General features: G+C 33.6%; 5 protein-coding genes and 2 non-coding genes across 10 annotated transcripts; 4 read left to right on the forward strand and 3 right to left on the reverse strand.

Annotated features, from left to right (window-relative positions):
- Positions 1 to 1,110: 1,110 nt before the first annotated feature.
- On the forward strand, positions 1,111 to 3,287 carry LOC123902684. Its single transcript, XM_045952467.1, has 4 exons — positions 1,111 to 1,662; positions 2,083 to 2,145; positions 2,233 to 2,307; positions 2,643 to 3,287. Exons 1-4 carry the CDS (start codon positions 1,351 to 1,353, stop codon positions 3,099 to 3,101), a joined length of 909 nt encoding a protein of 302 aa, XP_045808423.1. The 5' UTR covers positions 1,111 to 1,350; the 3' UTR covers positions 3,102 to 3,287.
- A 19,004-nt stretch (positions 3,288 to 22,291) lies between these two features.
- Positions 22,292 to 24,054, forward strand: LOC123924543. Its single transcript, XM_045977482.1, has 4 exons — positions 22,292 to 22,847; positions 22,951 to 23,013; positions 23,122 to 23,196; positions 23,338 to 24,054. The coding sequence occupies exons 1-4, from the start codon at positions 22,542 to 22,544 to the stop codon at positions 23,794 to 23,796; spliced, it is 903 nt and encodes a 300-aa protein (XP_045833438.1). The 5' UTR covers positions 22,292 to 22,541; the 3' UTR covers positions 23,797 to 24,054.
- Positions 24,055 to 28,645: 4,591 nt separating this feature from the next.
- On the forward strand, positions 28,646 to 33,780 carry LOC123907191 (protein PSK SIMULATOR 2-like). 4 transcript variants are annotated; one of them, XM_045957360.1, is made up of 13 exons: positions 29,027 to 29,210; positions 29,400 to 29,667; positions 30,265 to 30,578; positions 30,699 to 30,791; positions 30,888 to 30,978; positions 31,158 to 31,251; positions 31,376 to 31,473; positions 31,609 to 31,678; positions 31,825 to 31,922; positions 32,157 to 32,273; positions 32,421 to 32,497; positions 33,027 to 33,071; positions 33,164 to 33,780. In XM_045957360.1, exons 2-13 carry the CDS (start codon positions 29,428 to 29,430, stop codon positions 33,609 to 33,611), a joined length of 1,785 nt encoding a protein of 594 aa, XP_045813316.1. In that variant the 5' UTR covers positions 29,027 to 29,210; positions 29,400 to 29,427; the 3' UTR covers positions 33,612 to 33,780. The 4 variants fall into 4 exon arrangements, with proteins under 4 accessions (XP_045813323.1, XP_045813316.1, XP_045813307.1 ...); XM_045957351.1 differs by having other exon boundaries at positions 29,027 to 29,050; XM_045957367.1 differs by having other exon boundaries at positions 28,646 to 29,667.
- A 550-nt stretch (positions 33,781 to 34,330) lies between these two features.
- LOC123903398 lies at positions 34,331 to 34,433 on the reverse strand. The gene has a single exon (XR_006807974.1). It is a non-coding gene; the product is annotated as a small nucleolar RNA Z279/snoR105/snoR108 (small nucleolar RNA).
- Positions 34,434 to 38,836: 4,403 nt separating this feature from the next.
- On the forward strand, positions 38,837 to 41,453 carry LOC123907213 (thaumatin-like protein 1b). The gene is made up of 3 exons (XM_045957386.1): positions 38,837 to 39,056; positions 39,178 to 39,874; positions 40,771 to 41,453. Exons 1-3 carry the CDS (start codon positions 38,984 to 38,986, stop codon positions 40,997 to 40,999), a joined length of 999 nt encoding a protein of 332 aa, XP_045813342.1. The 5' UTR covers positions 38,837 to 38,983; the 3' UTR covers positions 41,000 to 41,453.
- A 2,767-nt stretch (positions 41,454 to 44,220) lies between these two features.
- Positions 44,221 to 44,304, reverse strand: TRNAL-CAA. The gene has a single exon. It is a non-coding gene; the product is annotated as a tRNA-Leu (tRNA).
- Positions 44,305 to 45,913: 1,609 nt separating this feature from the next.
- On the reverse strand, positions 45,914 to 51,114 carry LOC123911144 (endoplasmin homolog). The gene is made up of 15 exons (XM_045962504.1): positions 50,562 to 51,114; positions 50,345 to 50,465; positions 50,097 to 50,250; positions 49,926 to 50,006; positions 49,672 to 49,783; positions 49,453 to 49,579; positions 49,215 to 49,353; positions 48,561 to 48,678; positions 48,239 to 48,438; positions 47,916 to 48,131; positions 47,648 to 47,813; positions 47,361 to 47,499; positions 47,112 to 47,262; positions 46,565 to 46,969; positions 45,914 to 46,457 (listed from the first exon to the last, which is right to left on the reverse strand). The coding sequence occupies exons 1-15, from the start codon at positions 50,626 to 50,628 to the stop codon at positions 46,197 to 46,199; spliced, it is 2,457 nt and encodes an 818-aa protein (XP_045818460.1). The 5' UTR covers positions 50,629 to 51,114; the 3' UTR covers positions 45,914 to 46,196.
- Positions 51,115 to 59,625: the final 8,511 nt, after the last annotated feature.

Consider the following 59,625-nt stretch of genomic DNA (forward strand, 5'->3'; position numbering starts at 1 on the left):
AAGTTAACGTATATTTTTGAATGATTTTTTTTTTACGGATATGTTTAGAACATCAAAAAAAAATCTTCACAAAAAACGAGCTCAAAGTTTGATTTCTAGATCATGATTTATAGGTCAGGTTATCTTACCAGAATATTGGCCGAGATTTTCTTTTGTTACCCTGGATGTTCTCGCGCGTCATATGCTATACATATTTTATCTTTCTCCTACTTAAATAGTAAACGTTATAAAAATGATGAATTTTTGAAAAGTTTTGCCAATGCCGTCCATTCTTGTCTGTTATAGTATTTCTATTTATTTATTACTACTCAAATATTAGGTTACTTTTTGTAAAAAAAAGATGTAAAATAATTTTTCTAAATCACATAAAAAGGTTTTTCTTGATTTTTTTATATATATATATATGAATCACTATATATTTTTTTGAAGCAATTGATCACCATATATACATGTATAGTTAATTCTAAAATAATAGTAAAATATATGTTAACAAATGTTATTCTAGTTCGTAAGAATTTAGCTCATATGTCTCTTCCAACTAATTTAAGTTTATAACGCTATGTCCCTTTCAACTAATTTAAGTTTACGAGAACTAACAAATGTTATTCTAGTTCGTAAGAATTTAGCTCATATATTTCACAAAAAGAAAATGTTAAATAGTATCCGGACACTAGTTAAACATATTAATATAAAAAAAATCTTGTAATTTCTGCACTCAATGCCTTGAAATTGCAGAAAATAATATTTTCAATATTAATATACTCTTTAATTTTCTTTTTTGATATGCTTAACAAATACCCGAAACACTATTTAACACTATCCTTCACAAAAATGGGATCAAATTCCATTGTAGTGAGAAATTAATATTTGTAAAATTGTAAATGTAAGCTCCAACCTTTTTTTCGTCTTTATGAGAAATAAGCTAAACTTTTTATTTTTACATAATAAAAAGATACCACAAAATAAATATTTATAAGTGATATTATAAGATACTAGCAAAGTAGCAATTAGATCACCGTAGTATCCTCCAATGAGAAAATTGCATTTCATAACATAACATAACATAAACTCTTGTCATCAATCAATTTTCATATAAAAGACCCATAAACCCTAGAAGAGAGGCATAAACATAGATTTCCAACTTGACACGTGTCAGAAGCTAGAGACCTGAGCCTTTTGTTGTGCTTGTGCTTGCTACAAACACAAATAAGAATAAGGATTTTCCCCATTTCCTTAACCTTGTTCCGTTTTTTGAGCACACAACACAATACAAGAGAGACTCTTTTTCTTACTCACTCATTCATCACTGTTTTATCTATAAAATTCTTCTTCAACTTTAAAAACAGAGAGATGAAACAGAAACAGAAACAGAGTAGGTACGATGATGATGTTTTGGATTGGTCCAAAAGTGAAGTTGAAACTGCTGAAATTATTTCAGCTTTGTATCATTGTTTCTCTTTGTTTAGTAGTGTATCATACTCATGGGGGTGTAAAAAGAAGAGATCTGCAATCCCTTCCTATGATGGCGGCGCCGCCGTTGTGCCTCCACCTTCTGATGCCGGAAAAGCTCAAGCTTCAAGTCCTGCTACCCCTCTTTCGTTTCCAGCCACTGAATCAGATGAGAAAACCAAACCTTCCAAAAACAAAACTTCTCTTAAAAGGGTAATTTTTTTCTTCACTTTTCCTCTGTTTTGCTTTTCTTCTTATCCATATCTGTAATAATGGTTTTCTTGCTGTTTTTTTTATTTTTTTTTCGGTTACAATTCATTCTGATTTTTTTTTTTTTTTTGATAAACACAATTCATTCTGATATGGTTGATCCATGATGTGGAAACATACAACACTTCAGGTGAATCAGTTACACAGTAGATTCAAATAGACAAATATACCCTGTGTTTTTTCTAATTGGGTGTTTTTTTTTAGCTGAAATATTTATTTATTATTTATTTAATGTATTTTTGCCATTTTAACATAATTTTGTTTTGTCAAAAAAAGAAAATTTGTAAAAAAAAAAAAGAATAATTTTATTATTGTGTACTTTAGTTCTTACCTGATTTTGGGTTATGATTTTTCTCTCAACAGAAGAGAGAGTACTATCTTAAGATGATTGAAGATTTGACCAAAACCAAAGACTCAATCAATCAAGTAAGTTTATTTTATCAATAGATTTTGTCCATGATTTTTTAGACCCAATTATTTTTTCTGAATGTTTGATCTCTGCAATGAAAATAGGAAATTGAACATATGAAGCGTCATTGTGAACAATTGAAGGAATTTAATCTCAAGTTGAAAGCAAGGGAAAAAGAGGTACCACTACTAGTGATGTGTTTGTGTTAAAAAAATCTAATTTTCAAACCTATAACAAATTAAATGCACAATTTAGGAAAAAATATTTTCATATTTAGTTCCTTAATATAATATGCTTAGCATTTTCCTTTTAATTAATAACAATAATAATAATTACTATAATTCTTCTCTTCATTTTTTTAATAATCATCTCATATAGTGCTAGGATTGCTTAGCTTATCCTATTTTAGAAAACATTTTTTTGGACTTGTTTATTTTACATTTGTTGTATTGCATCTATGGTGGGGCCAATCTTGTTTTCTGATTTATGGAAATTTCTATTTCTATTTTTACAGCTAAGTGGTATTAATGGTCATAAAGTTGAATGCAAAAACCCCAATTTGGAAAATAATCATCCAATACAATTGAATCATACTATCATCAAAGTCTCAGTCAACTCCTTAGCTGAAACTGAAAATGAAGAGAAAATGAAGCAACAAATCCAAATACCCAATCATCACAATTTTGGGGTTTCCCAAATAAGCAATGGCCATCTAACGACGTCGTTGCCAGTTGCATCTTCATCATTGGGCCGCAACAGTAATATGGGCCCATTGTCCATTCCTGATCTGAACTTATCCATCGAAGAGTCGGTTCACGTGGAGACTTGTCAACCGTTGGATGAGGCTCCATCAAATAATAGTAAAGTTATGGCAGCTCAAGCAAGACAGAGAAGGATTCAGATTTTCAGACTCAAGAAACCCGTGGGTAATAATAATACCAAACAACGTCAATCTTATAATAGCAGTAGATAATAATAGCTAATGTAGTAGTAACATTTTTTTAGTTTATTTCCATATTTTTGTTTTTTTCTCTTTTTTTAGAGATTTATATATGGATATTCATTATGAGTATGTCTTGGCGACAAAGAAAATTCTTGTGACGTTGGTATAAAGTAGTACTACTACATTAGGAAATTTGGTGGTGGATCTTGGTCAAAAATATATTTTTGGAAATAATATATGGTACTAGTAATGTCGAGATTCGTAGTTGTGTTGAAAACTCGATTTTGACTTTGAAGCAATCACGTTTGGTAATGGCATAATGTAAAACGTACTTTAAATAATCTAAATAGTTACAAGAATTATCTAAATAGTTAAAAAATGGAAGAATTTTGTTCCACCTAACTCATTTGGTAAGAACATTGCATGTAATACACACGAATCAGGGTTTGAATACCGATACTCCCACTATTAACTTTTAAAAAGTTGAAATTCTAACAACTAAGCTACTTGACAAAAAAAAACAGATATTTTTTTAACCAGGTTTTATTTTTACTTTGCGGTCAAACTTCAAAATATTATTTCAAATTATTATTATTAGGCCTTTTAATTTATTAGGCCTTTTTTTTTTTTTTAAGAATCTGAGGGTTATATTTTTAATAACTAACGTTGATATAAATGAATTTGAAATTAAACTTATTTGATTGAGTCTCGTATTTGTTCAACCGTAACAAGTTTGAGTATATGTTTTATTTGAAATCAATGTAAAAAATTGTTTCAAAACAATGCAAACTGTTTTTTGGGTTATAACTGATTATTGGTAATCTTAATTCTCAAGTAATCTAATGCTACATACGCTACAAAAATTCTCTCATTAGAATTTGAGATCATTGATCAAAAATTTGTGTCGATCTTTTCTAAATGTTTCATTCTTGAATTTTAAAAAACGAAGATGAAGAGACAATTATTTTGAGTATGTAGATGATGTGTACATACACCACTAGCAACTCACATAATGCGAGATCTTGATTCTTCAGTTTAAACTATAGAGACAATCTGTAGTGACGGAAAACTAAAAAATCCTATCAATATAGAAAAGAGTAATGCTAGTGACACACCCACTAACACACTCTTTAAACACACTCCAATAATATCAAGACACCTCACTCACTCTCTTTGATACTTTACCGGATAACCGGTTGGACAAGTTGAGAGTTTTTTTTTTTTTTTTTTTTTTTAATAACTTAACTATCGTCACCCTCCCCAATTTTCCAAAACTCCATTGATGCTATCTATCGATCTGCACTGTATCTATGTAACTATTGCAAGCTCCTGTTAAAGTTCAGAGAGAAACACAAAGTGACGGCTAGGGTTTCAATAATATTATAATAGCATTACTTAACAAAATAAGGATTACAATACAATTTATAATAATTCCTAATGGACTACTAAACTACTAACATATAAAGGCCAATACTTAAAGCCCTAATAATATTATTATCTAACAGCTCCTATAACTATTATTTTTGTCACCCCAATTTTGCTAAGAGATGATGGATCTGAAAATTTGTTTTTACAATTCATTGCCAGCGAACCCTTTCATTCATCTCCTTCCATTCACTCTAAATTCAGAAAGATCCAAATCTTCATTTTCCAAATTATGACCTCATGCCCTTCAATTTCATAATGAAATCGTTTTGAAACACAGATTCTATTTTTTATGATAGATTGAGTTAGTTAATTTTTTGTGGGTTTGTTTATAGATTTCACGGAGAAAAAGAGATGTAGTCACACAAACCTCTTACAGAAGTATAAGTATTGGTCAATAGGTGAAAATAAATTGTTTTAGATTTTTCTGAATGAGCAGAAATGGCGATTTCCTTTGGTAGAAGAACAAGGAAGATGAGAGTAGTACTTGCATGAATAAGAAGAGATGATTCTTTGTTGAATGTAGAAGATGAAAAGTTAAAAGGATAATAATAAATAAATAGCGTGAAATTGAAACAGGTAATCGGTAAAAGAATAAAAAGAAGGGATGAAGTGACTTGATATTATTGGAGTGTGTTTAAAGAGTGTGTTAGTGTGTCCTTAGCATTACTCATATAGAAAATAAATAATTTATCTACATAGAAGTTATCTTCTCTCGCTCAATAAATAATTTATTTGGTACGAGACGATAATAGAATGCAACGAGATTGATGGTAGAGGGTTGTCTGCACTCAAACGTGATGATCCACTTCTACCCTTCCTTGTTCACAGGGACCTTATGGCATACAATTTAAATGAATTCCACTATATAGTCGTCACTCTCTTGTTTTTATAGTCTTGTCTTGTGGACACATTAAAGAAGGGATGTTTGTAAAACGGGACAATGAAGATAAAAAACTTGGATAAAAATATCATTGTTGCGAGTAGGTCTTACGAACATGAAGAGACTATTCAACATAAATAAAAAATGAAAAGAAAGGTAAACAAAATAATAAAAGTAAGGGCGGCACTGACGACTCCAAGAATATTATCAAGTCTAGGTATAATGTTAACCGCAAAGTACAAATATTTATTGGTTTAAAGTTTTCGGATCGGAGTTCAACCGGATCAGAACGTTTTTAACTATATATATATATATATATATATATATATATATATATATATAAGAAATAAATAGTATATTTTTGGATTTTTTATATATTTTTAATAATGTATATAAACAAATAAAATAAAATTAAGTAAAAAAACAAAAGGGTAAAAAAGTAAATGGGAAAGAGAGTTGAACCCAAACCCTCTACATGATCAACCAAATGTAGGACCACCGGGCCAACGCGAGCCTAATGACATAAGTAAAGCTTAACTAATATATATATTAAAGTTACTCTTTGAACACTGTTCATCATCTTCAACCTCGTGTTCACCATCATCAAAACCTCAAAAATCGTTTTTTTCATTCTTGCACCAAATTAGACATGTAAATATACCATTTTGCTCAGAATTTCATGGGGATTATGAATATACACTTAAATTTTATTAATTTTTACTCAAACATTCGAATTTTCATATTATAGTAAGAACCCTAAAAAAAAAATTATATGTCGAGCTGCCCTGGCTAGCCAGCGGGGAAATCGCCCCCGGGGGGAATTGGCAGCTAAGTTAACAAATTAAATTATTACTACTATTTTTTTTTTTTTTTTTTTGTAAAAGTAGACATGACATAAGAAGATATTTAATTATGAATTAAATATCTTCAATAAAAAATAATATGATAAGCAACTGAATTGAGTTTATTATAAAGAATTGGACTTCTACAATGTATCAAACCAATATTTTAAATTACAGGTGAGAGAAAAAAAAATAGAAGAAAAAATAATAGCTAAAGTAGTATTAAAATATGTTATAACTATAATCTTGTGAAAAAACACTATTGAGATAAGTAATGTAATCAAATCACTACATTTTAGTCTAATGAACTTATATGTAAAACCCCTGGAAATTGACATATCTACTTTTATGCTATAAACATAATTTAAAACAAAAATAATAGAATAACCGTTTTGAGAAATTTATTTTAAAGAAAATATAAATCAATAATGCTTATATTTTAGGGACACAAAATATATTTAGTACATATAGGTTATTTTATCAAGAGGAAAAAAATAAAAACAAATAAAATACTGATTTTGTTGCCTAAAAATCTTATAAATACCACTCAATAAAGTGTTGACACTCTGTTTACGTTGGAATTTGGTAAACAACCGCTAGTTTAAGTATTTAAACTCGCGAGATCAACTAGTAAATCTCAGGACAATTTTGTGTTTATTCGTTTCAAGAAAACTGTTTGAAGGTTCGTTTGAATAAGGAAACGAACACTTAGGAATTAAAATATTTTAAAGCATACAAGAGAAACTAATTCGAATCGCCTCGAAGTAGCAGTTTCTCAAGCAAGTATCTGGATTCAGACTTAGAAAAAATTACTGGAAAACAAATTGCATTGCATTGAATGAAAAACAATTACAAATAAAGATGGTTCACAAAACATACATTTCTCCTTCGAATTCCGTTCGTTCGATCGCTGAGTACTTAGAATTTTTAGAGAGGATGTTTGTATAAATTTTGTGACCCTTGTTCAGAATGAAAAACTACTATAAATACTACTACTAAGTGGTAACTGTTTCTTGATCATCTGGACGCTCCTTCATTTGCCACGTCGACCACGTTCTCCACTTTCATCTTTCATTTCTTCAGCGCGCGCCAAGACCTTTTGGGCCGTTCGTTGTTCCTTCTTTGGGCTTGGCCCAACTCTCCATCGGTTCAATTTCGCGCTTTCGATAGCTTCCTGGCAGAACCAAAATTGGACGTATTATCCATGTCTTTCGAAGCGCTTTTTGGCTTCGACCTAGTTGGCTTTCGACGCCACCTTTGAAAGTTTTATTTTAACAATATCACCTCCAAATAAATGTTGGACCCACCAATTATATTTAATTGATAAATACCAAATTTATATCCAACAAATTGCCCCCCAAAAATGCCATTTTCGACTGTGTCTATCGAAAGAGGAAGTGGCGTTTTTGAAAGTATTATTGGATATCTTTCTTTTCCATTTATCTCTCCTATCGTTTAGGCTGCCATTCAAAACTTTGGATTGGCTCCAAAACTTTTTTTTTTTTTTTTTACCTGTCAAAGGGGTTTGGACACTTGTCAACATAGGAAGTTGAAAAAATTTGCTATTTTCCTCAATCTGTGTGCCTCTATAAATAGCCAGATTCTTCCTTTATTGCGTTTTTCTCCAATTTTCGCTCTGTCAACTGTTCATCTTCTTCTTCATCTTCTGCGATTCTTTCTTGAATTCTTGCTTTCAAAAGACTTCTTGTTCTCACCTTTCTGTTTATCACCAAGTTATTACTTTTCTTTTCACTTGAATTCTCCTCAACTATCTCAACAACCTGTGATTCCCAAATTTAACCCTAATCCGTTCTTTTACACCATCTTTACACCTTCATCAATGGCGTCAGGTTCAAATGTTGGAAAAATCCTTCCTTCCGCCGGTAAGTGGACCGCCGCCACTCTTTCTTCTTACGATACGGATGTGGTTCCAGAACCGTCGTTGCGTCTGGACTTGCAAAAGTTTTGGGAAAATCAATTGATCTTTCCTTATTCTGTTGATAATCTTGTGCATGCGTTTGGGGGACCCAAACCAAGTGATAAAAGTCGGAATTCCAAGGTTTTGTCTATTTTTCCCGTTTATAAACCTTGTGCTCCTAGGGTTTTCATCAGTGAACCCTATAATTTTAGCTATATCAAGGCGCCTAATAGAGTGTTTCGATCGGCTCCTTCTTTGAATGACCAATACCTTGGCTGGTTAGACAGGGTACAACGTGATAAGGCTGATATTTGGCAAGCCTGTGGTATTTATGACCTTATTCAGCTCTCTCGGACAGGCCTTAAATACCAGCAAGAGATGATTATTGCTGCTTTACACTTCTTTGAGTCTTCTACCAACACCTTCCACTTCGAATGTGGCATGATGACTCCTACCCTGCTGGATGTTGCTGCCATTACTGGCTTATCGCCTCTTGGCGACACTTATGATCCTTGCAAAGCTTCCAACACCATCAAATTTGATTTTCGAAACAAGTCTTACTCCAAATACATCGTGGAAAATCGAAAGACTAGCGATGAAGTAAGTGACGAGGAACACGTTGCTTTCCTAACCTTATGGCTATCGCAGTATGTCTTCTGCACTCAATCTCTCCAAGTAGCCAAAAAATTCATCCCTATGGCTATTCAACTACATGAATGTCAGCAATTCAACTTCGCTCGACTTATTCTTGGATGTCTTTATGAATCCATGAGGGATGCTTGTGAACACCTTAAGAGAACAGGCGATGGATCTACCTTTTTAGGTGCTGGCCCCTTTTGGTTGCTGCAATTATGGCTAACTGCCACTTTTCACGCTGAACTTGACCTTTTCTTGCCTGAGCCATACTATGAGGAATCAAGAACACGTCGAGTCGAAGGCACGAGGTTGGCGAGGATGGTGCCTAGGGAAAGAGGCCTTGGTTATGATGTGGCTTTCCAACAGTATTTTAATACTTTCCTCAGCCTGAAGAAGTTCAAGCCTAGCTTTGCTCCCTTTGTGGATAGGCCACTTGGTCCTCCTTGGTTTACTCACAGATTTCCTTCTCCACCAGAATTTGAGATGGTAACCAACAGCATTTGGAATGCTTACTTGATGCCTACAGTCTTGTCTTGTCGAATTGGCTTGACCTCTGGAGATTTTGGGTTAGTTGGCTACTTCCCAAACCTGGTGTCTCGCCAATTTGGCTTAACTCAAATACTCCCTAAGAGCATATACTTGGAAGAAAGGGAGGTTTGTTTAGGCAAGCATGGCATGACAGAACCACAGTTCCGTTCATTCTTGAACCACTTCAATCAGCCTTCTTATGAGCTTACCCCATTCGACTTCGCTCCCTCACATGCCTGCACTAGGGAATTTTTTACCTGGTGGTCTCGACACTATGAAGGACGCCTGGTTGACAAGACTGCCTTACTCACTGCTATCTCTAATGGGTTCGACTCATCTATTTTGAACAAGATTAAGTCGAAATTGAACGCCAGAGGTATTCTTTTAGTTTTACTTTTACTTGCATCATTTTTACCTTGCGTGCTTTTCTCTTATGCGCACCTCTTCGATGCAGGGAGTAAGTCGAAGGCAGGTTCCAGCGACTCTAGCAAGCCTCTTCCTCCACCGTCTAAGGTTGAACTACAGGTAGGCTTTTATCTTCTTGTGGCTTCTCACACTTCTGTAAGATTTCTATGTTAACTTTGATATGCCCTTCCTAGATTGCTTCACGCAAGAGGCCTCATTCAACTGAAACTCCTTCTGTTTCGAAAAAACAAAAGCCTGTTCCAGCCACTTGTTCGAGTGCTCCAGATAAGGTACTTATCTAGCAAAAGACTTTTCTCTTCTTTTCCTTACCTGCGAACTTACGGAGTTGTGGCTTGCAGGATATTCCTGTTCTCTCGACCATCCCCGAACAGACTACCGTTGTTACTACTCAAGATCTTTTTCCCAGTGCTGAACCCATTACTGATGAGAAAAAGAAAAAGAAGAAGAAGAAGAAAGAACGCCAACCCACCCAAGAAAGTACTCCTGAGCGCAAGTCCTCTGAGATTGAGGCACAACCTGATACTCTGGCATCACCTGAAGATCCTCCTTTGGAACAATCGGAGAGGAAGAAAAAGAAGAAAAAGAAGCAGAAAAAATCTCCTGCTGCAACTACTGTTGTCGAGGCTTCTGCTACTGCAAAAGAAACAACTTCACAACCTGAAGCTTCTGCTACCCCTCAAACCCAAGTAAGCCATTCTTATTTCTTGTTACTTCTCCAGCTTTTGGCTGTGTTACTCATTCTTTCATGGTTTTATTTGTTTCAGCCACAAAACTCTGCTCAAGTTATTTCTCAGGATGAGCCTACTCCTAGCAAAGCGGCTGAGGGGGTGGTCGAAGGACCAAGCGATGCACATCCTGAAGATGTTGCAGAAAAAATCCCATCTCCTCAGCCTGTCGGAACGGCCATTCTTACTGAAACCTCATCACCGCCCAAGGCTCCTGGTTCGCCTCACCGCGCTTTCGAAGATGACAACCTTAAGCCTGACAATGAAGAAGACCAACTCGATCAAAGCTTACCACAACAGAATCCTTCGACAAATCCTGCCCAAGTATTGGCTGATAATGATCCTCCAACCAACTTTCAAGCTGATCCCATTGCTAATACTGAACAAAGGCCAACAGTTGATGGCGAGCACTCCACTACCAATCACCCACAACCAAGTGGGTCAAACCATGAGTCTAGTTCACCCAGTGCTGGCACTTTCGACTCTGAAGATGGGAACTCCTATATTGGTGATTCACTTGGTGAAGAGGGAACTTCCGTGTCGAAGCCATTTCCTACTGTTGTCCTGCCGGCTGAACTTGCCAAAAAGTTAAAAGATTTAACTCCAGTAGATGCACTTAGCAAGCTTTTATCAAGCTATGGCACCTCTAGCTCCGCTGTTGAGGACACAGAGGGTAGGGAAGATGTACTTGAGCAAGAACAGTTTGAGCATGAAATCAGGTTCAGGAGAGAAATTCTTAATGGGGATATGCTGGGCTTGCTTGAGCGTGACTCTTCTATATATTACAACATCAAAGCCCTTTTTCGCAAGCTGCAGAACCCAAGGACTGACGAAGCCATGTTCCTTCTAGTGACTCAGGCTGAAACCTTTTTAGAACAATTCGTTAGTCAATCTCAGCTCCTAACCAGGACTAGCAGCCTTTTGACATCTCTGCTTGCCACCCAGCAACACCATTTCGAGCAAGCTAATAGTTGCAATGCAGAGGTCACAACTATCAAGGCTGCCTCTGATGAAGCTCTTGAGCAACTTGTGGCTTGTGAGAACAATATTGCTCAATGTCAATCTGAAATCGAAGCGCTAAAGGCAAAGATTCGACAAGAGGAGGCTAAGATGGAAAAGCTAGCTGCAGTGGCTATTGAAGCACAAAAGGTTAAGCTTGATGAGCTAGCACGTGAAGGTATCCAACACTACAGTGATGGTCTAGCTGTCCAGAAGCGAGTTGAGCACCTTGCTAGTGATAAGGAAATGCTACAACGTAAACTGGCGTCCATTCGAACTCAGTATTACCAATTTCAAGCGGCCAATCGAAAGCCTCCTTCAACATCCCAACAACAACCTTGACTTTATAAATTTTCCTTTTAGTCTCAAGTTTTTTTTTTTCTTTTGGATGTCGTAATTGTAAATCTTTTAACACTAGCAACTGTCAAACAATTTCGTACATGCCTTTTGAATGCATGCCCGTTTTGGCTTTTTAATGCTGCATGTTCATATATTGGCTGAGTATTTTATTCCTTTGTTGTTGTTTGCTTTCCTTCTTTTGGGCCACTTTCCCAAGCCTTATTAATGGCACTTTGTAAGGAATGAAGCGAACATGTTTCCAAAGCAGTCAACATAATTAACTACATGGCTTTGAGCATTAATGCAATGGCATTTCCTATGCAAACTGAACGTGGTTAGTTGTAACTGCCTAGCTATTAACGCGTATTAATCCTTCTATAAATACCCACGCCTTGCAACTCTTTTGTTCAGCACTTTGCACCAATTAACGCATCAACACCTCTCCACAAAGAATGGATAACAAGAAAGATCTTCCTTCCTCTACCCCGGGCTCAAGCACACCACGTCCTCTTGGAAGGGGACGAATCAAGATTCCAGCTTCCAAACCTCCACGCACTAGAATCCTTCGCCCTAGGCCGGCACCAGCCAAGGTAGTAGAAACCATCATTCTCTCTTCTGATTCTTCAAGCTCTAGTTCAGATGATGAAGATGAAGACTACCTCAAGTTCCTCAGTACCCTAGAGCCTGATGAAGAATACCCAGGAACTCCAACTCCTTCTTCTGAGGATGAAGACTCTCAGATCTCAGAACTTTCCAATTCTGATTCCAAGGATGAGGGAACTCGGGTTCAGGGTAAACCCTAAGTGTTTATCTTTCAACATTCAACCATTTCTTGTATTTTCTTGAACATTCTTGAATGATTGGTTGTATTGTTGATTTTATATGAAATAAAACTTGATTATTGGCATTTCCTTTTACCATTTCGCAAATTTTATTCTTGCGTTATTCATTTTTTATGGTTATTTCTTGCAACATTGGCTTGTATTTCTTTAAATATTTGCCATTCATGTTGACTGAACGTTTCTCAGGAGTTAACTCTTCAATCTCATAAGCTCCATTTGACAAAACTTGAGAAATCTTAAATGGTCCTTCCCAATTGGGTGACCATTTTCCAAAGACTCGATCTCGTCTGTCCATGGGGAGGATGACTTTCCAAACTAAGTCTCCTACGTCAAAGAGTTTGGATTTAACCCTTTTGTTATATGCTCTAGCAATTCGTTCTTTTTGTCGAATCAAAGCATCTAACGCCTGCAACCTTTCCTCATCCACGTCTGTTAATTCATCTAACATTATGTTCTCATAGTGATCAGGAGGTAGTTCCCATTGCCTTTGTACTCGAATCGACTGCATCATTATTTCAACAGGTAACACGGCATCGTGACCATATGTTAGTCGAAAAGGTGTCGAACCTGTTGACTCTTTAGGAGAGTTCCTACATGCCCATAGGACTTGGTCCAGGGTCTTATGCCAATTCTTTGGTTTTTGGGCAACATGCTTTTTAATTAAACTAATTATAACCTTGTTGGCTGCTTCAACTTGGCCATTTGCTTGAGCATAATAAGGCGTCGAAGTCATTAGCTTAAAACCTGATTGTTCAGCAAAATCTTGCATCTTTCGACCAACAAACACCGTTCCTTGGTCAGTAGTGATCGTCTCAGGAAGCCCAAACCTATAAATAATATGGTCTTGGATAAAACTAATCACTGTTTCCTGATCCACGTTTGTTAGGGCCACAGCCTCTATCCATTTGGTAAAATAATCAATCCCAACTAGTATATAGCGCTGGTTCTTGGATGACGCGGGCCTTATCTCACCAATTAAATCTAAAGCCCAGCCTCTAAAAGGCCAAGGTTTGATAATCGAATGCAACTCACTGGCAGGGACGTGTTGTATCCCCGCGTGTTTTTGACACTCTTGACAACCTTTCGCATATTCTATGCAGTCCTTAAGCATGGAAGGCCAATACAAACCCTGTCGAAACAAAAGCCATTTCATCTTGTGGCCTGCTTGATGGGCACCACAGGCTCCACTATGGGCATTTGAAACTGCTACATACGCTTCGTTTTCATTTAGGCATTTCAACAAAACCCCTTCAGGAGTCTTCTTAAATAGTTCATTTCCCATGATTGTGTAATTCAAAGCTCTATACTTAACCTTCCTATCGGCTGTACCTGTTGGATTTTCCATATATTTAACAATGGGTTGTCTCCAATCCGTGTCAGCCAAATTGTCAATCACAAAGACTTCAGTCATTACTTCATCAAAGTGTGCATCAGCCATTTCGGACTCCCTTTCGCCATTTGGTTCATTTGCCCCCAGCTGATGGGGTATTACCTCACTTGAGATTAGTTTCTCTTTAATTTCAACTATCTCATCTAATTTTTTCCCTGTTACTTTATAACCAGAAGCTATTTGGGCTAAGTCATTTGCTTCTTGGTTTTCGATCCGAGGCACGTGTTGAATGTCACACGAATCAAATCGTTTTAGTAACGAGAAGGCAATGACAAAGTATTTCATCAAATGTTCTTGAATGCATTTGTATTCCTTTGTCAATTGTTTTATTACTAACTCAGAATCTCCTCTGATTTTAACATGTTTTGCCCCCAAGTCCAAAATAATCTTTAGACCTACAATTAAAGCCTCGTACTCGGCTTCATTATTGGAGCATGTTCCATTAATCTTGTACTTAAATTTTGTTGGAATCTTTAAAGGAGAAATGATTAAGATTCCAACTCCTGTACCATGTTTGTGCTTCGAGCCATCAAAGTACAACATCCAAGGTTCATGTTCTACATATGTTATTGGGGTCTCAGTCACCGAGTGGTCAACAAGAAAATCAGCCACTACTTGACCCTTTACAGCCCTCAGGGGTTGGTAAGTCAATGAATATTCAGTTAAAGCTAAAGCCCATTTCCCAATTCGACTATGCAAAATTGGTTTTAACAACATATGCTTAATGATGTCAAAATGAGAATAAACATAAACATGAACTGGTTTGATATATTGCTTAAGTTTGGTACAAGAGAAATACAAACATAGACAAAGCTTTTCAATTGGACTATATCTAGTCTCAGCATCATTCAAGATTCTACTTAGATAGTAAATAGCCTTTTCTACGCCATTTTCATCCTCTTGTGCGAGCATGCTTCCAATAGTCGAATCTGATGCTGCGATGTACAACTTCATTGCTTTGTTTCGAATAGGAGGCATTAAAGTTGGAGGCTTCGACAAGTATGCCTTAATATCATCAAATGCCTTTTGTTGTTCCATTCCCCATTCAAATACATCACCTTTCTTGAGCCTCAGCAGTGGAGAAAAAGGTTGAGCTTTACCACTTAGGTTTGATATAAACCTTCTCAAGAAATTGACCTTTCCTAGCAAAGATTGAAGCTGTTTCTTCGTTCCTGGAGGTTCTGTCTCCATGATAGCCTTTGTCTTATTTTGGTTAATTTCTATGCCCTTCTTATGCACAACAAAGCCAAGGAAATCTCCTGCATGTACACAAAAAGCACATTTCAGTGGATTCATTTTTAATCCACATTTTCTCATTCTTTCGAACGATTTTTTAAGATGTTCGATATGTTCATCCTGGGAAGCGGATTTCACAACAATATCATCAATATAAACCTGCATAAATATTTCGATAAAATCATGAAAAATTAAGTTCATAGCTCTTTGGTATGTTGCTCCAGCATTTTTCAATCCAAAAGGCATCACCACCCACTCATAGGTGCCTAAAGCACCAGGGCAACGAAATGCGGTTTTTGGCACATCATCTTCATCAATAAAGATTTGATTATAACCTGAATAGCCATCTAACATACTCAAATATTCATGCCCTGCTGCTGAATCAACTAACATTTCGGCTACAGGCATGGAATATTCATCCTTAGGTGTAGCATTATTCAAGTCTCTAAAGTCTATGCAAACCCTAAGTGATCCATTTTTCTTAATAACAGGAACAATGTTAGCTAACCATTCCACATACCTGGTTGTTCGAATGAACTTGCATTTGAGCAACCTTTCAATTTCTGCTTTGATCTTTGTCATGATTTCCGGTGCAAACCTCCTTGGAAGCTGCTTTACAGGTTTCTTATCTGGTCGAAGGGGTAGCCTATGCTCCACAAGATTTCTGCTTAACCCAGGCATTTCGTTATAGTCCCATGCAAAGCAGTCTCTGTATTTCTTAAGCAACTCGACCATTTTTTCTTTTAGGGCTGGGTCTATATTGGCACTAATGTAAGTTGGCCTCTTAACAGAGCCATCTCCAATATCAACCTCCTGCAAAGGATCTTGGGCTTGCATTCTCTGAATCGAACTATGTGGATCTTTCTCAAAACCCAAAGGCTCATCATCATAGATGCAATCTAACCTTTGCTTCTCTCCATCATTTACTTCACTAACCTCCAAGGCCAGTTTGTCCCTTAAGTTATCATTGGCTTCGACAGCCATATTTTCTTGAACATTAATGGCCTCAAGAGCCATTTTGATTCTATTCTCGGCTGCGTAAGCCGTAATTCGATCCCATGCTGGGGACTCAATCATCAAACTCATCATGGTTGACCCATCCAGACACTGGTGGGTATGCATCCTCACACAAGGGTTTCTCTATGTCTTCCCTCTCCCAACAAAAACCATGGGTTGGATGCAACTTAACTGAGTGGTATACATTTTTTGATACCACTTCATTTGGATCGAAGGCAGCATCTTGCTCACCACAAGGAGCAATCGAGGCCAGGTTTTTGTCGAAATTCTGTAAAGTCACAGTGCCTGTCTCTGAAACATATGCACTCTGATCTGCTTCTACGTTCTCGACTAAACCATCTTCTCTCCAGATGATTAATCTTTGGTGCATGGTTGAGGGAACAGCTCCAACACCATGTATCCATTCTCTACCTAATAACAAATTGTAATTAGGTTTGGCAGCTATGACCATAAACAAGGTCTTTCGAACTGTACTACCAACACAAACTTCCAACTGCACTGCCCCCAGGGAATGACCAGTTTTTCCTTCATAGTTGGCCAACACCACATTGTGGGAATGAAGGTCTGTGTCATAGAGACCTAATTTCTTCAACATGAAGTGAGGCATGATATTCACCACGGCTCCTCCATCCACTAAGACTTTATTGATTCCCACATTATTGACTTTTGCCCTAATGAACAAAGCCTTCAAGTGGTTCTGCATTCCCAGATCTGGCTTTTCGAAGACAGCTTTTTGCTCTTCAACACAACCATTTTGCATAACATAATAACACATTGGCTTATGATCAGCCAAATTGAGGGCTTCGAAGTCCTCTTCCAATTCATTGACTTCAGTAGGTATATCATATTCCAGTGGCAGAATCGACACCACATTGACCATGACATCAAAATCGGACCCCTCATCCAGGAGATCATCATCCTCCATGTCATCCTCATCTTCTGCCCCTCCTTGGGCATTTTCAGCTATGGGCTCTTCCAATATTATGGAGAGCCTCTCCTTTACTGGCCTCTTGGCCATTTCAACCTTTTCAGCCTTCTGGGTTGCTACAGCCTTGCCCCCAGCCTCAGCCTCTTTTGCTGTCAACTTTTGTTTCCTCTGGAACCTTCGCCACTGAGTGCGGGTCATAGGATTCTTTCCCTTATAGTTATTCCTATAAGAGTATTTGTTGACTTCAGTGGCAGCATTCACTGTTTCCTTCCCAGCTACCACTTTTGAACCCTTGGGTTCAGATACAATGTTCACATTAACATTGCTAGAGCTTCCATTTTCCATCATCCTTCGATTAAAAGTGACGTACTGTCCACTCACCCATTGGTTAACAGGTGCTCTCCCAGATGGTTTGAAAGTGTTTTGGGGGCCTAGCCTCTGATGGATCGAAAGGCCTTTGGTAATAGGCTTTCCCCAGTTGGCCCCTTTGTAAGGCCAAGCTTTTTGATTTGGCCTAGATTTTGGCCATTTTCTCTTGTTTTCAGCATAAGGTACAACACTTTGAAGGCCTGCAGTAGCCTCTTTGTCACACACAGCACTGCATCTAGGGCAAAGCATCACTTCAGCATTCTTCAGCTTGCACCTATTTAGGAAGTCCACCAATTCTTCCTCAGCATTGGGGTATACCTCACGTACCCTCTTTTCATACTCCTCTTCAGGCACAGCCTTGATTGGAGCAGCAGCGTCTATCACTTCAACCATGTTGCAGTCATAGACTTCGACATAGGTAGCGTCTGCAGGTGGCAAGGGATCTGAATCTACCTTCATTGGAGGCTTTGCCTTATCAGCATACTTCAGCCTTCCTTCATTCAGCGCTTTTTGCACCAAATCCCTGAAAACAACACATTGATAAGTTTTATGTCCCAAATAATTATGAAACTTACAATAACCTCTTTTCTTTCTTTGTTCTATTGGTGGTATTTTCATATCTTTTGGCACAATAATTTGGCCGTCAGTCACCAATAAATCAAAAATCTCATCACATTTAGTGATGTCGAAAGTATAAGTCTTCGTAACAAACTTATCATTTTTTGGTTCGATAGGATTTTTTCCATTCGACGGCCTCAACAATTTGCAAGTGTAAGGAGGCCCAGGCTTTAATTCAGCCACATTAATATCACTATCATCGAAATCTAAGTATTCATCACTCATTTCATAATCAATTTCATTATCATAGGAATCAACAAAACCTATTTCTTTCTTTTTCTGAAACTTAGAATTTCTAACTTTTTCAGCTTTTAACCTTTCGATTTGTCTCACTCTGTCAGCCAACTGTGACATGTCTCGAAGGTATTGGGTATCCAATTTCTTTCGAATTGAATAATCTAACCCACCAGCAGCCATTTCCACTAGCTCGTGTTCAGGCACTTGAGTAAAGCACCTGGATTTCAGCAAACGAAACCTATTTAAATAGTCATCAATTGACTCTTGGTTTTTCCTTTTTACACTGGCTAACTCTTTCAGACTTATCTTGGTTTGGCCCATATAAAATTGCTCGTGGAAAATCCTTTCCAATTGGGCCCAACTATTGATCGAATTGGGAGGCAAAGTTGTAAACCAAGTAAATGCATTCTTGGTAAGCGAATTAGGAAAATACTTCATTCGCAAATTTTCATTATTCGCCAAATTCCCAGACTCAGCTAGATACCTGGCAATATGTTCTACGGTTGACTCATTAGTGTCCCCGGCAAACTTAGTATATTTTGGGACTTTCCAACCTCTTGGTAACTCGGTTTGCAGCACATATTCAGTGAAGGCAGAGACAAAGTTTGGCCTTCGACAACCCGTGTTTAGGCCGTTTTGGGCCAAAATCGTTTCGACCATGTTAGCCAAATTGTGTTGGCCAAGCAAATTATTGTTTTGCACCTCTCGCACTACCTCGTCAGGATCCTGGTTCCTCCTAACCATTACCACTGGATGGTTCTGATGTACCACTTGTGGATTTGGGTTCATAACAGGAGGGTTTTGATTTACTAATTGAGGCATTTGATTAACCTCGTGAGGATAATAGGTTTCCTCTTGTACAACTGGTGTAGGTGTTGGGTTAGGAACTGTTTCAGTAGCCACATAGGTTGGCCTTTGCTGCACTGGAGTCGAAGACATTGCAGGTAGTATTACTTGTGGAGTAATGGGATTTACTCTAGGAGGTGGTGGGGGTGTCCCAAAAAAATCTGCAATTCGACTCATTTGAAATGCCAACATTTGATAACTCTCGTTGGTATTCTGAATTAATGGATTAAACACAGTACCCATTTGTTGTGTTAAGAGATTAACCATTTCATGGTTGCTCTCATCCATTTGTTGTCTCAAAGACAACACAGATGCAGTCGTTAAGGGTGTGGGAGTTACCCTTGACGAAGTATACCTATCAGGTTCGAAACTTGGCATCCCTAAACCAAGTGTAGGGGGAGGCCCATACATAAAACCCTGACCTGATGGTGGTTTCGAACGTCCAAAACCAGCAGTTACGGACGGAATTGCCATAGTTGGAATTGGCAAAGTTGGAATAACATCATGCACAGTCGAAATGGTTGGACTGGAGAATATTGGAACATTCACTAACTCAGATGTTACCAAACTTTGTGTAGGTGGATCGACTCCACCACTCGAACTTGCTTCGCTACTCATCGCACTAGAATTTGGAGTTTTACTAGGATTAGATTTCTGAGTAGTTTTAACCATAACCTAACTTATCATCAGTTATATGCAAGTAACAAGTTTTTTATTCCACAATATAAAAATAAACACAACTTTAACAAACACAAAACCCGTCCCACTGGGCGTGCCAATTTGTTTACGTTGGAATTTGGTAAACAACCGCTAGTTTAAGTATTTAAACTCGCGAGATCAACTAGTAAATCTCAGGACAATTTTGTGTTTATTCGTTTCAAGAAAACTGTTTGAAGGTTCGTTTGAATAAGGAAACGAACACTTAGGAATTAAAATATTTTAAAGCATACAAGAGAAACTAATTCGAATCGCCTCGAAGTAGCAGTTTCTCAAGCAAGTATCTGGATTCAGACTTAGAAAAAATTACTGGAAAACAAATTGCATTGCATTGAATGAAAAACAATTACAAATAAAGATGGTTCACAAAACATACATTTCTCCTTCGAATTCCGTTCGTTCGATCGCTGAGTACTTAGAATTTTTAGAGAGGATGTTTGTATAAATTTTGTGACCCTTGTTCAGAATGAAAAACTACTATAAATACTACTACTAAGTGGTAACTGTTTCTTGATCATCTGGACGCTCCTTCATTTGCCACGTCGACCACGTTCTCCACTTTCATCTTTCATTTCTTCAGCGCGCGCCAAGACCTTTTGGGCCGTTCGTTGTTCCTTCTTTGGGCTTGGCCCAACTCTCCATCGGTTCAATTTCGCGCTTTCGATAGCTTCCTGGCAGAACCAAAATTGGACGTATTATCCATGTCTTTCGAAGCGCTTTTTGGCTTCGACCTAGTTGGCTTTCGACGCCACCTTTGAAAGTTTTATTTTAACAATATCACCTCCAAATAAATGTTGGACCCACCAATTATATTTAATTGATAAATACCAAATTTATATCCAACACACTCGTAGCACTAAATTTAGCCAGCACATTCAATGTCTTTTCTCAAGGTATGGTAAAGAAAATCATCCAAGTAAGAGAGGGAGAACTTCCTAATGAGAGATAGAACAGTCGCTTAAGGCAAAAACTTATAATTGTAATCATCTACAATCAAATTTAAAGCGTGGACTCAAATTACAAAATAATAGCGAACTACTACATTAATATTATCACAAATATCGGAGGGAAGCCAAATATTCTGCATAGTATAAATTGACATGGCAGTCACCACATTTTTGGCTAAAGTGACGAATCAACTTTGCTAAAGACATTCATCTTTCAACCAATCTACCATTAATCTTATCCAATATAAGATTACCTAATTGCACTCGAATCCAAGGTTAATGAGAACAATCAATTTCATCAATTCAAGCATTGCGGCAAACTTCATAATTAAAGACGCACTTTCTACCAAATTAATGAGAAAAATTGTGACAGGAATTAAGTATAGTTTAATAGTTTATTTTAAATAAATAGTTTATTTTATGTTATTTACTCTTTTAGCCTTGAGAGTTGTATTTAAAGGTCTTGTGCCTCATTTGAAAGAAATGAATCAATATTCAACAAATTATCTTCTTCTCTAAACACAACTCTCAATTTATCTTTGCATAATCTCACTTGTACCGAATTCTATTCAATTCATTAGAATTCCTACTTTGAGACTTGATTCTATCGGTTTCGTCCCTAAAATCTAATTTATCGGTTACAATTGGTAATATAAAGCATGAATTCTAAATTTGATCCAAATTTATTTATTTTATAATTTTTTATTTATTTAAGTTATAACTATATGAATCAAACCCCGACTCATATTTGTATCACTTATCAACCTAAAAAAATTAATGTGAGAAATATTTGAATTTTTTACCCAATTCACGTTGTTTCCCGAATATCAAAATAACTATGAAGTCATAATAAAGCAAACATTTGATTTTAGATGGTATATTATATTTACAGAAATATATGTATATTATTGTACAGTTATTAATATCTTATAAAATATCGATCGATTCTCTTTCTGTTACTTTTAATTGTATAACTTAATATATTTTATTGTACTATTTTCTATCGATTAATTATTGTTCTAGTTCTTGTAAATTTTTTTTTTTTATTGTTCTAGTTCTGAAGTGATAAATTTATTTTTAGAACAAATATAGAAGAACTAAAAATGTTAGACCAAAATTTGGTATTATTCTAGATATATATTTTATATTTTTATTTTCATAATAATAATAATATATTTTATTTCCTTTTCTCATAATTTTTTTTATAATATGAAAAGAACTAAATTTTCTCTTATATAAAAAAAAAAGCTAAATTTTCCCACTTAAAATAAAATAATTATTAAAAAGAAATAAACCCTAAGACAATGACACGTGGGAAGATGAAGGAGCAAGTATTTCCAAATTCCTCATTAGGTTGATTGATGATGATTTATAGCAGGAAGAGTAAAAAGAGGAGGCGACTCCGACTCACAATAACAGTTTCTTTCCTCACTCCGACTCCCAACAATTTCTCAACTCTTTTTTTTTTTCTTTTTCTTTCACTCATTCAACACAACACAACACAACACAAAGTTTTAATTATGATGATATCTCAAAATTAGGATTCAATTCAATTGAATTCATCAGCATTGTAATTAACTTTCTTCAGATTCAATTCTCACCATGATGAAAAAACAGAGAAAATCATCTTCATCTTCACCACTCTGGTCAGAATCTGAGATAGAAATCGCCGAAATCATTCGTGATTTATACTGTATCTCTTTGTTAAGCAGTATACCATTCACTTGGGGATGCAAAAGAAAGAGATCCGCAATTCAAAACACTCCTTCCGCCGCCCTTCTACCTCGTCCTTCAAAAACCATCGCCGTCAAAACTGAAGCTCCGAGTCCTGAAACCCCTCTTTCGTTTCCAGCTACTGAATCAGATGATAAACCTAAACATTCAAAAAAGAAAACTTCTCTCAAAAAGGTATTCGATTTTTTCTTATTTTCGATTTTTCTTGCCCTCTTTCTGGATTTGTATAATGCCTTGGTTTCTCAGTTTTAGGTTTTTTGTTTTTTTGTGATAAAAGGAAAAAGATGAGTCTCTTCAAACTATACAAAAGTTGACTAAATCCAAATCATCACTCAATCAAGTAAGTTTATTTTTTTTCATGATTTTTTTCAGTCATTTTTAATTTAGTTTTATTATATTTTGTTTTTCTTATAGCTTTTTAATTAATTAATGTTTGGAATTTAAATAGGAGATAGAAAAAGTGCAACAACACTATGATCGGCTGATGAGTATCAATTTGAAGTTGAAAGTAAGGAAGCAACAGGTATTTTCGATTTTTCAATTTTCATAGTATTAAATTAAATATTAATTTTGAGTTGATTTTAGGATTTTGTTTGTTTTTTGTTTTTGTTTATTGAATTGGATTATGAAAATTATGTAAATGAAAATTGCCATTTATTTGCAGCTACTATGTAATAATAGTAAAGAACCCAAAAGTGAATTGAAAACCCTCAATTTGGAAATTGACCAGAAACTGAAAGTGCAGTTGGAAAATCAATCAAATGGTTCAGTCAACCTTTCAAAATCAACGGCTGAAAATGAAGAGCACGGTAAGAATCAGCAACACCAACAGCAACTAATTCAAATGTTTCCCAGTCATGAAACGGTGTCGTTGGCAGTGGCATCTTCTTCTTCTTCTCCTTCTTCTGTTACATTGGGCCGTACAATGAATAATGGCCCAATAGCTCTTCCTGATCTGAACTTACCAACGGAAGAGTTGATGAACGTGGCCTCTTTTCAACCGTTTGATGAAGCAACTACATCAGATAGAGCTATTGTAGCGGCTCAGGCTAGGCATAGAAGACTTGAGATTTTTAGGTTAAAGAAACCTTTTGGAAACAATAGCAAACAACATCAATGTTGATGTTTATTTTATTTCATTTTTGTTTAATCTCTTTTTTAGAAATTCAAAGGTGGATATTGGTTATTACTAGTTAGTACTAGTTACTAGTATTTGCTTGGTGGCAAAGGAAATTTTTTTGTGCAGTTTAAAACTATTGTTATTGTGGTTACTGAAGTGGTAAGTACATATTTAAGGATATATGGTTGGTGGAATTATGTCAAAAATTATTTTTGGAGAAAATCTTATAATAACGTTTTGAGATTCCTAATTTTGTGAAAATTTGAATTAGATTCGGAAGCAATTGCACTAATTTTAGTATAGTGATTCTTATGACAATGTGATTACTTTTCACCAACAAAATACATTTCATTGGTATAAAAAAAATTATCTCTGGTTTTGGCGCAACAATACTAGAAAGCATTTGACTCTAGTGCAAATTATTATAAAGCTTATGATTTTTGGATTGGGAGGTAGTTATAAGTACCGTGAAGTAAATTCTGTTGCGGATGTATGGGCGAATTTAGCGTGTGATGATAACAGTCAGTTGATAGTTTATAATAGTTGTCCTATTTTAGTTAGAACTTTTTTTCAAGTTGGTTTTCTTTGAGTTTCAACTCCTCGACTAATATCGATGTATTTTTTTCCGGTAAATTATTTATTAAAGACCTTCAATCCTGCCATGCTACTTAGGTCACATAATACTGCTCGGCATTTAAGTGACGAACGTGTTAAAATTCCTTACTTTTTGAACCGGTTGAGATCTCACGCTCTATCAGGTTTTTATAACGTCCGCTATATTTTAACTATATATGAAAGTTGTACTTCAAATGTGAGACTTTTTGCTTTATATCTGAAATACTTCAAACGTGAGACTTTCATTGCACCATTCAGGATTCTGTCCGATACTTAAGTATAGGACGTTATAAAAATGAGATTTTTTTGAGTTAAAAACACCTTACCAAGATTTTTATAACGTCCGCTACTTAAGTAGCGGATGTTATAAAAATTTTGGTAGGGTGTAATTACTCATTTTTTACATGTTCGTTAGTTAAGTAGAGGAAGGGTAAAATGAGAAACTCGTAGGGTGCTCGAGTAACCGATAGGGTGACAAAAGTAAATCTCATTGGCTATTGTTCCCCAGGCCTCAAACCAACACCTCTGGTAGAATCCAAACTTCTCCGATCCTAACTAAATTCAGGCGTATTTTGAGATTTGGGGGGGGGGGGGGGGGGGGGGGGGGTGTCTGGGATACTCCCTCTATGGTTATTCGGCCTTTCTTGAATACTGATGGGCTATAGGCCCAATGCTAAGAAAATCAGCATGCTTTTTTTATTCAGGTCTTGTGAGTGGGACTCAAATTGCTTTTTTTATCTCTTGAAAATAAATAAATAAATAAATGGCCTTTCTTCACTCAGGAACAAAATCATGAAAAAGCAAAATCCTAAGGAACTGTCCATTCCAATAACCAAAAAAATTATGCGAGGCTAGAGTTTGTCGATTTGAGGCCAGATTAATAGATATACAACCTTGCTTGAATCCAACATCCTGTTTGCTCAAAAAAAAAAAAACCTTTTTGAAGAGAATTCAAATAATAAAATATCAGCAATGATACATGAATGAATACCATATTTTTTTACACTAAGGTCAGCTCATAGCCTGTGCAAGTTGAGATACTATATAGGACTCAAAATTTTACCACAGTTAAATCGTGATTAAATAAAGTCCTCCACAGTTTTGTCACAGTTAAACTATCACTAAATTGGATCTCTACATGGCTGTGTACATTTGATTAATCATGTGAAAAAATGTGCTTGTGAGTTGTGATATGAATAAATGATCTACTCAACTGAATTAACCATCTGTCATAAGATGTAAAAAAAAAAAGTGGATGTGTATGAATCAATTTTGATTAACATCAGCTAAGTTGAAAATCTATCATTTGGCTTAATTTGAGTCAAAACCTCAATTTTGTATTGGATCTGAAAGTACTTATTGAGAGCAACAAAACCTATGGTTTGAATAAAGTCAACTGATATCCAAAATGATAGTTTGTTGCATTAGATCGATGGACATGCGATCAGAGGCATATTAGCATTACTACATTAAAATGTACTTTCAGTTTCACCACCCAAAATTTCAATCAAAAAATACTTTACAGGTAATTTGTCCAAACAACATATTCCATATACTATTTCACTTACTATATAGTATAAAATTGGGTTACAGAGATTGTATTTGAGAAGGACTTTCTGTACGAGTCAAATTAGAAAGAAAAAAAACACATTATTAATATGAAATTGTTTTTTACTAGCATTTTAAAATATTTTGTCCAATGCACCAAGGTCAGCTTTTTCATTTTTTTGTTTCCTTCAGAAAATAGTACATGTTCTAGACAATCATGATTAATTAATATATACAAAGGTAAACGATTGAAATCATTTAACTAATTTGTATATGTCTCCATTCAGGTAGTTGTATCTAATAAGTCTTTTTAATTTATTTATTCACATAACTATAGAGATACATAATTAGATTGTCTCATCTTTTGACAATTGCCATGGCACGCTCATATTAAAAAAACTAAACAATAGATAATTGTTTTTCTTTGAGATTATGGCATGCTTCAATGTAGTTGTCGTTTTTCTTTATAGCCTTCATATTTTGTTAGACTACGTAGTTCTTAAGAGTAGTCTATTAAGACCGGAACAGGGGATTTTGAATCCACAAGTTTAGACTTTTTAGCTTTCATTTTGTATCTTTTATAAAAATATAAAAAATTATGAAAATAATAAATTATAGTTCATTTACTATCTATGGCAAAAAATAACTACTAGCATATGTATGTTTGGGTGCATGAGTAGATAGAAATTAGAAAGAAAATGAGTGGACTTAGATTGAACTTTTTCTATACGTGGAATTGAAGATTAGGGATTTTACTGTGGAATAGACGGTCTTCCAAGTTGCTTTAAGTAAAGTGACTAAATATGACAAAACCTTCTGACAATCAACTTATTTTTATACCATTTGTGTTTGACACTTATCAGGGGCTGCTAATCTTCTGAAAAGAATTCAAAAAGTCACGTATAATGCTATTATATCTCTTAGATCTATGGATATTTTTTTTAAAATAATTGATTTTGTTATAAAAAAGGATTAGCGGTGCAACTTGTTATCCGGCCACCTTTTATTCATGTGTAGTTATCTTAAAGTAGTAGTATTAAATAGGATTATGCTTGGAAGAAAAAATGTGCCTTGGAATTTGGTATGGAGCGTATATTTGGACTCAGAGACATTTTTTTTTCAAATGGTGTTTATATTTAGAGATGGAGAAAGTACTATATAGGAATTTTTTTGGAAGATCAAATGTTGCAAAATACAAAGTAGTAGTACTCAGGGATGGAGCTAGAAGGGGGACTAACATAGGCCACGGTCCCCCTAAATATTTTTTAATTTTTTTATACTACTATGATATTATATTATTGGTTTGATTTTACTTTTGGTCCTCCTATTTTATTAAACTCATAAAAATGGTCCCTTTTTTTATTCAAATTTTTGGCTCTGTTTTTATACTTGGTGTATATTTGATTCCAACATATGTTTTTCTAACTAAAAATAGTATTTTTGTATCAAAAAGAGGTGATTTATTGCCCCAATAATGAATTCAATAAAAAAAAAAAAAATCTTTTTTGAGATTAAGACCAAAATTATAATACATATGAAAATAAATGTCAAAAAATTCGACTTAATAAAATAGTCTATAAAATGTAATTCACAATATTAGCTTTAAATTTATCTTATAATTTCTTACATGTAGCAAAGTGTTCTTTGTGAATTGTCAAATCTATTCCATAGACAAAAGTCTTTATGACGTCTCTTAGAATTCACTTAGACCCAATTCCTTTCTACTTTTACCACGAAGACTTGGATCTTTTGAAAACAAAGTGATCGATAACATTGTTGGCTGTTTTTACCAAATAACATTGTTTTTCTAGAATTAAAGAATGTATATAGATGTCTACAATAATTATTATCATCGATGACAATTTATTCATATATTGTGCTTTTAAAATTTAGTTTTTTTTTTATTGATTTATATTTTTAAATTCGGCCTCCCTTAAACTAAATTTCTGGCTCCGTCCCTGGTAGTACTAGTTGATATATTTGTATTGTGAATGTTCCTCGTGGAAAATAGGGGTCATAAAATACGTCAGACAAATTTCAAGAGTTTAGTCTAATGATAAAAAGATAAGTTTTGAATTTGAAGATTTTGGATTCGAGCTCCTACTAGTATTCTTGGAAGAAGGTAAATATAATTATATTTGTAAGTGCTCTAAAAATCCTAATAAAACGGGTCAGACCCATTAGGCCGGTCTGTTTAATCCTCTATAGCTGAGGTTTACATTAACCTGTTCCACTCAATTTAAATTTTTGTTTGTTGTGAGAGTCTAATGTGTTCTAGTTTACTTATGTTAACCCCTTTTGGTAATGATATGATACTTGATAATGTTATTGACTTAACAATAACTAACGATTGATATAGAGATATGACATTTGATAAGTATTTAATTTTGATTACCTCACTCTAATGTTATTTTGAATTAATATGTTTATCATGAGTACCAAACATTGAAGCGATGATGGTAGTAATTGGTAAGAGTAAGTATAGTGAAGAAAAACACACATAGTCCAAATCCAAAACAAACAAACAAACAAACGAAACGGGTCCATAGTATTAGTAGGCATTAGGCGGCACCAAGATTTCGTATGCATTTTCACGTTTTTCTCTTTCATTTACGTAGTCCACGACAGCGACATTCGTGCTAAATTACCCAAAAACCCATTGAAACAGTCGTCGTTCTTTTTTTTATTCACTGTCGTTTTTTCTGCTACTCAAGTCAATTGCCTTAGCGTCCTCGTGCTTCTTGCCACGAAATTTCCCTTCCCTTAATTTCCATTTGCGCGTCTCTTTTCTTAATTTCTTGTCAATTTTTTTAAGTACAAGATATTTGTTAAATGTTACACCCGATTAAATTTATTTAAGTAATCTAGTGGCTAAAAATTTTATTATATGAGTTTAAACCCAAATTCTACTGTAATGTCTTTATCAATTTAGCTAAATTGTCTGGCACAATTTCGTGTTTACTTTTATTAATTATTTATATATATTTTTTTTAATGTGTTTCCAATATTCATTATTCAACCATGCGAATATCCTTTATATACTTGTTTTTCCCACCCATTTAGTCAAACAAACTCATAAGATGACTCCTAACTCGTAATTTCCCTCTATGCCACTATTTATTTATTTATTTAATTATTTTATTTATCTTGTCCAATTTGTGTGACTCTTATTTGAAATGTATTCCTCGTGTTCAATTCTTAACCGAATTTCCAATTTGGACTTTGATACTCTCTTTTTTCTAAACACTAAATAGGTATATACATACATGCTCCTAACTTCTTAATATGTTTTTCCTCAACTATGTTATTACTTTTTTGTTCTCAACAACGTGTTATTATTGCTTTTAATTAATTTCAACCAAATATAATAATTGCTCCTTTTTTTGTTCTTCTTGTGGTTAAAGTTGTTGTAAAATCACACTATATTATACCAATTTGTGCAGGATTTGATATTGTTCATTAGGATATAAAATGGGATCAGTTTGCTCAGCTGGTAAGGAAGAGAAAAATAAAAATAATGAGATTCAAGAAGTTTCTGTGGGGAAATTTAACAAGTTAAAGAGCTTTGTTAACAGAAATGGAAATTGTTATTCAAATTCAAAGGTTAATAGTGATCGTGGTGAAAATCAAAAGAAACAAAAATCTGGATTTTCCAGGGAATTCAAACTAGTCAATGATACCACCAACCTCAATGTAAAAGGGAGAAAACAGGTAATTTCACTTCTCTTGATACTTTGTATTAACTTGGTTGTGTTGTGACTGTTAATTAGCTATGGAGCACGTACACTTCTTAAATTAGGTGTGTCCTGGTGTCGGATACACGTTGGTGTTTAACACTGACACGACACCGACACTTATGATTACATTGTGAAATATGTTATTTTCTCAAATTATTATTGGTGTTCGTGGTTCATAGTTAATTAGTAGATGCAAATTATTCTCCTAAAATGAAATACACAATAAGAATTTGATAACTATATATTCATGGTCTAATAAACAAGTTTTACAATATTGTGGGAGAGAGACTATGTTTTAAGCTACGAAGCACATCAACACATACACAACATTGACCTACACATAGACACAATAATAATTTAAGGAAATAGAAGTGATTGAATGTAACTACATGTGTTGGTGTCGTAACAGTATTAGACACCAGATATACCTTCAATCTAAAATGTCAGTTTTATTTTGATGTTTCATATTTTGATTTATTATGTCCAGTATCAGACACCAGATACACCTTCGATCTAAAATGTCAGTTTTATTTTGATGTTTCATATTTTAATTTATTGTGTCTTTTTATAGGTCTCCCAAAGAGGGTCCTTTCTAGGAAGAGCTGGTGAGAAGGCAGTGGAAGTTCTAGACACACTAGGAAGTAGCATGCCCAAGATAAGCACTAGTGATGGTTTTATCACTAGCATGGCTCCTAGAAGAAATAAAATATCTATGTTGGCATTTGAAGTAGCTAATACAATTACTAGAGGATCAACTTTGTTTCATTCACTGTCCGAAGAAAACATTCAGTTACTTAAACATGAGATTTTACGATCCGAAGGGGTACAAAAGCTGGTTTCTACTGATACAAAGGAGTTGTTAAGTCTTATTGGGGATGACAAAAGGTTCTCACTTGTTTATAGTATCATATAACCTTTTTTCGTCGAGCTTAAAAATCCTATTATGGATGTATATTATGTGTTCTCATATGTTCATTATCTTCAAATTTTTGGGGTATTTTGCAGGGAAGAATTCAATGTCTTCTCGCGAGAAGTAGCTAGATTTGGTAATACATGTAAAGATCCTCAGTGGCATAACCTCGATCGATATTTTTCACGGTGAGTTTGTTTGATTTTACATGCAAACTTATCACAAAATTAAAGTAAATCATAAATCATTTTGATAGAAATTAAAAAAAATTACAAACATTTCAGATTAGATTTGGATGCCTTGAGCAACAAACAACATAGGATAGAAGCAGAAAAGACAATGCAGGACTTGTCCTATCTAGCTCAGAATACTGCTGTAAGCAAATTGTAATTTTGGATGAAGTTTTGCATGTATGCTACTTTGTATTGTTTCTTACAGCTTATGAATACTCATGTTAACACATTTTTTCATATTTAGCAAGTGTTTTCAAGCTATTGTCAATGTTGTTTAGATTATTAATGTTGTTTAAATAAGTACTTTTATTTTCTGTGTAGGAATTATACCATGAAATGAATGCATTGGACCGTTTTCAACAAGATTATAACCAAAAGGTTAAGGAGTTGGAGTTCTTAAACCTTCCTCTCAACGGTTAGAAACTTCATAAAATAGTTTTACTTAAAACTTCATAAAATTTGTAACTTCTAGATATCTGCAAAATATATTCTGCAGTAATCTACTAAATTTTGACATATAAGTTTCTTTGTTATTGTAGGGGAAGGTCTCGCAGCTTTTCATAGTGAGATTAAGCATCAAAGAAAGCTTGTAAAGAGCTTACAAAGGAAATCCCTTTGGTCAAAAAATTTGGAGGAGGTATATCAATAGGATTCTAATAACAAATTTACATGAAGGAATAGTTCCTCATTTGGAACTATCATTGTTGAATAAGTGTTCTATTTCGGCACATTTTACAATAGTGGGCTTATTCTGTGTATGTATCTGCTACAGATCGTTGAAAAGCTTGTCGATATTGCCACACATACACATCAAGCAATATTGGAATTCCTTGGAAAAAATGGTATTGATACATCTCACACATGTATTCGAATTCAATTTTTATGTGTATGATACATTCGCGCATATGCATCCCCTTGGGGCTCTATAAAATAGGTGATTTTGATTATTAATGTACAAAAAGTTGATTAAATCTTGAATTCTTTGCAGATACAATCGCAGTAAAAAATCATAAGGGACCTCAAAGACTCGGCGAAGCTGGTCTTGCACTGCACTATGCTAACATTATCAATCAGATAAATGTTATAGTAAGTCAATACTTTGTGATAGCTAATATATTTAGTAGAGAATAGAAAGCAATCCGGGTTAGAGTCGCGTGCGATAATTAATATTGCAGACAATTGCAGTTGATGCGACCTAATTAGAACATGAGTATATAAGCATAAAATTATTGATGTTACGGTCTAGGTCTAGATCGCAATCACATGATTTTTATTTATTTGTTTAATTAATTAAAATGTTGGTTTCTAACTTTATATCAGGCATCACGTCCAACCATTCTTCCACCAAATATGAGAGACACATTGTATAAAGGTTTGCCCAATAATATTAAGAATTCCCTTCCTTCGCGGTTGCAAAACGATGATGTCACAAAAGAGGTATATATGACTTCTCACCGTACTTTTTTTTTTTTTTGTTTCTAATTTATGTCGTTATTTCAACATTTTCTAGTAATTTTTACCTGCTACTTGAAAACTGCAGTTTAATTTCTTGTTTGGAATATGCTAATTGGTAATTTTGTGCAGCTCTCCATTGCTGAAGTCAAAGCTGAAATGGATATGATTCTCCAGTGGCTTACTCCATTTGCCACAAATACGACCAAGTAAGATAATGCTCATTTTTCTTTATTTTCATTCAAAGTTTTATATGGGAAATCATGAAAATATTTGTGTATTGTTTTTACTTTTTCTTGTGTAAGGCAACAAACAATGTCAATGTAGGAAATAGCACTAATCTTTTCTAAGGTTTATTTGAATGACACATACACACATCTCCCTCTATTTTCTTAATAAAATATATAAGATGTATGATGCATTTGTTATTTAAATAGTCATGGAGTAAGTGTAACTTTCACACCAAGTAACCTTAATGAGTGACTTTTGAAACATCCAAGGGATGTGTATTATTTAAGTTAATGAAATTTCTGTCCCTAAGGCATATCTCAAGTGGTTGAACTGAAATACTCGAAAGAATTTGAGAAGGTCTAGAATTCAAATTCTGACTACTAACATAATATACTAACAATTAATATTTTGTCTATAAAAAAACTAACGAAATTTTGCTGACTTTTTCTTCTAAATTGATGCTTCATAAGTTGCTTACTATATTTTTCTTATCCATATATGTGGCAGAGCACACCAAGGTTTTGGATGGGTTGGTGAATGGGCAAATGCAAGGTAATTTGGTTAGTTTAATTGTACATGTTTGTTTTAGGTAAAAAATTGGAGTTAACATTTGGTTAATGTGTGATAATTAATTTTTGTTGCAGTGCTAATGAGTTTGGAGAAAATACAACACCCAAAGAAAGCAACCTTATTCGTCTTCATACACTTCATTACGTCGAAAAACAAAAGATAGATTTTCACATCCTCGAACTATTGGTTCGACTTCACCATTTGGTTACCTATGTAAGATACAGACACAATCCCACAAGACCAATGCCTAGTACAAGAACTTCTTCTCCCAACAAAGGACTTCATTTTCAATCAAAGATGTTACAATTCATATCCGTGTCTCAATTATCTGAAGAGGATAGGAGGTTGTTGGAAGAGGTAACTACAAGGAGATGGATTCCAGGTATAAGCAAAAGTGAGAATCTTGCTGGGGCCAAGAAAACAGAAAACATGGCGTGGCATTTTAGTAACAGTGTTGGGAATTCACCATCTAAGTGGTTCTTTACTACAAAATTGAGCTTGGATGTTATGGATGGCCTATAAGATGCTTCCAATTTTGGTTTTGTTTGATAAATACTAAGTCATATTTTTTTATTAAAAGAAATCATCTTTTTGAATTTAAGCCAAGGCCTTGTAGTTTGCTTTTAAACTTATAGGTTGCTTTTGTATAGGAAGGAAAGCAATATATATTATAGAAGAATATTTTTTGGTATAGGAGCACTTTCTTTATTATTTGATGCTTGTTAATATGTATTTATTAATGTTTTCTCATACATAACCGACATTTTTTTTAACCCTCTGATTTCTTAGGGAATGAGTCTCACTAATTTAAAGTTTCTTACCTGGAACTGAACGAGTGCAGCTTTGCTCCTTTTCCTATGGCTCCTTTTCTTCCTTTTCCTTTAATTGATTGACGACATGTGGCAAAATTGAATCTGATGGTTAGAATTTAATGACTTTAATTAAAGGAAAAGGAAGAAAAGGAGCCATAGGAAAAAGAGCAAAGCTGCACTCGAACTGAACTTGATATTAAATGTGTTCTGAACTGCACTACACCAAAGGAGTATTAGCTAATTTCCTAAGCAAATGAAAAATTTGATAAAATAAAGAAAATAACAAAAAACAAATAGTACTACTTTACTATTTTTAAGAAAATAATTTATTACTAAATGAAAAAATAAAATTTGTAGAATAAATATTCTAATCCTTAAATAAACCAAAAAATAAAACTTGATTAGCCCAGTTTGTTTGGGCTTATTATAGGGATCAGATTGATTAAAGGAGTGCCCAATTGTCGTAACCAGGCTTGGGGCGAACACCCAACTCGCATTTTTATTGCGAGACTCAGACCACTCATCATATCCCCGTTTCTGCCTGAAGGATCATACTTTTCTTATTCCTCATTCTTCTATTCTTATAGCCACCCAATTATTCCTACATTGCAATTACATTCGATGTGGGACTATTCTTATATACCGCGTGTTCCCTAAACACCACTCAATTCCATTTTCCTACAACACCACTTACTAGTTACTCCAATTCATGTTTTACCTTTTTATTAATTAACTAACTAAGCAATCAAAATACTATATTGTATATCATTATCATTCATTTTTATCCGTGTGTAAGTGCAAGTTGCATCTTGTTCTGCAACTGAATTTTGGAAAAATTTGGCTGCATATTTTAGTACAAGATTGTTTTGTGTTCTGTCTCATGGACCAGATTTGGCCTAATGTAATCTACTTTCACCTAATATATGTTAAATGCAAAGGGCTGAATTAAATTAAGGGCTTCAATCCATCTCTAACAGGATGAATGCATTTTCTGGTTATGCTAACTACTCTTAACTGAATTGTTAGGCAACCATCCTAATTAATATAAGCATTCACATATGACACAGGACTTGGATTATTAGCAATGTAACTTGTTCAATGATATTTGACATTATAATTCATGTATTTTCAAGAGACAAAGAACAATTAGTATTACTAGTTGATACATTAGGTAGTTAAGTAGTTATTGTTTTCTTTTCTTACTTTTAGCTATTCCCAATTCTATTGTGAGCCCATTCTCATCATCATCATTACTTATTAGTAAGTTCTAGCAGTATCGTGCCCAATGAGATCAAATTTCAACACTAATGTGCCTTACCCCTTATCTTAAAACTTTCATTCTCACCAAATGATTTCAACAATTATGTGCTTTATCCGTTTGGTCTTGTAATTTTCTAGAATACTTTAGGATATGTTTGGTTGGATGAAAAGAAAGAAAGGGGAGAGGAAAGAAAACACGAAAAATCGGTGAATGAATAAATCAATGCCACACATGTATTAAGGCAACACATTAGTAGTAAACTATGTACAATTTTATTCAAGCGTTTGAGATGGAGTGACAATAACATTGAGGGTTTGACCGCACTATATGTCACCTTCTACAATAAGTTAACTACTAATGTGTTGCCTCTTGTCTCATGCTACCTATATCCAAGTTGTCTGCAATACAATCTATACTTACTTGCTCTAAGTGATTCTCACACTACTACTAAAATCTTCTACTATCCAACTACATTCTAAACTAACGCTACTACCTCAACTACTAATGGTTTGAAATAGGCTAGGAGGCAATGTTTGCTAAACCTCTTTCTGCTTTACTCTTCTTTCGTTTTTCTCATTTTTCATAAGAAATCCACACCCTTCTCAATATAAGATTGATTCGATCAAGGTTATTCTTGATTCATCATTTCACATCAAGGACTCTGGACACCTAATTTTTTAATTGACATGTTTTGTTCAAAAGAAAACATTCATTATTCATATTTGTCAAAGTAAATACACTTCAGAAATCTTGTTGATTCTAAACTCATGGAGCTAGCTAAGTATTCTATTTCTTCAAATTTAACATTACATCTTAAAGGCTTTTTTGTGACTTGGATTGGGCAACTTATCTTAAAACAACGAAATCAGTAACCGGTTTATGTCTATTCCAAAATCATCCTTGATCTATCGGAAATCTAAAAAGCAAAACATTGTATCTCGTTCATCATTAGAGGCAAATTATAGGGCCCTTGCCTCAACCACTTGTAAAATTCAGTGGCTAACATTCTTGTTACAAGATTTTCACATCCCTTTCTCTGCTATGACATCTTTATATTGTGACAGTCAATCCGCTAGGCACATTACCTCCAATCCTATACATCCTTTTCTCTTTTATCCAAACCACTAGAACGAGAAGCTTTCGATGATCTCCTCGCCAAACTATGTGACTTCAATACACACTCCCTGGTTTGGAGGGGACTATTAGTTTATTTAAATCAGTTAATTGATGTTTTGTTATATTCAAAGTTAGCTATTGCTTTTACTGTTCTAATCCCAATTCTTTTGTAAGGCCTATATATAAAGCCATCCTTCTAATTCTCTTCCAATTAATAATTGAAACAAATGCATATCTTTTACTGTTCTAATCCCAATTCTTTTGTAAGGCCTATATATAAAGCCATCCTTCTAATTCTCTTCCAATTAATAATTGAAACAAATGCATATCTTTGAATTTTCTCCTCATGCTGGTCTAAGTATGACCTCAAGACCAACCAATGAAGGAAGAAACCAGCAAACAAATGCATTTCTACAATTGGCTATTCTCCAATAATTAGAGCCTTCAATGATATTTACAACTCATGTATTTTGAAAATTATACCATATACTAGTAGTATAAGCTGATATAACATTATGTATACTAAACAGTAGTAGATTTTTCTACAATATTACTTTATGGAGACTCAATCAACCCTAACAAGGCTAATTGACACATGCTCTTAATTATTAGGTGAAGTTGCGTATTGAAGTGTGTCACATACTATTTCTGACTTATAGTGCAAAGGAATTGGATTCTTGGATGAGTTGTTTCTGGAATATATAACAGTAGTAGTTGTTTTCTTGTGTGACTAACTTTCAGCAGGGCAACTACCTAATTACTAAGAAAATTTTAATTGCAGCAAAAACTGATGGAGTGCAACAGTAGAAGGAAAGGAATTATTCCAACCAGAAAGTGGGAAATTGAAGCTAACTTGAACAGTAGACTCATCAACTCAACTGCCAGACTAATACATTATACAAATGTGCAAAAATGTCAAAAGTTATGGTCTAGCACTAAACATAAAATATATAATACATGATATGATATGATATGCATCTATAATCTATATGGTCTGTAACGTGTCAAAATTGCTAAAGTTGCCAAACAAGACTCACTTTTTATTATCCATTCGATATATGGCTGCTTTGCAAGTTGCAACCAGTAAATAGTAGCAAAGCAAATAGCTGCTGGATTCCAGGAAGCAACACATAACAAAATTCAATTGAAATTCAAGCACACTTTGGTTCCTTTACACGTTCAGTCAATTTGACTAAATTTTCTTGATAAATATTTGAAAGCTTAGATAAGCTATAATCTATAGACTATGGGAAAATAAATTTGTTGAAATTAGTTCTAGATAAGATTTCATTCAAAACCGTTTTTATAAGTTCAAAAGTTAATATTGGTTGTCTCTAGACCTATTTTGACTTTCGTCAGCTTTGGAACTCACCTAAACTCAATACTATTTGGTGATTAACTTAACTTAAGCTTTGTGTTTAACTTAACTTTTATTTTTGATGTATGTGTTTATCTTAACTTCACTCACTCATTTGTAAGGTAAAAATTATTCTCATTTATAACATGTTCGTTATATCTAATTTAATGTGAGACTCTTAACATACACTGTCGCAGTCAAGATTGTACATTGTAGAGTGACTTAAGTGGTCTTATAATAGATAACTAGTTAAGAGTTTCACATTAGATAAGATAAAATTTGACATCAATTTATAAATAAAAAAATAAATAAAGAAATGAGTATATATGTTGAGACCCTTGTAAAGCTTTTCACTTCACTCAGTCACTGAACAACTCACCCCCACTCCCAGCGCCTCGACCACCTCTGAGTCTTCCGACGACGAGAAAAATGAGTATATCCAACTACCTTATTCCCAAAAACAACCGGTAGTCGAAGGAGAAGAAGAAATAGGTGAAGAAGATGATTCTTCATTTGAAGAAGTTCAACATTCTCAACTTGCTTCCCAAAACCCTCCACCTTCTACCTCAATCTCAACCCCTAAACTTATTGCTTCTGCTGAATTCGAATTCGGATCAGATTCTGGATCCTAATCTCAAACCCTAATCTCATTTATAACATGTTCAAGTTATATTTAATTTAATGTGAGGCTCTTAACATACATTATCACACTCAGGATTATACACTATAGAGTGACTCGAGTGATTTTATAGTGGTTAACTGATTAAGATTTCCATATTAGATAATATAAGGTATAACATAAACTATCAATAATGAATTGGTCCAAGTGGTAAGGGTCTTGACCCTCTTAAGTACGTGATGTCAAAGATTCGATTTTTAACTCATACATATCAAAAGAATTCGGTCGAAAAAGGATAATCACTTTAGTCACTCTTATGTTTTTTATTTTTTGACACATCTTAACCTATAGCTATTGGCACTCATAATTTCAACATTGAGCCCCATCATCATCTACTCCCTTGTTGTACTACTAAAATTGTCATCTTGTGAAATAGAAAAAGCAAAAGTAAGTTCAACGTTACTTTGGTCAGATGCTGTCTCAACACGAACTCATAATAAGTGAAAAAGCCACGTTATATCCAACGGGTCCCTCCCTCCCTCCCTCCCTCCCATAAACTTTTCTATAAATACCTTTATCTTCCTCATTTCAGCAATCTCTCAAAACCCTCTCTCTCACCTTTTACACAACAAACAATTTCTTTTCCTCAAACACACCCCCATTAACATTCTTCATAATCAAGCATAATTAATCTTTTGAAACTTACCTATAGCTAGCTTCATTATATATATGGATCACCACCACCAAACACTATCATTATTATTAATTCCATTCTTACTAACACTTCATCTATCATTTTCAGGTAATTAAAAACACAAACATTTTATAGTTCATAATTCCACATTATATTTGTCATTTTTCTTTTTGTAACATCATGTGATGCTAAGCTAAGATTAATTAATTAATTAATTATAATTATGCAGGTGTAATTTCAACAACATTTACTTTTGTTAACAAATGTGACTACACGGTGTGGCCTGGCATTCTTTCAAATGCCGGTGTCCCGCCTCTTCCAACCACCGGCTTCGTTCTTCAAACCGGCGAAACCTCAACCATCGCTGCACCGGCATCTTGGGGTGGCCGTTTCTGGGGCCGAACTCTCTGCTCAGAAGACACTACCGGAAAATTCTCATGTGTCACCGGAGATTGTGGCTCCGGCAAGGTAGAATGCTCCGGCGCCGGAGCTGCACCTCCGGCGACACTAGCTGAGTTCACTTTAGACGGCTCCGGTGGTCTTGATTTCTTCGACGTTAGTCTCGTCGACGGCTACAACGTGCCTATGATGGTGGCTCCACAGGGTGGCTCCGGCGAGAAGTGTACCACAACGGGTTGCATCGGAGATCTTAACGGCGCGTGTCCTTCAGAGCTTAGAGTAATGAGTGTTGATGGGAAAGAGGGTGTCGCGTGTAAAAGCGCGTGTGAGGCTTTTAACTCGCCGGAGTATTGTTGCAGCGGCGCGTATGGTACACCTGATACTTGCAAACCTTCTAGTTATTCAGAGTTGTTTAAGAATGCTTGCCCACGCGCTTATAGTTACGCGTATGATGATAAGACAAGTACTTTCACTTGTGCAAATGCAGTAGATTATACTATCACCTTTTGTTCTTCTCCTCCCACAAGGTTAGTTAATTAACTTACTAATTTTCACTTTCTCCTAAAAATAACAACGGTACAAAAATTATGCACTCAAATGTAAATTAATACAAGGTTAGTTAAGTTACTAATTTTCACTTCCCATAAGAGTAATATTAGGTATGTAGCTTTTATTTGGAAGGGGTTGGTACAACTAGATGCCTTAATACACTCAATCCAATTGTTCACTAGATTATGTGTATGGTTGGTTATATGCCGTGATTAAAAATTAATTTTAAAAATCACAATGTCAAATTATTATAGATTCTATTGGAAAACATCTAAAATATGTTGAAAATTAATTTAACATGTCTAAAATAAATTTTAGCAGAAGTAGAATAAAACATATATACCATAGTCTAATTATTGTATAAAGTGCTTTTTGTTTAGTTAAATACCAAAATAACATAATGATTAATAAATTTTTACTTTTAGTCACCATGGTTCAGTGGGTAGTCAACAATTTCAACAGAAATCTTATGTGAACGAAACCATGTTTGTAAGCAATCTAGAAAGCACAATTGGAGCAATATGATGGCTGGCTGGCAGAAATAAAATGAATGTTGTCATCTAATTAATCAATGTGATGTGATGTGTGTGTGTCTCCTTTCCTTTGGTGAGGTACTAGGGACCATATCTTGAGCCAAATGGAGTAGTTTGATGCATATGGGTTGGCAAAATATGGGTGGCACACATGCCAAGGGTTAACGTTACACAGTTTTATTAGTAATATGTCAACTTCAAAGTAACCAAAATGATAAACTTCATAACCGTTAGGCCAATTATTTTACATGTCAAATTATATATTATGTCTACATATGTAGTAGTAATTTCATTTTCTTAGTAGTAGTGTTAAATTTTTGTAATATTGTTGTATTTTTCAGTCAGAAGGCAACACAAGGGCAAGACACAAAACAGGAAAGTTCTTCAAATGATAACTCATCAGCATCACCTCAGCTTAACAATAACAATAACAAGGACAACACAATGGTGTATGAAGGTGGTTATGATCAAAGTGAAATTTCCAAGGCCATGTGCACCCATGTGCTCCAATCACAAACTATTATTGCATCCATTATTATAGCCATTTGGCGGTTATGCCAACTCTTCTAATGTTAGGAATCACAATTCTTCATAATTTCTTAACCATTTTCTAGTGTAGTAGTAATATCCACGTCCCAACACATGGGATGGGCCTCTTCAAAATTTGACTTATTTGCTTCAAATAGCATGTAACACATGAACCATGTGAGTTAAGTATGGCCCCATTTGTTTTGGCCTTAATGACTAGGACATGACTCATTTCAAGGGAATGGTCCTACAACCCTTGATATTTTGTCCTAAAAAATCTAGAGTTTCTGATATAGATAATGACATAGTTAGAGAAATTTGATTTTTTTTCTTCACCTTTAATTTTTATTCTAGTTATTAAAAGATTGTTATTTCTAGTTATAGATCACTAGGCATACTATTCTTTGTATTAAGTAAGGGGGTGAGATTATTTTATTTGTTGGAGAATGTAATATTTGGCTACAATAAGGAAATGGATTCTTGTGTATTACTATTATTGTCTCTAGTTCTATCTGCAATCTTGCATATTATTATACCTCAATTTGTAATTGTCAACGTTTCATGTTTGTGGTACATATATTTGTTCAATGGAATGGAATGATATAAAATTATTTTTTAAGTATCAAGCTCTTTGATATGTTAACTTAATTTGCATTTCATGCATAATTACTAGGCTAATCTGGACCAGAGGGTTATGCATTTGTAATCACTAACACTAGTCTATTTAATCATATAAGCACCTTTTAATCTGGAGAAATTCAGGTCCTCCTCGCATAAACCAAAATATATTAGTATAAAGCATGATATTTAACATCCTAATTAAACCTAATAAAAAGTGGTGTGTTCCTTAATTACCACATATTTATAATTAATGGTATTAATTAATCAGTCAATGGTGTCATACAACAATATATCGTATCATAACCAAACATTTTTTTATCATATAGTAGTAATATATTTGATCTTTCACCCAATATTACATGCCTTGTGCCGGTGGATCTTCTATAATTTATCTTACCCCAACAACTTGATGTTTAAGTTCATGTTGAAGCTTGGGTTTAAATTTATCCTTTCCACTAAGTATTGGACCTGGATTTCCTACGGTTGAAAAACCACACAGTTTAACACTGTAATGAATCTTTACCACTGATTTTTATCAAACGGTTTTGATTAAATATACTCTAAAATAATCCTGACCATTCATTATGATCGGACGGTTCACATCGTAACTGCGTCAACGCAGTTACAGCGGGGAATTTTTTCCCTAAGTATTGTATTCAATTAAAAGGACTAAAATATTATTTATGGTTGAATATTTACACTTGCAGTCCAGGTACATGTAGACTTACTATTTTGTGACAACATGGAGTAAGTTTTATTGTTGTTGCAAAAAATTCAATGTTGTGGATCTATTTTGTAACACATTAGATTTTTTTTCTCTCTTTTGTTTTTTGGGATTAGATTTTTTTTTTTTTCCTCATTGAAAAGTAGTAACACGTTAGATTTGTAAATAAGATTTTAATAAGATATTGTTTAACAAAAGATAGTCATAGTTTTTTCCTCTTCTACAAAAGATATACTCCGTAGTACCGTTTTCTTAAATTCAATTTTTAAGAAACACAACACACTCATTCAATTTTCGTGTCTTATGTGAATGATGCGATTTGCGATGCCATTAGTTTAGGGATGTGGAGTGCACACTTCTAATTCTTCTTTTTTTTTTTTTTTTTATCCTCTGGTTCCTAAGGAAAGGGAGTTCTTCTATTTCGTTTAAAAGGAGAGCACGCTTCAAATTTTACAATACGGTTCATTTACGTACATTTAATATAAGATTTGGACTTTTGAATTACATTGGTCATTTTAGTTGTATTTCCGGTCATTTTTCTCATGTTTTATCACGGCCTTGACATAGGTGGTGAGGAGTAATAATATGAATCACAGACACCTTTATGATTAGGCATGTCGCGGTGTCCGACACTCGCATGACACCTCTACGATATGTGTCGGATAGCTCAGACTGGTGTCCAAAAAATCCTCAATTTCGACACTGATTTGATTGGTGTTCGACACCTTAAGACACTCGTATGACACGTGTTGCACAAGTGTGCAAAAAAAATTGTTTTTTCTTTGCTTATACTCTCATTTAGGCACATATTACACATATCTACAAGGGTTAAAGATGTGTCGAAACAACAATATTGATCAATGGATTGAAGAGATTACATTTTGATTACAATATTTTTAAGTTTTTCAATAATAGATGGATAAATAAAGGTAAAATACTATTATATCTTGTTTTAAATTTATTTTTTTAAAGAAATAACTTGCTCAACTTAGATTTACATGTATATATTTTTATTCTCAATTATAGCGGTGTCGATGTCCTATATTTTTTACATCAGTGATGTCGCGGTATCCGTGTCAGTGTCGTGTGTCACGGTGTCCGTGTCGGAGTCGGTGCTTCATAGGTACTCCGGTCCTTAATATAAGAAAAAAATTAACTTTTTAGATATATAAAATGATTGATGTATTTGGAGTAAAAAATTGACCAAATTAACTATTATGTATTTTCTATTATGAGTAGTATTAATTGTCTTTAGTGTATTTAGGAAAAATAGTTATGTATAACGTTATAATTACTGTGATTATAACGTTATACATTGACAGATTACTGAAGTTTTTGTCAATACTAAAACACTATAAAAGCACGCACTTGTTTTCTTGCACGCACTTGTTTTCTTTCATTTTCAGCACCACTCCTCCTTCACCTTCTTCTTGTATTTCATTTTCTTCTTTTCATTATCACTGAACCATGTATTTCATTTTCTTCTTTTCATTATCACTGAACCATAAATTTCATTTATTCCGTGGTTATGAAAGGTTAGTGATTTTTTTTTGTTGAAACTGCAATTCATCACTAACAAATATTAATATAATATTGCATTTTGTTTGCTATTACTATGGATATAATAACAGCAAACAAGTTAACTTTGTACGCACAGATACTTGACAGGTTAAATTTCATCTACTTCTCCTCAAAACTAAAACACTTTTTTCCTTCTTTCTTTTTTTCACATGGTACTCCTCCTTCACCCCCTTATTTAATTTTCTTCTCTTTTTGATGAATTATTAAGGAAAAGATTAGTAGTTTTTAAATTAAAACATAATATTTAGAAGTTTTATTGGGCCATAGGCCTAAGTTGAGTGCGAGTAAATTGGTAATGTTTCGGTGAAAATGTAGAAAAAATAAATAAATAAAAAATTGTCAGAAGTGGGATTTGAACCCACGCCCTCTCTCGAAGACCAGAACTTGAGTCTGGCGCCTTAGACCACTCGGCCATCCTGACTTTGATAAAATAAATGTAATGCATATTGAACTAGTATATTACACCTGATTGATAGTTTAGTCTTATTTTAAAATACAAATTTACCCTTCCATTTATGTATTTACTTTAACATATTGAAATCCTTTTTTCCAAATCAAACATATGAAGGAGTTGGAACAAAAAGGATTCACCAATGTTATCATTAAAATTGAATAAAAAAACATATGGTGAATCCTAGCTTTGTTAAGGCGGTCATTTCTTAGTCTAGTTGCAGTTTATTTGAGATGTTACCTCTTTATATTGATTCTTTGTTGATTAATGAAATGACTTGAGTTTGTTTATGTTAAAAAAATATATCTCAAGTTACCAAACTCTCAATGTTAAACAATTAGAATCAGAACTTTGTGGACTAACCTACGGGAAAAAGGAACTCTTTTAGGTATGGATTGTGATTATTTAATTAGAGACTGATATAGCTAGGGGTGGGCAAAAAAACCCAAAAACCAAACCGAACCGCCAAGCTAAACCGAACCAAACCAAAAAAACGGAACCATAATTAACAGTTTTAAAACTGAACTGAAACAGTTCGGTTTGGTTCATGGTTATCAGTTTGGTTCAGTTCGGTTTGGTTTAATGGTTCAGTTATTTTTAGTGAAAAATTAGTTATGGTTTGGTTCAAAACCATAAAACCGAACCACTTTAACAGTTCGGTTTGATTCAATTCGAAAGACAAACAGTTCAGTTCGGTTTGGTTACTATGAATTTTGAAAACAGTTTGGTTTGGTTCGATTTTCTTCCAAAACCGAACCATGCCCACCCCTAGATATAGCGCAATATAAAAAGTTGTGTTTGCTTGACTTAGAACCCTAGTAAGATATGGTAATAGTTCGCGACGGATTTGGATCCTCTCCAATTTTTCCTCATGTTTTCTCTCTTTTTGCTTAATCCAATGGTTGATTTTCTCTCTTCTTTTATTCTTTGTAATTTATCAACCCTTGGATTTAGAAAAATGAGAGAAAACATGAGGGAAAATTAGAGAGGATCCAATTGGTGGTTCGCACTTAGTACTTACAATAGCCAAAGCCAACTTTGCGGGGTTTTCAAGCATTGTTGGTACAACTATGTCATTAGGCCTTGCTAATTGTAATTTGCAATTATGTCGTTTGGAAAAGAGAGATATTATTGCAGATTTTGAGAATGCTGTCACAATCATAAACCAATGTTTAACGAGCAATAAGAATCAACATATATGGGTGACTACAATGCAACATTGATCCCCTCTTTGATCTTGTGCCTAACAGGTTATTAGAATCTCAACAGTGAAGACCCCAACTATGGACGTTTGACCAATAAATCAGATTTTATCACCACAAACCGATTAAGCTCAAAGTAAATCTACTCTACAATTCTTTACTATACCCATTTTTTTAATCATTTACTATACTCAATTAACTTCTTAAAACATCTACACTAAAAAAAGATAAAGTAAATCTTAGAGAGGAAAATTCTGCCAGAATAGGACAATAGCTCTCAATTAAGCATGCATTTTTCAGGTGGGTAATTAAATACAATGTTTATCAAATTTGTTTTTGCAATGCATTTTAAACGTTGGTTAGGTGGAACATCACTATTGCAGGTAATAAAAAAGACTGATCAATTATAAATAAAGAGTGCCGAATTGCTGCTAAAACTATTTTGACAAAAACTAAGATGAAACGAAGCAAAACAGAGCAGTATTTCTTGAACAATATGTTAAGACTAATGACTGTGCTAAGGCAAAATTCCAATGGACGGGTCCTTAAACTTAGGAATCTAAAACTCATGACACTGAACTTTTACAAATGCTCAAAGCTGAACCAAGAAATATCGGCAACTGACAGCAACATCAGTAAAAAAGAGGATGTCATGCAAATCTACAACTCGTCCTTGACATCACCATCATCATTTACCTCATCAGCTTGATTTGAAGTAGCAGCTTCTTCTTTTGTCTCACTTTCAGTCTCAACTTCGTTCTCATCTTCCTCTTCAACTGTTGCATCAGGACTGATATCTAAACTAGTTTTCACTGAATCATAAATTCTAGAAGCAAAATCCTTGGGATCATTCAACAAGAAACCACTTTCGAAGAGTGCAGTCTGGTATATCAACTGTGCCGTTTGCTTCACACTCTCATCCTGAAAAGTATGCCAATTGTGTCAAACAAAAATCACAACTAGGTTGAAGGAAAGAGATGTGAGACTATAAAAATAAAGCAATACAAAAATTCAAATTTAGAATGTACCTCAGGGTTCTTCACTACTCTCTCCCGGAGTTCCTTGATAATAGGGTGTCTAGGATTGATCTCAAGAACCCTCTTGCCGCGCATGTATGCTTGCTTGCTAGCGTCTGACAAAGTTTGAGACTGCATGATTCTCTCCATGTTTGCACTCCAACCAAATTTTGATGTCACAACTACACAAGGAGTGTTATCCAATCGGTTGGATATCTTCACATCATCAACATTATCGTTTGAAAGGGAATTTTTCCACCACTTAGTTAGATCCTTGAAGGATTCCTTTAGTTCCTTGTCTTTTGAATCCTTCCCGAGTTTCAGACCTTCCTTGGACACATTTTGGAACTTCTTGTCTTCATAATCCATCAGGTATTGCATCAAGTATTCATCCACTGGATCCGTGAAGAAAATAACCTATAGCGAATTGAAAAGAAAATACACTTAGGAGACGCTCAAGGAATGGAGAATTTTCAAAAAATTCTAATTGCACCTCAAAGATTTTCTTCTTAAAAATTCAAAAGACTTCACATAAAGATTCAAAAAATTCTAATTGCACCTCAAAGTTTTTCTTCTTAAGCCGCTCAAGGAATGGAGAATTTTCCAGTTGCTCTTTGCTGGTTCCAGTTATGTAGAAGATATCTTTTTGTCCAGCTTTCATTCTAGATATGTACTGATCAAGAGATGTCAATTTACCCTCGGACTTGGTGCTGTAAATAAGTTCCAAGAATCAGCTACATTGTTAACTAATAAAATAGGGAAATTACACTACCATAAGAGTTTGATAACACAAGGAAAGAATTCATACGTCTCAAATCTTAGTAGTTTTGCCAATCGATTTCTGTTGGTGGCATCCTCAATGATACCAAGTTTAATGGATTTTCCAAATGCATTCCAGAACTTAGTGTATTGACCTCGCTTCTCTTCAATGTCAGAGGATGTCTCTTCTGCATCAAAAGTAAAATTGGTAGAAGTCCAAAGTCAGTGAAGGGAATTCAGGAAACCTCTCAAATTCGAAAAGGGACTGACACAGAATAGAAACCATAAAAGAATTGGGATTTTGACACAGGGAACCCAATAGTCATTACACCATACCTTTCTTTTCTTTATCAGTGGACTCATCAGGATCCTCTTCAGCAAGCTTACGGATCATATCAAGGGCTTTCCTAATAAGTTTCTTTTTTATTGTCTTCAGACTACTGTGTTGTTGAAGCATTTCTCGTGATACATTCAGTGGTAAAGTGTCAGAATCAACAAGGCCCTGTTCCCAATGCCAAAAAGAAAAATTATTAAGGAAAACTACTCTGATCTTCATAAGATATACTTATATAATCATCTGCAATAACGCAGCACATCAACTTACGCTCAAAAAGCTCAAATACTTGGGCAACAGTTCATCAAATTCGTCTGAAATGAACACTCGTCTAACATACAACTTCAGGTTGGATTTATTTGAATTGTAATAACTCTCATATAAGTCCTGAGGTGCTTTAGGTGGCACATAAAGGACTGCTTTGAACTCAACATCACCTTCAGCAGTAAAATGGCTCCATGCTAAAGGTTTATCATCGCTGAAATCCTGTGCAACACAAATCCTCAATATTATAAATATTAAAAAGCTCAGAGAGAAATGGATATCTTCATAGTTCCCAAGAGGTGTTACATAAATAATGATGGTAATATTACCTTGGCAAGAGAGTGGTAGAATTTGGTGTACTCTTCTTCTGTAACTTCCTTTGGATTCCTCAGCCATATAGCTTTCACATCATTTAATAGTTCCCACTCGTGAGTTGTTTCCTTCACTGTCTTTGTTTTAGGCTTTTTCTCTTCATCTTCATCTTTTTCAGCATCTTCATCTTCACCTTCTTCCTTGGAGGTACTTTCAGCTGATTGAGAAGTAAAATATGGTACGAAAGACAACGTAATTAATATATTAATTTGAATATGTAATAATGGACAAACAAAAAGACAGCATCAAGATTAAACTGAATCCTTAAAGTATACATACTTGACTCCTCTTCCTCACTGGACTCATCTTCATCGGCAGGAACCTCCACATCAACCTCTTTGCTTCCCCAAATATAGATAGGGAAGTTAATAAATTCAGAATATCTCTTCACCAATTCCTGTGAAAATAGTAGTAATTATATCAGATTTAGCAATAAATTGACCGACTGTATTGAAAAATACATAATGTAAAAGAATATATATCAAAACAGATTTATCTTTTTCTGCCTTTTTTTAAACTATAAGAAACATAGTAAGACATGTGCTGGTTTTGTAAACCAATCACCCGTGATAATTTAATTTAACCCATAAGAACTTAACTTTTTAGGAATGCAGTACTCCATAGAAACACTATACCCCGACTCTACTTAATATTGTATTTTTCACAATGAATATAATACCTCACGCAATCACTTCAGAAACACGTTTCTTAAGCAACCAGAGTTAAAGAACCCACAAGACACCACAAATTTCAATTTATGACCTTCAGGAACACCCCCATTTCCCCAATAATATTTTTAAGTGCATGCAGTATATCACTGGTTATAGTAAATGATCCTCATAGAGTAATAAGTAAAAACTATCCGAAGTCAAATAGAACGCGTGTAATTTTAAAATCAAGCAACAAATTATAAAGTGATAGTTTGGGGAATACTTTGAGCTTAAACTCTTCGACGTACTCCCCGGCCTCTTCTTTGAGGTGTATTTTAATCTCCGTTCCACGTCCTAGTGGTTCATTCCATGTATCTTCTGAAATTGCAAATGCTCCATCAGCTTTTGATTCCCAAACATACCTGAAAGTCGAATAATTTCCAAAATCGGTAAATTGGGATTAAATTTCTGAAAATATCAATCAAACAAGCAATGTCATTGTCAAGTCTACAAACACTTACTGTTTGTCATCATTATGCTTGCTAATAACTTCAACATAGTCAGCCACAAGATACACAGAGTAGAATCCAACTCCAAATTGCCCAATTAAATTGAGATCACCACTTGTCTGCATTTTCTCAACAAAGGCTGCAAGCAAACATAGTTCCATGTAAAATCATCGACACTAACTTACTAGCAGCAATCATTACAGCAAACTACCTAAAATTATATATACATACCTGAAGTTCCAGACTTTGCTATGGTACCCAAATTCTTTACTAAATCCTCCTTTGTCATACCAATACCTCTGTCTCTAATAGATAGAATTTTCTTTTCCTTATCTAACTTAATCTGTAACAGTACGTAACATGATTTAGTTATACGAAATAAACCACTAAAACAGCAATAAACTACGAGCATTTCTTACGTCTTCATCATAAATTACCAAAATAAAAACTAATTAACTAATCTAATGATATAAATAGATGCTAACCTGAATTTCAAGCTTGGTGTTGTCACCTTCACCTAAAATTTCCTTATCAGTGAGGGAAAGGAACCTAATCTTGTCCAATGCCTACAATATAGAACTTATTTCTGATCAATACAAAGTTCCATTTCGTGTATAAAAATTTATCCAATTCAAAAACAAAAAGAATAAGCTTACATCAGAAGCATTTGAAATAAGTTCCCTAAGGAAAATATCTTTGTTACTATAGAGTGAATTGATAATAATATCCATAAGTCTTGACACTTCCGCTTGAAACTCAAACTTCTCCGCGTTACTCCGAAGCGATCTCTTGGAGATCGATTCCGATTCCCTTCATTCACACACCAAAATCACAAATCAACACATAAAAACATAGAAACAGAGATCGAATAAGAGAATTATTGTGAATCGTAATTCATAGCTACCTCTTAACTACATCTGAATCGGTTGAAAGTCCATGTGGAACAGCGCCGATCTTATCCTCCACCTTCGGTGGATCTACAAGATCATCGGAACTACCTTCCGCATTCGCTTGAAACTTTTGACCTATCGAACGAACAAATTTTCGAATCGTCAACGAAATTGAAGAATGAACAATGAAGTAAAATTGAAATGTGCAACAAAATTGAAGAATGAACGAACCTTGATCTGCGAAGAGAAGAAGAAGAGAGAAAAGAAGAAGAACGGAAGGGATCGTCCACTTCCTCATTGCAGTGAATGTTCAAAGTTTCTAGTAGCTTCTAAAACTGAGATTTAACGTGTTCTGTTTAGTTTAGGTTGAAGATCTCGTTAATACATTTTGTTCATATATATACTCTCACTCTCAGTTCTAGTTACAGGGATATGAGTGTTGTGAGATATGTTTGATTTGCCAGTGTGGATGATCTGACGGTGGAGGATGGGTTTTGTGCAACGTGGCATTGTTTAATTGGTTTGTTCTAGTTCATTCGACGTGGAGATTGAAATTGGGAAGTGTCACTTTGTGGATGGACCCACGAGACGACTCAAAATTTCTAAGTCCACCATTGCCGTTTGCAATGTGTTGTGCTTATGTGACAAGGCAATTCTTCATTGGTTCCATTTTTTCCTTTCTACGTGGAATCATCCAATTAGTATTTAGTCAATGAGTTTTATCATCATCATCATCATCATCATCATATACTACTAGTATCATTTTATTATCCACTAATGAAATATTTATTTTGGCAACATGACATATTTTTATATGACATGAATTGAATTCTTACCAAATTGAATTGTTGTTTGCACTGTGTTGTGTTTGTGTGATAGGAAAATTCTTCATTTTACACCCTTTGATAATATTGAGACACTTCTTAGAACGACTCAAATATTTTATTGTGAAATTAAATTTTGAAGGCTTAATTTCACTTTTGGTCCTCCAATTTTGTGAGATTTGCGATTTTGGTCCCCCTATCTTAAAATCAAACATTTTTGCTCTCTTATTTTGATTCTTTTTGCAATTTTGGTCCCCTGCCGCATTTTTTAACTAGGTGGCATGAAAAACAGTGATGTGACAATATCCTAACTGAGAAATCGTAAAACAAAAAACACGAACAAGGCTCTCCATTCTATTTAGGGTTCACCCTTTTCAATTTAGCCCCAATTTATTTTATAAATTATTTAAAAGTTTATTTTATTTGTTTTTTTTGTACATATTTATTTTATTTATTTTATTTATTTTATAATGATTTAATTATTTGAAATTATATTTGTTGTTACAAAAATTCATTTGCTGATGTGTAGTCCTAATTTGCCACATGGCATTGCCACATTAGTGTTTTTCATGCCACCTAGTTAAAAAAATGGGATGAGGGACCAAAAGTGCAAAAGGAATCAAAATAGGAGGGAAAAATGTTTGATTTTAAAATAAAAGGACCAAAATCACTGATCTTGCAAAATAGCGGAACCAAAAGTACAATTAAGCCAATTTTAAAAAATTAAATATTTTCCTTGTAAACCTCTTTCATGTGTTCTCTTCCCCCTCTTTATTTCAAAATCAAACTATTTCACCATCGAAGAATTACCAAAAGAGATGTAAAGACACCACATACGAAAATTAGGTCTTCAATGCCACAAATAATTGTTTTTTTTTTTCCTATTTTTATTAAAAGTGAAAAACCAAAACTCCAGTTGCTGCATTTATATTAATCTCTCGTATTTTTATTTTGTAAAACTTCTAATTCAGTCTCATTTTTTTAATTAAAATATCGAATATCTCTCTTCGATTTTTCTAATTTTCTCCAACAGCACCCTTTTTTTCTTCTCATAATCCCTAAAACATTTATGTTTCTTACTTGACAAAGCAACACCAACACCATTTTATTAAGGAGCAACAACAACACCATAAGTCATTAACCTTCATTGATTTCACAGAGAAACAACTCCGTAAAACTGACATTGTTTCACACTTATGACTCACTACCTTTTCTTGCTTAGTTGCCACAAAAAAACATTCCCTCACCCTTTCTATTTCGATAAGTCAACTCGAATCTGAATCCACTCCGCCTAAAAAAATTAAGTCTCCAATTACAATATCTTGTTCTCCTAAAACCCTAAAATTGCAATTGAGGTGTCATCACTTAATTCCTGCAATTGCAAGTCTTTGTTTTGTTTGTTCAAAATCGAATATAACAAATCAAGTTGTGTAAAAGGTTAGTTACAATTAGACATTTATTCTTTTATTAAATTCAATCCAACATCATTTCATTCATTTAAATCTCCATCAACTTTGTTTATTGAATTTATCAAATTTACAAGATTACTTTTTTTTAAGAGTACTTTGATCAATTAATCAATTTCTGTTCAATTAATGATCAAACAGTAGTAACATTAGTATTATTATCATTATTATTATTATTAAAACAAAAATGTATTATTATTAACTGCATTTTTTGACCATACAAAAATTCATATTACTGGAAAACAAAATTGTTGTTGTCAAACAACTTATTCGTTGACTGTTAGTTGTGTTGGTTATTTTATAAAAACTAGCAGTTATTATGTATTCTAAAAAATCACATTACCTTAAAAGATTATATCATATGATGTTGCGTGTTTGTTAGCTAAATACATACCCACAGTAATTTAAGAAAATAACTAATAGAACATTAAACTTCAAAAGATTGAATATATTATCACAACAACAAAAGAAGATTTTATATATCATCACAACAAAAATATACCAAGTAAACCATTTATTATCACTTATAAAATCCACATAAAGGAAAGTTAAGTAATTGGACCATAACATAAATCAATTGCATGTTACACACTTCACGAAAGCAAACAAAATATCAACAAAATAAACATCTAACATATATGAATAACTAATGCTTCTTAACAAAGAAAAATAATGTAACATTTCTGAGCTTACTTTTCCTAACATATAAGATAAGATATGTCTGTTCTCCAAATTTCCTCACTTTCAACAAAGATGTCCGATCTCCACCAATCTTGACATACTTGCATGGCCCTCGAACATATCACCGTGCATTTTCATTTTAGGTCTCCTTTACCAACCAATTTAACGAAAGTTACATATTTAGAATCATAATGAGTCATGGATCAAATCAACTAGATCTATAACAACATTAAAATGAATATTAGCATGATATCAATATCAATAGCAAACAAAATGCAATATTAGCTTTATGCATTTCTTGTATATCTGTTAGTAATGAATAATAATTTGCAGTTTTAACAAAAAGAATCACTAACCTTTTATAACAATAGGAATAGATGAAATTTATGGTTCAATAATAATGAAAAGAAGAAAATGAAATACAGGAAGAAAGTGAAGGAGGAGTGGTGTATGAAAATAGAAGAAAATAAGTGATGTGCTTCAATATAATTATCTGGGGTAAGAGTTATAGCTTGTTTCCAATATTCAGAAGCTTTATCAAACCAAGATTCCGCAATTTCAAAATCTCCTTGTCGAATGGCTTGTTCTTCGCGGTTGGAATAAGTGAGTCAATTCCTTCCCTTAGAACCATACTTGATAGTTTCCTGACTCATACGGCTCACCAGTCAATTCTCTTGTGCAAGAAAACAAGTGTCTTTATAGTGTTTTAGTATTCACAGAGTCTTCAATAACAGTAACCTTTATAGTGGAATATAGGAAGAAGGTGAAGGAGGAGTGGTGAATTGAAAGAAAACAAGTTTGTTCAAGAAAACAAGTGCCCTTTATAGTGTTTTACGTTATTCAGAGTCTTCGGTAACAATAACCTGTTCATGTATAAATTTATAATTATTTTTTATGGTAAATAGGGTTTTACCCCCTGCAAAATAAGCCAATTTTGCATTACCCCCTACAAAAAAAATATTTGGGATTACCCCCTACAATATGAAAATTCTCTCTTTTTACCCCCTGCTTGACAACTTGACATAGAATCTTTATTTTTTATGAGGTGGCACACGCATATGTGGCATTTAATTTTTTAATTTTTTTTTTTAAATTTGCACATGTTATTTTTATTATTAACTAAATTAAAAATTAAAAAAATAATAATAAATCCTTTTCTAATTTCCCCTTCATCCCTACCACGATAACCTTCATCATTCAACAAGAACAACAACAACAACATCAACACCACCAAGAACAACAACAACATCAACAAAATCATCAACACCACCAAGAACAACAATTTAAAAAGAACCCAGTTTTTTTTCTTCCAAGATTTCCTGCCTTTGTTCTTCATCAATCATTTGTTTCGACGAATTCGGCGGATTTCTAGGTTTTTTTAGAGAAAAAGGATTCTGGGATTCTGAGTTTGTTTTAGAGAAAAAATAATTTTGGGTTTTGAGAAGAAGAATGAGAAGGAGAAAGTTTTGTGTTATGTTACAGAAAAAGATTATAAGTTTTTTTTTTTTTTTTTTTGCGTTAAAAATAATGGATTAACATATATTTTTGTGTTTTTTTTAATACAATCTTTTTGTGCTGTTTTAATTTTCTCTTTTTCTTTTTTTAATAATATTAAATACTCCACCATCCATTTTAATAATATTTTTTTGACACAATAATTTTTATTTTTTTAAAAACTAATTAAGTGGAATTTTTTAAATATTTGTCACCAATTTATTTAATAATAAAAATGACATGTGCAAATTAAAAAAATAAAAATGAAATAAATGCCACATATGCATGTCACCTCATAAAAAATAAAGATTCTATGCCAAGTTGTCAAACAGGGGGTAAAAAGAGAGAATCTTCATATTGCCGGGGGTAATTCCAATTTTTTTTTGCAGGGAGTAATGCAAAATTGGCTTATTTTACAGGGGGTAAAACCCTATTTACCCTATTTTTTATTATTAATTAATATTCATTGTCTTGAGTGTATTTAGGAAAATAGTTATATAAAGTATGATTTAACTATTATTAAGGAAAAGATAACACTCTTTCTTTGAGAGGATTTGATGTGGAGGGTTACATATAGTTTTACGGAAATGGATTTGGTGCAGTCAAACTGCACACAGTCAGTGTATACTGACTGTCCGATCAAGATCGGATGGTTAATATTTTAAGGTCAGATTTTGCCTAATTTTTTAAATATAAAATTGAAACTTAAATCTGGTCGTTTGATTTGGTATTGCATGGCTCAGATGCAATTGAATGCAGTGCAGTCAAAATCACCGACTGCACTCAAACCTGGTCCATAGTTTTACCATTTCTTTCTTTTAACCGAACAGAGTAAATTTTCTGGCAAAGCTAGCTAGCAAAGCATTATCATAAGACTTTATGAATGAAATATTTTAAATAATATATTGAACTAACGTGTTGTCTTCCGTATCACCGCTACAGTGATGAATGTCACACCATTCCCAGCAATTGTATCAGTGTGCCATGCCTATTCAACAGTGTTTCATCATGACCAAACAGTATCAACAATAATAATAATAATACTCCATCTGCCATAAAATAAGTGAGTCAGTTGACTGTGTCATGCATGCCAATGTATAACTTTGATGATTAATATTTTTAATTGTATAATAGTAAAAATTATAAGAATATGATATTTTGAAAATACTCATGAAGATGAATCCAACAACATCTTATATACCAATATTTATTTTTATTTATTAGTAAAAAAATAAGATCAAAAAATATATAAATAGTATATAGTCAAAATACGGACGGAGGGAGTAGCAGCATACACATACATAGGGGTGGACAGGACCCGAAAAACTGGCCCAATCCGTATTAACCCAACAAAACAAATCGAAACAGGCCGGGTTCAAGCAAAAAACGGGTCTGCAGGCCCAAAAAATCGGTTTCACATGACTAGAGATGGACGGGTCCGGTTTTGGTTTTGTCAACCACGGATAACCGACCCGGCCCGTGATTACTATGTTATTTATATTTTTTTATTATTACTCTTAATATATATGAATATGATGCATCGTTTCCAAATTTCAGTTTTACATTTAACATTTTCCAATTCCTTTTGTTTCCTCTCTCACTCACTCTTTTCTATTACCAAACCCCTAAGCCGCCGCTGTGCACTCCGTCTTTCTCCTCTGCTTTCACAACTCCTTTTCCATCGTCTTATCTCCTCCATTTTCTGTGTATGATTTAATTTCTTTACTTTGGATTTGGTTGTTTTAAGTTTTCACAACTCTTAACAATTTTCCTTTTATTTTTCTATCATATAAAACTGCTCATGGTTGAGGATCAAAGAGGCTACATGGTAAATAATATAATCTTTAGATCCACATATATTTCTCTTCAGATCTACATGGTACATAAAATTTTTCAGATCTTACAATATGTCTTTGTTATTGATTTATGGTTTCTCTTATTTATTGATCCAAGTTTCTCTTTTGTTAGATTTGGTGAAAATAATAATTGTTTTTCGGTCATTTTTTGTTCTGTCTTTAGCCAAGAAAACTAGGAAAATGAAGATAAAGCTTGAAAGGAGTTTTTCCGTCATTTTTTGTGTTAATTTAATTGGATTGAAGTTAAAATGATACAACAAAATGGACCCAATTTGAATTTTGTAGAATTTAATTGAGGCAGAAAAATTGTGTAAAAAAAAAATGAGGCAGAAAAATGATCCAAAAATAAAATAAGGGTCCAATTAGTAGAATGGATGAGACAAAACAGCCTAATTTTAAAAGAAATGTGGCCCATTTAAAAAATAAAAATAAAAAAATCTTTTGGGCTAGATTTGGTCCAACCCGTAATAAACTACCCGCCTGACCCGTTATCCGCTTAACCCGAACCCGCTTTACCCGAACCCCAAATCCAGTTCAATATGGGCCAGATGATCTCACCCGTGGATTGGGCCGGTTTGAGGTTTTGGGCCCATACCGACCCAAACCGGCCCGTTGTCCACCCCTACACATACACGAGATTTTGTTTTCTTTAAATTAAAACGTTCTCCTAGCATCTAGTTCGTATAGGTTTGACATGGCAATAGAAGAGAATGACAAATTCATAAGTATAGCCACCTCATCTCATGTTATGGGATACGTGGTGTTATAGTATGTTAGTATCTCCTTGGTGTCACCAAGGCATGCAAGCATGTTTAATAGCATTTAAAAGTCTATATTTGAATTGAATTTACATTCATTTACATTAATTAAGATCTGATTTTGACAAAAGATATATTTTTATTGTAAAAAAAACAAGTCCATTTTAACGTATCGATAAAATTATAATGTCGGTGTGACTTTATAACAAAGTGGATTAGCTACTTATAGAGTGAGGGATCTAGGTCTCTCTAAAGTGGGGAGAATTAAGAATTACTATGATTTTCTTTTAACAAATAAAAATGAAATATATTAAAATTAACAACGAGTCTCACTAACACAAGGTGTCTTAGATAGAACTCACGAATTTGTGGTCAGTATGAAAATAAAACACTGCTTAATTAGCCTTGAAAATAAAGTTATTATGATTATAATAACTTTATGAAATATTTATAATTTTTACCAGTGAATCACTAAATTTAAAGAAGCCAGATTAGAGTGAGATAGCAAAACGTCCTTATGAACTTAACTTAGTTGGTAGGAACATTGTACTATATGTACATGAGCCCGGGTTCAAACCCGGAATACTCTACTTAATCATCTTCAAGGTGGATTTTTTAACCATTAGAATATTTGACAAAAATGAATGAGATAGCAAAATGTAATCCATTTAAAGAAAATCGGTTCAACCACCAATATATAAAATGAAATAAAAATAATGAAAAATATGATAAATGAAGCAAGGAATGACTAATCAACAAATTGACAAGTGGACGTGTTCTCGTTTTAACTGATTGAACAACTCGGTTTGATTTTAATTTTTTTTTTTTATCATTTACAAAACTTGGTGTACAAGTTGAATTCTCCTCTTCCAAATGGATTTTCGCTTTATGTATAGATTAAAAATCGAACTCTTGATCATATGATTAAATGAACCAAAATCCTTATTACTTGGATCAATTTATTGTTGATTAATTTTTTTTTTATAAAAAACTTTAATATGCAATATAATAACCGATAAAACATAATTTATTTATATAGATATAAAGTAAGTCAAACATAAATTTGTGTCATTATAAAAAAAAAATTGAGTGTAAAATTAATATTTTTCTAATTTCTCTTAAAAGACAAAATAACCGTGAAACATTCAAACTTCAAATACACTACATTAAAGAAAGTTAATCATATGTTTTTTGACCGAATTAGTTGTATGTCTTTTTCAAACTTTTTTTTTACGCAATGTCTTTTTCAAACTACAGAAAGTTAATTATTCTTTTCTCATTTTTATTATAAGAAAATATTTATTTTTTAAACTTATATAGTATTTAATGTATTTAATTCAAATTATAAATCAAATGCATCACACATTTTATAAATGAGTATAATTTTTTCTTATAATAAATATCGGAAGGAGTATATTATTTTTAGGTTTATAGAATGTACGTTTGGTATATTACAGATTAAATATAATGAATTTAAAAATAATTTTTTTCGTATAATAAGACTAAAGAGAATAATATTATATTATTGCTCTCCGATTTTTATTATAATAAATTTTTTACTTTTTATATTCATAAAATGTTTGATATATCAGATCTATAATAAATTTGAAAAGTAAAGTTTTTTTTATAATAAGTACAAGAGAAAGTACTATTAGAAAATGATTGGAATTCGAACTCTAAATCTTTTTATTTTATGTGTAAATTTATAATGATTTTATCTTTCGTATGTGTGAATTTAAGGTTAAATATGTTTTTGGTCCTATAGTTTATCAGAATTTTCATTTTAATCCTTAAAGATTTTTTTCACACTTTTAGTCCTGAAGTTTTTTTCGTCAAAGTTTTTAGTCTATACTTTTGATTCAACTCGTGCATATCATTCGAAATTTAATTTGTTTTTCTGCGATCATGTATAGTACATTATATGAATCTATCTTACAAAAATTTAATTTTTTTTAACAAGAGGTGAATTAAATATGAAGTTTTTAGTTTTTTGCACATAAAAATTCATAAATAATTCATCTTATGTTAAAAAAATCTATATTTTTATCGGAGTTGTTGTTATAATTTTATAAATATCAATATAAAAGACCATTCAAAAATATAAAAGTATATAATAGTTTGATTAAAAGTAAGGACTAAAAACCTTGACGGAAAAAATTTCAGGAACTTTGTGAAAAAAATCTTTTAAGATTAAAATAAAAATTCTGAAAAACAGG

Source organism: Trifolium pratense, linkage group LG1 (genome assembly GCF_020283565.1).
Source record: "Trifolium pratense cultivar HEN17-A07 linkage group LG1, ARS_RC_1.1, whole genome shotgun sequence".
NCBI lineage: Eukaryota > Viridiplantae > Streptophyta > Magnoliopsida > Fabales > Fabaceae > Trifolium > Trifolium pratense.

Bases quoted from the DNA above. Each gene is read 5' to 3' on its own strand.
- LOC123924543 (XM_045977482.1), top strand. From the start codon at position 22,542: ATGATGAAAAAACAGAGAAAATCATCTTCATCTTCACCACTCTGGTCA. The intron at 22,848-22,950 runs GTATTCGATTTT...TTGTGATAAAAG, and splicing joins AGAAAACTTCTCTCAAAAAG to GAAAAAGATGAGTCTCTTCA. The intron at 23,197-23,337 runs GTATTTTCGATT...ATTTATTTGCAG, and splicing joins TGAAAGTAAGGAAGCAACAG to CTACTATGTAATAATAGTAA.
- LOC123907191 (XM_045957367.1), top strand. From the start codon at position 29,428: ATGGGATCAGTTTGCTCAGCTGGTAAGGAAGAGAAAAATAAAAATAAT. The intron at 29,668-30,264 runs GTAATTTCACTT...GTCTTTTTATAG, and splicing joins ATGTAAAAGGGAGAAAACAG to GTCTCCCAAAGAGGGTCCTT. The intron at 32,274-32,420 runs GTATATATGACT...AATTTTGTGCAG, and splicing joins ACGATGATGTCACAAAAGAG to CTCTCCATTGCTGAAGTCAA.
- LOC123911144 (XM_045962504.1), bottom strand. From the start codon at position 50,628: ATGAGGAAGTGGACGATCCCTTCCGTTCTTCTTCTTTTCTCTCTTCTT. The intron at 50,251-50,344 runs GTAGCTATGAAT...GTGTGAATGAAG, and splicing joins GATTCAGATGTAGTTAAGAG to GGAATCGGAATCGATCTCCA. The intron at 46,458-46,564 runs GTACATTCTAAA...CATACTTTTCAG, and splicing joins GAGTAGTGAAGAACCCTGAG to GATGAGAGTGTGAAGCAAAC.
- LOC123907213 (XM_045957386.1), top strand. From the start codon at position 38,984: ATGGATCACCACCACCAAACACTATCATTATTATTAATTCCATTCTTA. The intron at 39,057-39,177 runs GTAATTAAAAAC...ATAATTATGCAG, and splicing joins ACTTCATCTATCATTTTCAG to GTGTAATTTCAACAACATTT. The intron at 39,875-40,770 runs GTTAGTTAATTA...TGTATTTTTCAG, and splicing joins TGTTCTTCTCCTCCCACAAG to TCAGAAGGCAACACAAGGGC.
- LOC123902684 (XM_045952467.1), top strand. From the start codon at position 1,351: ATGAAACAGAAACAGAAACAGAGTAGGTACGATGATGATGTTTTGGAT. The intron at 1,663-2,082 runs GTAATTTTTTTC...TTCTCTCAACAG, and splicing joins ACAAAACTTCTCTTAAAAGG to AAGAGAGAGTACTATCTTAA. The intron at 2,146-2,232 runs GTAAGTTTATTT...CAATGAAAATAG, and splicing joins CCAAAGACTCAATCAATCAA to GAAATTGAACATATGAAGCG.